Source organism: Malania oleifera, chromosome 7, assembly GCF_029873635.1.
Source record: "Malania oleifera isolate guangnan ecotype guangnan chromosome 7, ASM2987363v1, whole genome shotgun sequence".
In the NCBI taxonomy this organism is placed as follows: Eukaryota; Viridiplantae; Streptophyta; class Magnoliopsida; order Santalales; family Ximeniaceae; genus Malania; species Malania oleifera.
Genome location: NC_080423.1, coordinates 91,790,226 through 91,854,343, shown reverse-complemented (window position 1 = coordinate 91,854,343; position 64,118 = coordinate 91,790,226). Strand labels below are relative to the sequence as shown.

The 64,118-nt window shown below is 36.2% G+C and overlaps 2 protein-coding genes across 2 annotated transcripts; one reads left to right on the top strand and one right to left on the bottom strand.

The window, feature by feature from the left end:
• Positions 1-9,374: 9,374 nt before the first annotated feature.
• Positions 9,375-14,262, top strand: LOC131160479 (probable LRR receptor-like serine/threonine-protein kinase IRK). The gene is made up of 2 exons (XM_058116199.1): positions 9,375-11,606; positions 12,525-14,262. The coding sequence occupies exons 1-2, from the start codon at positions 10,150-10,152 to the stop codon at positions 13,969-13,971; spliced, it is 2,904 nt and encodes a 967-aa protein (XP_057972182.1). The 5' UTR covers positions 9,375-10,149; the 3' UTR covers positions 13,972-14,262.
• Positions 14,263-26,630: 12,368 nt separating this feature from the next.
• Positions 26,631-50,533, bottom strand: LOC131159678 (uncharacterized). Its single transcript, XM_058114761.1, has 4 exons — positions 49,948-50,533; positions 49,522-49,855; positions 27,629-27,753; positions 26,631-27,348 (listed from the first exon to the last, which is right to left on the bottom strand). Exons 1-4 carry the CDS (start codon positions 50,074-50,076, stop codon positions 26,893-26,895), a joined length of 1,044 nt encoding a protein of 347 aa, XP_057970744.1. The 5' UTR covers positions 50,077-50,533; the 3' UTR covers positions 26,631-26,892.
• Positions 50,534-64,118: the final 13,585 nt, after the last annotated feature.

Here is a 64,118-nt window from a genome sequence, read left to right as displayed (position 1 = left end):
GTGTAGGGGGTGCTAATACCTTCCCCTTGAGTAACTGTACTCTCAATCCCTGCTCTAGTTATGTAGACTGATTATATCCTTAATTAAGTAGTAACCAAGTGTTCTAACCACACTCCAAAAGGTTAGTGGCGATTCCATCACACCATGCTTTCCACGAAAATATTTTTAAAACCACCTTGTCCAGTTCGCCTCGGGAATGTCGCAACAATTATTATCATCAATTATAAATATATAATAATAAAATTTAATAATAATAATATAGTATAGAAAAAATATTATACTATTGTGTATTAAATATGCGCAGACACATATATATTACAATGCAATATTATAAATAATATAATAAAATATATAATTATATGAAAAATTATTTATTATATAGCTTAAGAAAGTAATCTTATGTAATAATTATATTTATAATATTAATCTTAAAAAAAATATTTATTATATAGTTTAAGTAAAAAGCGAAAAATATTTTTCACAACTAAACGAACCCTAAATGTCTCTTTACCATTTTTGTCCTTTTATGAAAAATAAAAATAAAAATCACAACACAAAACATAAATTCATAAAGTTAAAATTAAAAATTAGAATATGGTTAAATATTATACACGAAACAACTAAAACAATTTAGCATTCATGTTCATTTACCAAACCAACTTAAATTTTAGATGCAGAATCAGATATAGATTTATTTTTCAGTACTTTATCATGCACTGCATAAAAGATGAATACAATTGTATAATATAAAATAGAATAGGCATGTCATCAAAATGAAAAACATTTTGAAGCTCCTTCAAGAAAATTCAAGAAGTCAATAAATTTTAAAATTTAGTTCCAAACCAAAACAAAAGATTTAAAAAAAAATTAATAAATAAAATTACTGTTATATTTCACCACCACAACAAACAACTAAAAAATGCCCTTAAATGTTATTTTCAAATTGAAATAGAAATTCAATAATAAAAAAGTTAAAAATTTACCAAGAAGAAAGCCTAATAAAAATTCATAAAAATGCAAACCGCTCATGTTTCATTATCTAGGTCAAGAAAAAAAAATAATATTAGAAAAGAAAATGACTTGAAATAAAAGATGTTGGAGAACATGGTTTAATTTTTGTTGTCGTTGGGATTGAGAACGTCAATGAAGGAGAAAGGTTGCTATTATCTATATCTATCACTAGGGGTGTGTAATCGGTCGGTTCGGCCAATTAACTGAATTAATCAAATTTTTTCGGTTAACCCCACCCCATAACTGAAGCGACCAAATTGAGCTCTTTAACCAAATCATACCTGACTGAACTAATTTTTTGGGTATTTTGGTTAACCAAATTTAACTGAATAAAATTAAAATTAATTATAGAAAAAAGATATGAATGTATAATTTGTATGTCGAAATGGGAATAGCCGAATGGGAAGGGAAATTGGGAATGGCTGAATGGAACATTGGAGGTTTAGAACCCTAGCCTAAAATCATATAATTTGATAATTTATCTTTAATTATTAATTAATTAAAATTTGAGTAATTTGGATAACCGAATTACATTTTCCCCATAACCTAATCGAAAACTGAATACCCAAATTTACCCCATTTTGAAACCGAACTGAACCGAACTATAAATTAACCGAACTAAATCGACTGAATTCGATCGATTAATTTCGTTAAAACTGAATTATGCTTACCCCAATCTATCACCCTGCACTTTTTTGTTTAATACAAAAATAAGAGTGCGATAAATTTTTAGAACAATGATAACAATTTTCAGAATCAATCATTCGCACATGAAAATAAAACTGTTAATAAGAATATGGAGGATGCGTACCTTGCATAATGAATTTTATGATTTTGTCCAAAACAAACTTGAGCATGTCCGCAGAGAGCTTACCACCTTCTTTCGTTTGTCATATGTGACTTGACAAGAATACACACTAAAATTTAGGTGAAGGCAGCACCTATCTTGTTGCTACGTAAAAAAACCCTACCTATCACATGTGGCTCCTTGCACAAACAAGATCATATTCATTGATTTTCATATTGGTGCACTGAGTCTGATATCAAATATGATGATCATGTACCGTATAACACTTTATCTTAGCTCATAAAATATCCGATATTCTTTTTGTCCATACTTCATAAATTGGACTATATAAGTCGAGAAAATTCTAACAAGTTATTTTGTATTTTATATATATGCATACAGATAAGGCTTAATTTCTCCTAGCCATTGATGACTAGGGATGCAACTCTCCAACTCTATACCATACTCGATTATAAAATCCTCTCCTCGTTTTGTCAACCAAAGTAAACATTAGTTATGTGAAGATCATCCAAACATACAGGGCCTTACTCTCTAAAGCACTCTGGAATGTACATGATAAAAAGGACTCTCTGTGGTCCAAATGGGTGAATCATTTTTACCTGAGGGGTGGGGGTATTTGGGAGGCTTGTCCTAAACATGAAGACTCCCCTCTCTATAAAAAGATTCTAGAAATTAAGTATTTGTTGCTACATCAGTGCGGCGATCAAAGGGAAGCTGAGAATCTGCTCAGACATTGGGCTTCAGGTGATCAGTTGAACTGCTCGATGGCCTATCAGTTTTGGAGAGTTAAATGCAGGGAGGTTCCCTGGTATTCTGTGGTCTGGAAGGCTGGGTGTACTCCTAAGTACTCCTTTATGCTGTTGTTTAGTGCTAAAGGTAAACTAACTACTAATGATACGCTGCATGTGGAAGGTATGAATAAGCTTTGTTGCTTTTGTTGTGCTGAAAATGAAACTCTAGACCATCTTATGTTCAAATGCAAAGTGTCTAATGCTGTTTGGAGTTCCTTGAAGGCCTGGTTGGGAATCACTAGAGCGATGACAACAATCAAAGCAGACCTTAAATGGTTGCACAAGGAGGCTAAGGGTATTGGAATACAGGCGGCAGCTAAGGGGATATGCCTTGCTACTACGGTATACTTCATTTGGCATTTTCGAAACAAGAGGAAATTTAAGGACTGTATTGTCTCTCCGGAAGCTATTGTTAAACTTATCCAAACTCATATGTTCAGGATTCTCTACGACAGATTCCCCCATCTCTTGCAGTTTTAGTGAATGTAGAGTTGGGTGGATGTGGTGTGGATGTACTTAGTTACTTGGTATGGCCTTTTGAACCCTGGGTATGCCTAGGTTTGATGTAGCTTGTTTGACTTTATTGCTTTGCAATTGTGTTGGGGCTTGGCTCCCCTTGGCCTGGTATGCCCAGTGTATAATTATATATACCCATTTGATCAATATATTTACACTTTACTGATAAAAAAAATTTATTCATAGAAAAACATTCTACACAAAAACAATATGATGATTTCACTTAGAAACTTATATCTTGAACCACCAATTTAATTTTATTTTTATGGAGACAATTATATTATAAGGGACGTGCTACCTGTCATCTTGTACATCAAATTCCTTTTTGTTTTAAAAATTGACAAACCAAATCCCCTACTATAAATGTATGTTAATCTGTAAAAAAATCATCGTATTTCATGCATGTAGGTGAAACTTTCATTTAAAGGGGCGTTTGTTTCGTGATACCTTTTAATATTATCGAGAATGTGATTTTCATGACAACTCATTACCTTGTTTGTTTGAGTATGACAATCTGACATGAAAAACATTATCACATTCCTTGCAATGTTAGGATTTTCATAAAACATGGATATTTTTTTCTCAGCTATCCCATGAGCAAGTTTCACGAAAATTTTATGTTAGACCACCACTTTACCTAAAAGCTTAAGCTTTTAGATAAAGTGGTAGTCTACTATGGTATCAGAGATTGTTATCGGGAGATCCTTGATTTTAGTCTTGTTGCCTGCATTTACTGTGGTATTTTAAAAAAATTATTCTATTCTCTACCATGGTATCAGAGCTGGTTACCAGGAGGTCATGGGTTCTAGTCTTGTTGTTCGCATTTACTTTACTATTTATCTCTCCACGTGCTGTCGTAATCTCACATTTTATTGTTATGGGAGACCTACTTTTTGGATCAAATTACTTTCACTATTTTGACTTCTATACAGTAATGTCCTTGTAATATAATATAATTACACTCTATTATTAGGTTTAAAATAATAAATTACTAATAAATTGAAAACAAAAAATTTAAATTAGCACAAATATTAATTATTTTAATTAGAAATTATATATAATGTTAATTATAGATATTAATTATAAAGTTTTAATAAAAAAATTAATTATTTATTTATTAGAAAATAATTAAAATTTTAATTAAAATATGTGTTAAGATTGTTAATATTTATGTTAATTAGCATTTTATTTGACATTTTTAATTTTTTAGATAAAATTAATATTATTATTTTATAAAAAATTGATACAATAGTTAATATTTAGACACTATATTGCCTTCAATCATTTCAGTTAATCGGCTATTAAGTGTTAAATATTTTAAATGTATAGTTGTTAAAAATAAATCTTAGCATGTTTTTGTGTTGAAAAATACAATTGCTTTTCATATATTCATTATACGCATGTCAAAGGTACACGGGTCATCTTCTTAAAATATCTATTAGGATTCTCATGTTGAACCAATTATTGACATGGAATCTTTTGTACATTTCTGAGAATCTTACAATCTGAACAAAATAAAAATATTTTCATGAGACCGGCATTCTATTCTTAAGAATGAGACTCTCAAAAATGTCATTTCATAAGAATATTTTTTATGCCACAAACCAAATGATCCCCAATAGTCTAATGCATTTCGTCAAATACTACAAAGAGAAGGGACAAAGCTAATTGGTGAGTTCATCTAGGGATTCTGAATCTAAATTTGTCAATGAATTTGAACAAAAAATAATTTTATTTATTCTATTTATATTTACACAAAATTAAATTTAAAATCTAAAATCTAAACAACCCAAATTTAATTGCATAACATTATTCTAGGTTGGAAGAATATGTGCACTGCAAAGTCAATTTCTTTTTTCATGAATAAAAATATTTGATGGGCACCATTCAACCCCTCCTCCCTTCTTTTTCAATTAAGTATGCTAGATGGTTTGATAGTATTAAAAATCAAGTGCTAATTAATGATTGTGTTTAACCAAAAGCAAATTTTTTTAACATGAATTTGTAAATTTAATGTTTTCTTTTTTTAGTTTTACATTTCTCTTGTAGCTAATTAATCTTCACTAGGAGTGGAAATCGAGAGATAATATTTATGAGTTTGAATAGCTGGTAGAAAGCTTCAAGTCAAAAATAGAAGGGATTACAATTGAAGGAAAAACAATAGCTTTAGATTGGTTGTAATATCGGTGCCTTTTACTGAGGAGTTCCATTAAATTAACGCTATATTTGGAAGCGTAGATTTTGAATTTTGGATTTCGATTTGAATAAATTTGGACAGATTTTAATACAATTATATATCATATCTTATCCAAATTTAATACAAATTTAAATCCAAGTTCTCTCCAAACAAAGGGTAAATGTAGATTTAATAATATATGATAATTAATGTAGACACCCCATTTTTTCAGAGCTTTATATAGCTGAATTTGAGTTTTTTAGGTTAAATTTTAGTGCCCTCTTGGGTGTTTTCCTAGTTCAATTTCTAATTTGTATATGGTTTTGTGAATATTCATTAATACAATGAAAGTGGGAAAATATATGGAAAGCAAAAAAATTTTAAAAAATATTGAATACATGGAAATAAAAAAATCTAGAAAAACAAAATTTGGCTGGCTAACATATTTATGTTTGCACTTGCACACATAGGAGAAAATTTCAATTAGATATGGAGTAATTGCAAATCAAAGTTAAAGTAACCAATTTGATTAATCAATCATAATTAATTGGGGTTACTCTCATTTGGAATAGGGATTTTCAAAAGTTTGAGGTGGAGACAAATTGGAGAAAAAATTTGAGAAAGAATTGGAAATTGAGAGTGAAAGAAAAGTTGAGAGTTTAAGAGGTTGAGGTTTGGAGAGGAGAAGCTGGAAGGTGGCATATTGGAAGCTTGCTATGCTCTGATTTGCAATGGTAGAGCAGAAGATGGATATTTGGGAAAGGCAAAAAAGGAAGAAAAAGGCAAAAAAGGAAGAAAACAAGCTTGCGGATTGGAGGATTTAGAAAATAGAGGTTAGTTCTTTAAATTTTGTATTAATTAGTTGAATACTGTTTAAATTTTTTGCATGATTGAAAATTGCTAAATTTTAAATTTAAGATTATATAATTTAAGTTCAAATTTGGACAGAACCTTTGAACAAGAATTCAAGTTCAACCCAATAAGCCTAAGAATTCCTTCATGCATAATACTCCAAACGAGTGTATAAGAGGTGCTAATGCCTTCCCCTTACATAGTTGAATTCTCAATCTCAACTTTGGTAAAAACAAATTGAAACTACTGGTTCCTTGGCCTTATGACTAGTCTAGAGACTAATCAACAAGTAGTAATTAGGTGAACTAAGCACACTTAGGAAAATAATAGCTTAGTGACGACTCCATCGAACCTTCGATATTAGTATCCCTCGCCAATCTGAACCTTTTTTCGGAACCTTACGACAATTAAAAATATTGAAAATTGCTATTGTGAGTTAATCTCACTTTGGAATGAGTGGATGTTGGGTGTTTATATATGTGGTTGGATCCAAGAACGTCTAAAGGTTAAGCATTTGTGTCAAGTTAATGGTCACCCATATACATCAAGTATGCCCATGATGAATCTTCTTATCCTCACAAGTGGTATTAGAGTGGATGGTTTGAATTGAATTCGAGCGTTCTTGCATGTACTTTTGCAGATGTAGTCTTGTAGAACAGGAATGGTGGATCCTACAAATGCTAATCCTGCATAAGTGGACTCCTATGGTTTTCGAGACTTTCTCATGGTCAAGTAACGACTCCTAATTGGTTGCATGACATTGATCAATAATTGCTTCTATTCAGTCTTATAAATATATATTTTTTTATTTTTAATGCGAATATTAAGTCTTATAAATAACTTTTCTTATTTATATTTTTAACTTATAAACTTAGTTAGACCAATGTCTTACCAACTTGTTTCAAAAACATCCAAGAAATCAAACTGCACTTCTCCAAAAACATCCAAGAAATCAAACTGCACTTCTCCACAAGTGTAAACACTCATAAGATATCCTTGATGAGGTTGAAATAATTTGAGGAGCATAATGTTAATAAGAAAATTATTGAGTAGTACTGATGAAAGGGCTAACTTTACAAATGGGGCATGATGATTGATTGTGCAAAATGTTTTGGGAATACCAACAAGACCCAACATAACTTATAACACTATGCTCCATCCAATGGCCCTATATGTTGGGTTGCATTGCCTTTGTACACAAGCATATATGATTATTTGAAACTCTAAGCAAGTATGATTATTTCAAGCTCATCAAGGATACTTTTATTATTTTAAAAATGGAACATACTTTGATTTCACACTTTCCAAATCATGAACTTTGTGTCTTTTTAAATACCCTTTTTCTTTTCCTTTTTTAAAAAAAAAAAAAAATTTTTGAATTTAAATCTATATAGATTTGAACAAAAAGTGATATAAAATCGTGTTAAATTTTACCTAAACCACTCAAATTTAGATCCAAAATTCAGAGAATCATACTCCCCAGCACAACATTTCTCTACATTTGAAAGCATAAAAAAATTGGACCTTACTTTCAGATTTGCTATGTGAATAAAGCACAGTGCAAAATAGTATTGAAATTCTTTCAAATTCAACCCTAAAATTTATGCTCCCAAACACCACAGTGCACATGTGACAAGTGAAATCATGGGCATACGTGGAACTTGTGCATTAAACACTTAAATCCTATAAATTTTTTTGGAACAGTAAATTGAAAATGAATCATATTAGGGTTTGATGTATTTGGATGGAGTATCATGGGAGACATTGTAATGATTAAAGTTTGAAACATACACGGTGAAGATTTCAAATTCGAACTATGAGAGTAGCAAGAAGAAATATGAGATGTAAGATAGATTAGTTCCGACTACGTAGCTCAAACTTAATAGAACATTATAATATATATTATATACGGATGGAGCATCATAATATAAGTTTTTTAATTATTTAATATAGTTTCATGCCTTAAAATTATGTCCACTAGGTGTGGTCGATTATATGAATTTTTTTTCCCAATTTATGCCATCACAGTCAATTTCTTTGGACAAATTTGAAGTACAATTCAATAGTAAAAACAAAAAATTAAAGACAAAAATATGGACCATGTCGTTTTATAGTCACATGCCTTTAATTTATTTTAGCTGCATGTGGGGCTTTTGGTTTTCACCTCGGGGCTTGGGGCTGAGAATCCCACTTCAGTTTGACTCCCTGTCTTTCCTTTTCTTTAGAGGCCTTTTTCTTTTCCTTTTTTTATTTTTTTCTCTATTAATAATTATATACTTTAAAAAAATAATAGTGGAGGGGCGGGGCTTGTGGAGTGAGTGAGTGATGGGAGGAATATTTGCGTCCCCCATCCCCTTCAAGCTTTCGCGGCCTTTCCTCCCCTCCTTTTTGCGGTGGTGGACCGCGGCCGACGGTGGTGATGGTGGTGGTGTTGCATCCATCACGTTAGCATGACTCTTAAGCATGATTATATCTTTCTTATATCTCTTTCTTTTTAAAAAAGAAAAAAAAATTATGTATGTAAGCATGTATTTATTAAACATAGGGGTGACAAAACGGATTATGAACTGGGTTTGGACGGGTCATAAACGGATCGGGGTTAAATAGGTTCAGGTTCGTGTTGACCCGTTTATTGAAAGGTGACTATTATGTAAACCCAAATTTGCTCATTTAATAAATAGCTTATCCGTTTAAAATTTTAAATATTTTTTTATATTAAATCATACACTTTTGATTGAAATAAAAGTAAAATAATAATGTATGTTTAAATAAAATTAAAATAAAATATTTATAAATTTTAAAAAATTTTAAAATAATAAAAATAAATTATAAAATATTTTTACTGTTTCAATTATTAGAAGTGAATTCTGAAAATATAATAAGTAATTAAAATAATTCGAGTACTTTTCATTAATTATAATATTTTCGATTTACATGATTTAATTTTATTATTTTAATTTTTAAAATTCATTTCATTTTAAATTCAATTTTGCAAACAAAAGTCAGGTCCACCATTAAAGGAGAGAGCCTAGTGGGCCGAGCCCAGCCCACCTCAAGCGGTTGGTAAGTGGCCCCCGTAGCAGGCGGCCCAACCACGTCAGACAGACAAGCACTGAGAGCGTGACACGTTTGCGACGGCCATCTCCACCTAGGATTCTCCATTGACCAAACGGATCCTCCGGCTCTCATAAAGACGGCACGCCCAGCACAAAGCGCCACTCCTCACTCTGTCTCTCTCTCGCTCTCGCTCTCGCTCTCGCTTTCGCTTATTATTACTCGCCAATATTATTATTTGTTTATTACATTTATTATTTTCCCCTGTCTGAGAACTGCCTCTCCCTGCTCTATTAATCCCGTTCTAGGGTTCCGACTCTCCAGGCGTTCCGGCGACCCCGCGCTTTCCGGCTACTTCTCCGGCTCCGGTGTTCTTATTCCGGTCCCGTGTCAGAATCCGGTTGCATTTTCGGAGCTCGATACCTCTGCTTTCTTTGATTTTTAGTTGCAGAGATTGCCGGCCTGGGGCCTCTGCATTTATCTGAGCGAATCCTCCTCCTCCTCCTGTTTTTAAACGCCGAAAAATTGGAGGAAGTAGATACTGGTTTACGATTCCCGAGCAGCGAATCCGAGAGTTTTTCGTTCGCTCATTGTGTAAAATTGCTCGGACATTGTCTGTGCTCTCTCTCTGTGTCCAGAATCTTTTTTTTTTTTTCATCTTTAAGTTCGTTTTGCTGATAGATTAACGGATAATTTGAGAGCTCTGCTGCGCGTCACTTAGCTGCAGCTGTAGTTTGGTTTTCTCCAGCTTGTACAATTTCAGTCTAATATTGGTATTGATTTGTTGTAGGGGCAAGAAATTTCGCCTTTTCAGCTTCTGTTGTGTTCCCATTTACATATATACTTCTCTCGTTATCCGTTTTGATTTTTCAGCTGTGCTTCAGTTGAGCCCCTTCGAATGGCTTCTTGGAATTTTTGAATCGCTGGGGACTGAATTGAAAATGCTGCTTAACCTCCTGGTTTTTCTTCTCATTGCTCGGGCGGTGGGTGGAGACTGGAACCCGTCACTGAACGACGACGTTCTAGGGCTGATCGCCTTCAAGGCGGACCTTCAAGACCCTGAAGGTAAGCTCGTATCGTGGAACGAGGACGATGAGAACTCCTGCAATTGGGTTGGGGTAAAATGCGGTGATCCCCAAACCAACCGGGTCACTGAGCTCGTCCTTCAGGGTTTCTCTCTTTCGGGTCGGATCGGCCGAAGCCTCCTGAAATTGCAGTTCCTCCGAACACTATCCCTAGCCGACAACAACTTCACGGGTTCCATACACCCTAGTCTGGGTCGCCTTAGCAGCCTTCAAGTTCTTGACTTCAGTGCTAATGATCTCTCGGGATCAATACCGAATGAGTTCTTTCAGCAATGTGGGTCTTTGCGGGCTGTTTCATTTGCAAGAAACAATCTTTCAGGGCCGATTCCGGATTCTCTAAGCTCCTGCTCGGCGATAGAGGAGGTTGATTTCTCTTCTAACTGGCTTTCTGGCCCGTTGCCTTCTGGGATTTGGTGGATGAAGGGGCTTCGATCTCTCGATTTGTCGTATAATTTGCTTCATGGTGAGATTCCGGGAGGAATCGAAAATTTATATAATTTGAGTGCAATTAATTTAGGGAAGAACAGGTTCTCTGGGCAGCTGCTCGAGGGCATGGGAAGCTGTTTGTATCTGAAATCAATTGATTTTAGTGAGAATTCTTTTTCCGGTAACCTGCCAGAGTCAATGCGCAAACTTAGTATGTGCACTTCTCTAAATTTAAATGGAAATTCATTGTCAGGTGAAGTCCCTGATTGGATTGGAGAATTGAGTAGCCTTGAGACTCTGGATATTTCCGCAAATAGATTTTCAGGTCAGATTCCGAATTCAATAGGAAGTCTTCAAAAATTGAAGGAATTGAACTTATCCATGAATCAGTTTGTTCAGATTTTGCCGGAGGCGATGGCCAATTGCATTAGCCTGTTGGATTTGGATATTAGCCAGAATATGTTGACGGGTAATATTCCGGCATGGATTTTTAAGTTGGGCTTAAGGAGCATGCTGCTTTCGGGAAACAGGCTCACTGGAAGCATCGAATATCCTGCTCTCCCATCAATGGAGACCTCATATCAAAGCCTTCAGGTTTTGGATTTGTCTGCAAATGCATTATCGGGCAGAATACCACTCTATATGGGTAATTTTAGCAGCTTGCTGTCCTTGAATGTGTCCTGGAACTTTCTTAGTGGTCCTATTCCAGTGAGCTTAGGTGACTTAAAAACGACTCATGTTCTCGATTTGAGTAACAATTGGCTGAATGGAAGCATTCCATCTGAAATTGGAGGAGTCATTTCATTGAAGGAACTAAGGCTGGAGAGGAACTTCCTAAGTGGAACAATTCCAACGCAGATTGAGAAGTGCTCATCTCTTTCCTCTTTGTAAGCGTCCTTCCCACCTTTATTTTTATTTCTAAATTTGCCTTTTTCTTTTGGGAAGATTTAAATTATTATTCCTCACTACTTGAAATTGTGCCATGTTTCTGAGTCACTAGCGATATTGAGGTTGCTTGTCAATCTAGTGTCCTTCAGTATCCTCAGTAGAAAGGTATCGAACTTAGATTTGTAGCCGTAACAGTTTCTGTCCACAGTACTGTATTTAGCAAATGTTATCTAGTGTGACTACTACTTAGAAATTATATTCACTGCCCTAAAGTGTTTGAGGTTGCAACTCAAGCCGGATTTTCATGTGGAGATGACACATCAGGGTGGCCTCATCGGCGTCTAACTCCAGCATTTGTAGTTGGATAAAAGAGTGGGGTGAGAAGCATTTCTTTCTCTCTCTTTCTTTTGCATCCTTGACTGTTAAATCTGACTTGAAGCAGTTTTGGATGAAAATATTTTCTGGGAACTGTTTGTTTGGCTAGATATGTAAGTGTTAGATAGATGTAAGATCCTTCTGTTATCATTTTTGTCATATTTTAGGAAGCAATTTAGAATTGAGTATAGAGTTTTCACCAGATTGTATTGAGAAATAAGCATGATATATATGCTCTAGGGCATGATTAACAAGGGTATCCTTGGTCTATCATGGATCATCAGTTGTTTTAATATTGTAGCTAGTTTTCTTCTTCCATTAATGCAAGTTGTCTATGTACTACATTATATTAGAATCTGAAAAATTAGGGTATAAAATTGCTTTATTTTCTCATCCAGAAAAAAAGTTCACCTGTCTTTTGATCTGGCACTATAAAATGATTTTGTAGTGTATGTCATTAGTTATTGATTTCTTAATCTAAGTAGTTTGGAGATTTATCATTTTGACAAGTTTCCCTTTTGGTGCTTTTCTCAATTTTGCAGGAATCTATCTCGAAACAATATCACAGGACCGATTCCTGTGGCCATTGCAAACCTCACCAATCTCCAGATTGTAGACTTGTCTTCAAACAACCTCTCTGGAAGCCTACCCAAAGAGCTGACAAATCTTTCTCGCCTTCTCATCTTTAACATATCTCACAACAACTTCCAAGGTGAACTACCTCTTGGTGGCTTCTTCAACACCATCCCCTCCTCATCAGTATCTGACAATCCATCTTTATGTGGTTCTATTGTCAAACGCTCCTGCCCGTCTGTCCATCCCAAGCCCATCGTCCTTAATCCAAACTCTTCTTCAGACTCCAGTGGGCACCCATTCTCACCAAATCCTCAACACAAGAGGATCATACTCAGCATTTCAGCTCTCATTGCGATCGGTGCAGCTGTTTTCATTGCCATTGGTGTGGCAGCCATTACTGTCCTCAATATCCATGTCCGTTCTTCTATGTCGCGCTCTGCTGCTGCTGTCACTTTATCTGGTGGGGACGATTTCAGCTGTTCTCCCACCACTGATGGCAACTATGGAAAACTTGTTATGTTCTCTGGTGATGCGGACTTTGTTGCTGGGGCACATGCACTGCTAAACAAGGACTGTGAACTTGGTCGTGGTGGGTTTGGGGCTGTTTACCGAGCAATCCTTCGAGATGGGCGCTCAGTTGCCATCAAGAAGCTCACTGTCTCCGGCTTGATCAAATCCCAAGAAGAGTTTGAGAGGGAAGTGAAGAAACTTGGAAAGATCAGGCACCAAAATCTTGTCGCACTTGAAGGGTATTACTGGACCCCATCCCTGCAACTCCTCATTTATGAATACATCTCCTGTGGGAGTCTGTACAAGCATCTTCACGAGGAATCAGGCCAAAACTGCCTTTCTTGGCGGCAGAGGTTCAGCATAGTTCTTGGTATGGCAAAAGGCTTGGCCCATTTGCACCAATTGAATGTAATTCACTATAATCTCAAATCAACTAATATTTTGATAGACAGCTCTGGTGAACCAAAGGTGGGAGATTTTGGTCTGGCTAGGCTATTGCCCATGTTGGACCATTATGTTTTGAGCAGCAAGATTCAGAGTGCACTTGGCTACATGGCTCCTGAGTTTGCTTGCCGAACAGTGAAGATAACTGAGAAGTGTGATGTATATGGGTTTGGGATCCTGGTTCTCGAGGTGGTGACAGGGAAGAGGCCTGTAGAATATATGGAGGACGATGTGGTGGTGCTTTGTGAGATGGTGAGGGGATCACTGGAGGTCGGAAGGGTGGAGGAGTGTGTCGATGTGAGGCTGCAGAGGAATTTTCCGGCAGATGAGGCAATCCCATTGATAAAGCTTGGTTTGATATGTGCATCTCAGGTGCCATCGAACCGGCCAGATATGGGAGAGGTGGTCAATATTTTAGAGATGATCCAATGTCCTTCAGAAGGCCAGGATTTGGAATGAGTTTTAACTTGTAGAGATTGGAAAAAGCAAAATATATATAATGGGTTTTCCGGCGAAGTGGAATCCGGTATGTCCTGCTAGTAGAAGAAGAAGAAGATTGTTGAAGGTTCTTTTTTCGACCTTCTTTCTGTTTGTTGTTTTGTGTTTTTCGGTTTCTGTTTGTAGTTCTGTTGCAGTTAATCTTACCGGATTCCTTTTCACCGGTTCCAATTTGGGGACCCTTTTGGATATTGTTCTGATGATGATATTTCTTTCTATAAACCACAGCTGCTGAATCTGTTTTGTGTGTTTTATTTTATGTTGACTTTGTCTACTCTCTAGCACATGTTGCTTGTGGGTCTCCACATGTGTTGCTTCAAATTCAAATCATCCTCAATCTTTGTATCCACTTCACCTCCAGGTGGGCCATGGGGTGCCCACGTGGCAGCATGATTGACACCTGTCACAAGATCCTTGGGTGTTGCCACTATAAATTAATCATTTAAAATTCAAAACCCCACCACTCAAAAATGCAATATCTTCTCATGATACCTCATTATCTCAGTATATTTTTATTGATACATGATAATGACAGAGCACAAGCTGTTGGGAATATGACTCCTATCCTCCTTTATTTAAAGCCTACAACCAATAGTTTAATTTTGAGCAAAAGGGTTCTTTGTCACCTTCTTTTCATTGGGAATTCTTCTCTTCTTTTTTTTTTTTCTTCTCATTTACATGGTTCCTTTAAAAAAAAAAAAAAAAAAAAAATTTAGATCCTGGACATCATCGTTAGCACTCCCAACTTCCAGACACTATTAATTAAATATATATAGATATTAGGGGGCTGTAGCAGGCAGTGGCGGTGGTAGGTTGGTAGCTCTTACAACAAAGATGGTGTTGGTGATGGTGTTAGTCAACTCTTCTTGTTATTATAATAATAGTTAGAATAATAATAATCAGTGCTTGGAAGTGAAGTTAGGGTTCCTCAAATGGGGAAGGACCCAAGGGAACCCAATCAATGGGCTTTGAAATTTTAACAAAGGCACATTACGCATTCACATGGGGGCTGGTCCTCAAATGCATTCTTCAGCTTTTTCAAAATGGAAGATGATTTGTGAGTGGTGATAATTATGAGTGCGTGCAAATATCCCTCTCCATTAACTTTTTTTTTTTTTTGTTAAGACGCGGGAACTCCTGCCACCGATGAGTCCTTTGAACCTCCTCCACATTAGATTACCAACCATAGGACACAATCCTCCTCCACATCAATTACTGGCTCCTTGAATGCATCTACCAGGATTCGAACTCCCAATGCTCCTATTGGAGAGGTGGTTTGTGAATTGTGAGATGGTTCGTTTCCATTTCAAATTCATTTTAAAATTAAAATTCAAGACTTTTATATTAGAAGTTTCGAATTTTAATATAGTTGTACTTTCTCCATCTCCATTCTCTTTTACCCCTTCTCAAATCTCTTTTTTAAATCACATTATTTATATCTCATCTAAGTGTGCAAGTTTCGCATTTTAACAATACACAATAAGAATTGTACATTTTTTAACCATAAATAAAAGTTGTAATCTATCTCTTATCTCAAATTTTGATTAAGACTCGAAACTTTTAATTTCAGACTCATAGTTAATCCATTAGGATGGCTACTCAATGCTCGACTTGATAATGACTTACTCAAACTCATTTATTAAGTTAAACAAGTTGAGTTCGAGTTGGTTCATACTCAACTTGTTAAACTTGCGAGTTGATCCATTTAATAGCTCGAGAGCTGGCTTGTTTATCAACTCGTTTATTAGTTCGCTAGCAATTCGTGAACTAAGTCGATATTAGGCTTGTGAACAAATTCAATATTAATCAAATCAAATTTTTGATTATAATTTTTATTTTACTTTAAACTATATTTTTAAAAGTTATATTTTTTAATCATCAATTAATTTAATTAGTTAATGGTTTGGTCCATTTTCTAGTTTGAAACGAGCTTTAGTGGAGCCAAGTTTGAGCTCGAACTCAACTCATTTATATGTGAAATAAATTTGAGTCAAGTCGAGTTCGAGCTGAACTTGAGTTATACATATGTTAAATGAGCCAATGAGCCGACCTCGAACAAAAAATTTTAAACTCGAGTTGAGTTTGAGCTCGTTTATGAATGAAGGAGCCGAGCTCAAGCTCATCACAACTGAACTCGACTCGGCTCGTTTGCAACCCTAAAGATGACTCAAAATCTCTTTTATGTTGTTTCCATTTGCACCTACCATTATTACTTATTCAATCCATGCCTCCCTATGCACAATAAAAGAGGGAAAAAAGTTTAGATTGCATTCACTTGTGAAAAGCTATTTTTATTTTTTACTTTAAATTTCTGAGGACATAAGTGTAGATTATCACTCTAAATCAAATGAGAATATCTCGGTCATCATCTCAAATCTATCATTCAGAAAATAATTTTTATGTTTTCTTTTTTCTTTTTTGATTTTTTGGAGGATATTTCATTTTTTTAGTTATAAAATTAAGTATCAACAAGAAATCTAAATGTACCATATTTTCATATTATTCTTTAACTTTTTATCATGTACTTATTTATATATAAGGGACATAATAGAAATCATATTAAGAAGTCTAAGGGTGTCACACTTAAGTGGCTTCTAGATTAATTATCTAATAATAGCATACAAATTTTAACAAATTGTTCTAATAAAATTAAAATAAAATATTAAAAACTAATCCTTAAAATTGTCTGAGAGTAAAAATTATAATGACTATTTTATATGATTTTTTAGTACTTCGAAATCTAAAAAAAATGATAAAAATATTTGAACTAATAATGGTCCTCGATCTTAATGGTTTCTCAAAATCTTAAATTTAAAAGTATGTATTAAGGTGACAGAGTTTGACTGTATGAACTTCTATACCCAAAATAGATGTGTTGACCAAACTGTGCTAGACCTCGGCTCACCCATCCGAAGAGATTTCTCACATAATAGAAAAAAATACAAAACACAATCTAGAAAAAGTCTAACTAGGTAATTGATTTTTGCAATGCTTTGAAAATTATTAGTCTAACTATGAGGGCAAAATGTGAACAATGAGTGAGGATTTGAATGGGATTGGTGGGATTTAAATAGTAACAAAAGGAGCATTTTAATAGTAAAAGTAATGCAAGCATGCATAAGTGGGGATTGAGAAGCAAGGGATTGCTTTTTGGGAAATGTGGGGAAGTGTTGAATTGTGATGGCAGGACAGGGAGAATTTCCCTTTCCCTTTTTCCTTTTCCTTTTTCTTTTCCTTTTCCTTTATCTTTTCTTTGTATCCTACTTTATTGAAAGACACAATTATGATGGACACCATATGAACTTTCACTCATACTAAGCACCATGCCCCTTCTTGGGTTCAGCTTCTAATGCCCAAAGGCCTTCATGGCAGACAGATGCATCAAATCCCCATTTCAGATTATAAAGCAACCAAGCATGCCTATCATATTATATGTGTGTGTGTGTGTGTGTGACAGAGAGAGAGAGAGAGAGAGAGAGGTATAATTTATCCAAGAGCAAGCATGAGCTGTTCATCCAGGATGAAAGGAATCACTTGGAATCAGCTACTGCCCATGGAATATGTAACATGCTATGATAATACACACACACACAACATTATGAAAATTTGGGTCATGAGTAGAAGTTAGGTTTGTGGCTTTTATTGTACTTTTGATTCCCATAAGTCAAGGATAGAGGGGTGTTGTGTTCATCAATTTTATACTTTTATTTCACTTTTGTATTATGTTTTATATATTAACCCTATAGAAGTTGCATCAATTTCTACACTTTTATGAGTGAAATATTTTTTTTATTTGGATGTCTTTCATAAGTAATAATCTCTTAACGAGTAATATTTTTGTTGAATCCTATGAATGTCTCACGAGTGACTTTTTATAAATTATTTTTTACGAGTCAACAAATATTGGTTGTGAAAAATCAAAAGCTAGAATATATTTTTTGTAGCTAAATTGCTTTTTTGGTAAATCACAGTGGTTTGCCTTAAAATCTCTCATAATTATTTCTAACATCTTTTCTTATTAATTTAAAAAAACCTACGCTGACTCTCCTTAAAATTAATTTAACTGGGTGATGTTAATAAACAAATAAAACACTTATCCTTCATTTCTTATATGATGTTGTAAGGAAAAGCAAAATCATGGAGTAGCATAATCTTTTTATTGGGTTAAAAGGGCATTCTCCCATTAGATAATATGTGGGAGTGTTAAGAGTAAGCAAAATGGGAGGATCGTTGATACGAGTTTAAAAGCTAAAATTAGCACAATGTCAAACCAAAGGTCACTGGAAGAGACTCAAAGGCTACTAAAGTGAAATTAGATGATACTATAACTGATTTCATAACTAGATGTAGAATCAAAATGGCCACTACGCTAATGGACCGTCAAATAAATATTGGCTAGACATTGTGATCAAGTATCTCGAAACTTTGTTCCAAGATAAAGTGCTTATCCAATGATTCTCGAACTTCCATGTATTAGTTTTTAACCCAATAAATTTGCTTGAACATCTTCTCCATAATAAAATTGTAAATCACAAAAAAAGAAGAAACATAGAATAGCTTAAAAATTAGCACTTGCTTTAACTATCACTATATAAATTTTATAAAAAAATAAGAAATTTCTATTATTTGACTAATATTATCATAGAAAGTTCAATTAATTTTTGTGGTTATGCAAAAACATAATGTATGTTAGATACATGTGCTTTAACTCTCCCCCAAATATCATTGCACAAATTTTAAAAATTAACAAATTACTATTATTCAGCCTAGAGTTTTTCAAAAAAAAAAAAAAAAATAATAATAATAACTTGTTGTGCACACAATATGTGTATATGAAAATCTTCATATGTATAATTCAAAAATAATGCATGAACCAAATGAAATTACCTAATCACTTATAATTAATTTGTGGAGTAAGAAAATTATAGTATTTTTTTTCATAAATTAGTGCTTGTCTTATATTTTTTTGAAATAATATGAAATTTCTATTTTAAGTATTCTTTCTTTCCCTTTAATGATAAAGTCAATGGTAGTAATTAATATTCTAAATTCACTTTGAGATCTCCTTGTATCACTATTTAATATTCAACCTAAGACCAACGGAAATGGGAATTAGGACACAAAAAATAAAAAAGGAGCGAAGAAGGAGGGAAAAAAATTAGGGGGTTTGTGACTAAAATGACCAATGCCACCATGTAAACATTGCCAAGATAGGAGGCTATCATTTGGTAGCCACCATATTCATCATAGCCCTTGATTGAAACATATACCCTTAGTTAGACCATTGAACATTAACATAGTAGTAGTCTCTTTGTTATTTAAGATCACTCATCTATAAAAGTGTGCATCCAAAAGGAAGTTGGAATATGATGCCTAGGGTATGGTTCAGGTGGTAGTGCGGGCTGCGGGAATGCCTCTCACGAGGTCAGGTGTTCAAACCCTCTCGGGCTCATTTCCGTCCCTAAACTCCTGAATTTACCCTTCCTTTGGAGTTGTGGGGTCAATTTCAAGGGGCGCACGATTAGTCACGTGAAACGTAAAACGGACGCGTGGATACCCGATACGTAATCCAAAAAAAAAAAAGGAAGTTGGAATATGGAATGAAGGAAACTCCAATGAAGATTGTTGCATTACCCTAAGGTCAATTAAGTAAATATTGCATTCATCTAGTAAGAGACTCCAAGTATCACATTTAAAGTTTGACCACCCATTCCATCTCCTTTCCTATAATAATAAAGAAATATCTTTCATCAATCCATTATGCTTGACTTAAGATTTTTTTTTTCTTTTCCATAACTATTGTCTATTTCTAACTCTTGCTATTGTTTGATGCCTTTGTTTTTTCACATATTTGAGGTGGAGTTTTGATAATTATTTATTGCTTTACTTGTGCAATAGGGAGCCAAAACAAGATAGGTGATAAAAAGGTGTGAGGTTCTTTTATGATCATTAACTACTTCTTGACCTAATCTTGTCATACATGAGTGTAGGAAGCCTACTAGTAGGTTTAGTCCCATTATGTATTAATGTTCCATCATCATAAATGTTGCCTAGCTAATCACTGTTAGAGACATCAATTCTTTCTTTCTATTCTTGACCTTAATTCCTTAATCTCACCCCTTAATTCCTGGCGCATTATAGCCTTTTTATCATATTCTTTTTAACCTTTACCTCAGCCTACTTTTCGTCCTATGGATAAAGCCCTCCTTAAAGCCTTGCTAGCATGAGTTCCTTGGCTCTTTGTTATATTGAGATTGTAAGACAAAAAATGAATGAAATAAGAAAATAAAGTAAAAAAATAATGTAAAGTGTCCCCATTTTTAGTTCTGATCTTTGCTTAACCCTTTTTAGCTGCTTGATTCATTCTTTCAGCCTTCCTAAATAAAAGTAACCCCAAACTTTTTCATCACCATCATCTTAAGCTTTACTTGTGTTTTTTACCCAATATTCCGAACCATTCATGAATATGCTTAAGTGGTAACATTGACATGTGGAAATGGAGTCTTGGACCTTGAACTCTCATGAAAAGAGAAAATTTGAAGCCTTGAGTTCTTGTGGGAAAAAAAAATTTGAAGCCTTGAGCTCTTGTGGGAAAAAAAAATTTGTGGATCCTTCATTGCAATCATAAGTTTCCATGAAAAAGAAATTTTGGAGCCTTAAACCTTCAAGCTCCCACATAAAAGAGCCTTGAGCTCTTGTGAAAAACAAAATTTGGAGCTTTGGACTCTAGTGAAAGGGAAAAGAAATTTCTAAACTATGACCGCGTGAGAAATTTTGAATCCTAAGTTTTCTAAATGTGAAAATCATTGACCTCAACTTGATCACGCAGTTGCTGACCTCCTACTCACACAATGCTAGTATAAAAATTGTCAATCTTATACCAACAATGAAATCAATTATCTCTCTGTGACATTGTGGAAAAGTGCAACAATTACTGACCTTATCCTAGTCATACAAAAATTAACTTCTAAGTGTGAAACTTGTCAACTCTATCCTAGTCATGCAATCACCAACCTTCCGTTCACAAGATAGTAAAGTGTGAAAATCCAAAAATTTATCTTAGTCATACAATCCAAACCTAACCACAGTTGTCTAATCATGACGTTATCTTGATTATTCATTTCATTGAATTTGTCTAAGTCATACAATCATTACCTTGTCCCAATCACTATATTCAATCACAAAAGCTTTAAATGGGAGTAGAACTAACACAAAATGCAGCCAACCTTTGCCTATTCTTGAAATCCAAAATTTATCCTCGTTGTGCAATCCCAACCTTATTTGGTTACTCAATTATGAACTTATCTTGGTTATACTTTTCATTGGTGCTATCTCAATCATTTATTCTTGACTTCATCTCAGTCGTTCTCTTCAATCACTGAAGCTCGAGATGATCAAATTCGCCCAAAACAAAATGCAATAAAAAGACTCCCTATCTTGGATGAGATCACCCTTGAGGAAACGATATAAGCTAGTTCTTAGTCAAGCAGAAGGGTCTCAGATATGAAAAAATTAATCGAATGTTAGGGGGAGACATGCAACCATTCATGAATAAAGTCAAAGAGTATCTAGTGTAAAAGTTTGCAAGGATATTGATCTCATAAATGAGGGAGAATATTATGAGCCAAGCTTGTTAAGAGTCTTATACTTGTCTATTACAGTTTGACTTGTGCGTTGGATAACCTGTTGAGAATTCCACTTGTGAGTTTGTCCCACATTGGAAAATTAGAGTGGATGATGGGTGCTTATATATATGATTGGGCCGAAGACCCAATAGGCTTAATCTTTTGGGTCAACTTGGTGTTCACTCATGTATATCAAACCCACCCATGGACTCCTCTGGTCATAACAAGTGGTATCAGAGCCGATGGTTTGTAACTCTGGGTGAGCAATATCGTAAAAGTCGAGATGAGAAGCTAATTCTCCTGACGTGCTAATAATTGGAGGACCAAGTGTGTGGTCGAGGCCAATAAGGATCATCTAGGCTGGGGATGGATCCGAATAGGGTCAATACGTGAGAGGTAGGATTGGTTCGCAAGGCACATGGAATGCAATCTGACGCATGTAAGGCGTCAGTGGTAAGGCCCTATTAGGGAATTGGGCTTGCTCCCATAAGGGAAATAGTTTCCGTTCAAGAGGGGGTAGTTTGAACTCACAAGTGAGGAGGAGATTGTTGAAAATTTCACTTCTGAGTTTGTCTCACATTGGAAAATTAGAGTGGATGATGGGTGCTTATATACATGGTTGGGCCCAAAACCCAATAGACTTAAGCTTTTGGGTCAAGTTGGTATTCACCCATGTGTATCAAGCCCACCCATGGGCTCCTCCGGTCCTAACAAGTCGTATCAGAGCCGACGGTTCGTAACTCTGGGTGAGTGACATCGTAAAAAGAGTCGAGACGTGAAGTTAATTCTTCTGACGTGCTAATAGTTGGAGGACCAAGTGAGTGGCTGAGGCCAATAAGGATCATTTAGGCTGCGGATGGATTCGAATAGGGTCAAAACGTGAGAGTTAGGATTGGTTCGGAGTCACATGGAATGCAATATGAGGCACGTAAGGCGTTAGTGGAAAGGCCCACTCGAGCAACTGTTAGGGAATTGAGCTTACTCCCATAAAGTAGATGGTTTTCGTTCAAGGGGGAGCAGCTGGAACTCACAAGTGAGAGGAAGATTGTTGATAATTCCACTTGTGAGCTTGTCCCACATTGGAAAATTAGAGTGGATGATTGGTGCTTATATACATGGTTGGGCCTAAGACCCAATTGGCTTAAACTTTTGGGTCAAGTTGGTGTTCACCCATGTGTATCAAGCCCACCCATGGACTCCTCCGGTCATAACATAACCACAATGTAAGTTTTATTCTTTAAGTAGTATAATGCCTCAGTAAAAAAAAGGGGGGAGTATGACTCCTCATTCAAGATGATGATTTATAGTGTTAGAGTGGAAATTGAATAGACATATCTTTACAACAAGGTGAGTGCCCATCAATCTTGTAAAACTCACTAGATTTTGCAATTGTGTTAGCTTACTAGCCTCCTTCACTAGATGCACTTTACCTATGAATGTAGGATTATAAGAATTGTGTCACTTTACAAGTTTACTATTAGACTCGAGGTTATGTTCATGTTTGCTGACTGCTTTTGCATATTTTGTATTCAATATTTATGAATTTGTTCCTATGTTGAACTCATGATTTACTCTTAGCTAACTACTTAAACTTATATATATTTGTGTGTGTGTGTGCGCGCGCGCGCGCACGCTACACCCCATGTGGCACAACCCTTCATATGGTATGGAGAGCTCAATCTGTAATTCAAGTCTTGTGTGAGCTTAGTTGACTAAAAATATATTATTTGGATTGCTCAAGCACCGGCTAAGTCAACCAACAATAAAAAATACAATCATAAGCATCTTAGTTGGCATATATAAGAAATCCAATAACTCAAGCATACTCCAATAGGTTTACAACTTTACCGATATTTTTATATAATTTTATATTAACATCAATTGGTTTATTAACACTACCACAGTCAAAAATATTAAATTTTTTTGCACCTTGTCTATTTTAATAAACTCGAGAAAGGATGACATCATTGCTATTTTTTTATGGTTCAGAAACCCAAATAACAACTTCAACACTCTATCTTAATCTTTCATATCAAAACTTGATGACAAGAAATTCGTAGTATTTTCAAAGGATTTTAAGTATCATCATATCATCAACATACAAACAAATTATCATATCAACATACAAACAAATTATCACACCTTTGTTGTGGAAACATTTAAGTAATTCATATATTCTAAAATCATTAGATAACAACTTCATCTTATTTTTCATGTTTGGAGTTTGTTTTAAATCATATAAGAGATCAAACCTAATTAATTTAAACACACTATGTAATTGTTTGAGCCTAACAAAACCTTTAGAATGTGGGTGTCTGTATGTACACATCTTGTCATTCATTTCTGTATTTAAAAATGTAACTTTTTATATCTATTTGATGAATGATGAAATTACAAACTGATGCTAATGCAATCAATACTTAATTTTAGCTATTAACCTAACTTTGAATTTATCATTTATATAATCTATCTTTATTTTCTTCTTTAAATATCAATTTCTAACTTATTCAATTAGATCTCGGATATAAACGCACAAGTTATCAAGTACTATAAATAGTAATATAAGTAGGGCTCACGACATGGGTAGTGGTGATGTGTCTAGCACACAAGTAACTAACATATTGAATAATTTCTCATATCAACCATAGTTACTTAAACAAGACTTATCAAATGGATGGTAGCGATGTACCTAGCGCACCTATTATAGTCACATTTAATAATTTCTAATGTTAATAATTTACATGGTTAAAAATTTTTATAGTAGAATTTAAACAAAGGTTCATATTTTTGTTGCATAAAATAGAATAAGATTGTAACTGGTAGGATGGAAAAAAAAAAGGGGAATTGAAAAGAGAAGTTAATCGAGGGAGAAAGGGAAGGGAAAGAAGTGTACTTTCTTTTCCTTTCATTGATTAGTTAAACAAAGTAGTTATCACTCAATTTGAGTGGCGAGTCTCTTTCTACCCTTTTTTTTTTCAAATGATTGATTTTGAGAGAATAAGTCATTTTCCTTTTAACTTTTATTTCTTTTCTTAGAAAACATCATAACAATATATGGAAAAAGAACTTTCTGCTTATTTTTCCTTTCTCTAACCTTTTCCTTGCTTCATTTTCCCCTCATACAATTACAATGTGTTTGGATAAAGGATTTTGCATGAGAAAAGAAAAGAAAAAAGAAAAAGAAAAAGATAAATAATTATTTCTGATTGTATTGCCTCTCTATGTCAAATATGATTAAGAATAAAAGTTTATTTAAATATCATTAAAATTTTAAGAAAATCAGCAGTTAATAATTTCATGAACTTTAGAAGAAGGTGAGAAGGATATGTTAGCTCAAGAGGAAGAATACCAAAAAAAGAAAGCAAAGAAAACAAAGGGAATCATGCCCAAGAAGCAAAAGCAAAAATAACTGAAAACAACAGAGCATCAGCAAGGCTTACTGAAGGCTATAGCACTTGCCTTGAGCATCAAATAGGATTTTATTTTCTGAATAACGGACTTGGAATTTTAAGGCTATGTTGTCGATGATCAAGAGGGAATTTCCTAGCCTTCCAAGATGATAAACCATGGCAACCCATGTAATCTTGATTCTAGCAGCAGAAAGTCTATTCCCAAAGGAGGAGAGCCACTGAAAATTCTCCTCTGGGCTTGAGAAGAAGATCTGGTAAAATTTTATTTCCTTAAAAACCCTGTAATAGAGGATTTTCTTCTTTCATTAATCTGTTTGTAGAAAAGACAGGCCTGGCTTTCTCCCTTCTTCCCATTTAAGAACTCTATCAAGAGTTGCTAGCCTATGCAGAATGGCAACCTTGCTAATGAAGCACACCTTGGGATGCTAAGCTTGAACCATATAAAAGATTATCCATTTACTTTAGAAAGAGTTCTTAGGTGCTTCTAGGCAGAAGAGAAGGAATACGAACCTGAAGGAGCAATGGTCCAAGATATACCATCTTCTGTTTTAGAAAATTAGGAACTCCAAGAGTCTTATTCTTAATTTCAGCAGCCTTGGAAGTGTGTCATTTCTTTGTCATTTCCAACCCTGAATATCCATAATCTCTGAAAACTTTGTAAAAGTGGAAGGCCAAAATCTAAAAGCAAGAGGGCCAAAAGAGTGAGTTCTCATAGAATAAGAAAGTATTCTTCTTATTCGAAATTGTATGCTTAATACAAGCAGCAAATTTTCTTAACATAACTCGTTTGTTTCGCAGAATAGACATTCCTTGGAATCTACATGCATTTGTCTTTCAGCTTATGAACATGAATCCATCCAGCCAAAAGAGAATTCATTCGTATTTCTCTCTTTTCTTGCTTCATATTTTTGAGTTTCAAATAGAGCCTACATCATAATCTCAAATCCAATGTATCAACGGGTTACAGGAGGGAACAATAGCATGTCGCCTTCACTTCTTCACTTGATGAAGTGACTTATTGTATAATTAGTTTTTTCACCTAGTGACCCTGTATAATTGCCCACTTCCACGTCTGGCAAATGCATATTCTCTGAATAGATACAATTAAAAGCAGACATAAAAGCAGTAGAATTCATGCTAAAAAGCTCTGAAAGATTAAAAAGACACTTACGGATTTCAATTCAATGAAACAATAGAACATCCGGGCTGCCAATCACAACTTCCAAATCATATATGAAATTGTTAAAAGCATTGGCAGGTTACTGAAACTTCATCATCTTTAGAAGCCAGAACAGAGTGAATTTAATTGAAAGTAACCCACCAGTGTAAATTTATTACCAAATTAACTTCCAAGAACAATTTGCTGAAACATTCTCCCAAACCCATTTCACATTTGTAAACTCACTTCCGATTAGGCCATAAGATCATTCAAATGCCTTATTCAACTTTGTCTTGCTACACAGCATATAAAAATGGAATGAAATTGGACATATAAAAATGAGTTTTTCACTCGATTTGTCCATGTTTTCTTTCCAAATTTTCATTCCATTCCATTCCCATGATATCAAGATTCCCAGACATAAGGTTCTCCAAACAGCATCACTCTTTTTATTGGTGTGGTCTTATCAATAACAATGATAACAATTATATATTTAAGCTTTAAAAAAACATTTTACAGACCCTTTTTTGGGGAATCACCAAAACTGTTATCAAATATTACATGGCAACTATGTTGTACAAGAAGCACGTACCAAAGGTTTACTCTCAATTTTTCAATCCTCTTTCTCATCTCTTCCTCCAACGCACCTACCTCCTTTGTCTCTTCTACCCTTTTTAGTTCCAAAGATCTAATCATCCCAGTCATTTTCCCATCCGTCTTTGTTAGGAGACCTAGAAGCAAGCCCATTTGCTGAGATACTTCCTACATGGCGTTCCCTTGGTGACGTCGCTGCCTTGTCATTATCCCAGTCATCATCCCAGCCCTGATCCCAACCTTCTGCAGTTTCCACATTAGCATCTGAAAAAGATTCTGGCAAACCCATTTCAAGCTCCTGATATGGGACTTCACCATGCTGTCTCCTCTTCCTAAACTTGCAGCAAGCCCACGTTCCTCCGAAAACAAGAGCTGTTAAAAGCATCAAGTAGGCACCATTGATGGGGGTAACGAACTCAGAATAAGAAGGGTGGCGCAGGAAAAAGTTTCCTACAGGCGGTCGACGAGAGCCAAAATGCAGCACACAATTCCCATGTCCAGCATTTAAAACTACTTCAGTGATATCAGAAACACTCGTTGATGTATTAATCTGAAAAACAAACAAAAGCAGGGTAATGCTCTACCAGTTAATGCAAACATTTCACTTCCATACTCAAAAACCTGTGGATTATCCATCCCTACTATGAATCCATATTAAAGAGAAGTAAGAACAGATAGTTGCTAGGACATGAATCAACAAACCAACCTCCTCAAGTATGATTTGTAACCCCATTTTCATTTTAGTTATTACTCCACCAAATCCTATGTCCCATAACTTTTTCCATGATAACCAGAGTAAAATTATGAAACAGCAGAATCAAGACTCATACCCTTTTAGTTTTGTGTCCAAGTATTTCGACATCCTTCAGAGCATTTTCTACCGATATCCCAGTAAGATTCACTTTCAAAGTGCTATCTCCATCATTTTGAACTAGAAGGATCAATTCTTTGGACCCTGCAACAAGGAAAGCATAATATAAATGAGTTTGTTCTTAGTTTCTTTGCATTATTAACTACAAATATTTCAAAATAATCTATATTTCTATATTTTGAACATAACACAGCAAATGGAATTTTCATACTAGAAAATTCTCAATCCAAAAAGCAGTTCTGCACATAACATAATAACTGTTTGAAAGAAACTATTCAAATTGGCAGGAAATTGCTTCTTTGCCTAGGTGAACAATTTTTCCCACTATTAAATCATCGTGGACAGTTCCCTTTTAACACTCAACCTTCTCCTGTTTTCAACCCCTCGACACCCTCCATCGACTTCCTTTGCGTCCAGCAAATTAATCTCCCATACGCATATCCTTTTTTGCAGAAACACATTCCCACCTGCTCAAGCCACTTTGGGTCATTTGTAACCACATAGTTGGAAAACCATAATCTGAAAGCTGTCTCACCACTCCTTCACTCTATTCTGTAAACCCTCCGCCTTTAGCCACATATTCTCAAATCAAAAAGCAGTACAACAGACAACACAATAACTGTTTGAAAGAAACTATTCAAGTTGCTAGAAAATTGCTTGTTTGCCTAGGTAACACAGATAATTATCCCAACCATTCTTTTTTATAGCAAAAGAAGAAATTTCATTAATAGATTAAGAATTTACATAAAGGAGAAAAACATCTCCCTTTAAAAATCTGGGACAAACATAAAAAAACAGCAAATGAAAGTAAAAGTAGAACAACAACAAAACCAAGCCTTAGTCCCACTAAGTGGGGTCGGCTATATGAATCCTTTTCCGCCAATTTATGCGATCATGGACCATTTCTTTTGATAGATTCAAGGATATTAAATCATTTCCCAAGTTATTTTAGGTCTACCCCTACCCCTTTTACTGCCCCCCACGGTAACAAAGTCACTCTTCCTCACAGGTGCACTATAAGGCCTACGTTGCAAGTGTTCATACCATCAGAGTCGTCCCTCCCTTATCTTATCTTCTATAGGAGCTACACCTAACTTACCACAAATATGTTCATTCCTTAATTTATCTTTCAATGTTATACCACTCATCCATCTAAGCATTCTCATCTCGGCAACTTTTACTTTTTGGATATTATGTTTCTTCGTCATCCATCTAAGCACTTCTCCATTTTACCCAACCTGCTTTAACTCTATGCATTACATCATCTTCAATTTCTCCTTCAGCTTGCATAATAGATCCAAGTTATCGAAATCTACAAGTGCTATTTATTTCTTCATCATCAAGTTTAACTGTGTCTCCAATATTCCTCCTATCATTACTAAAATTACATTTCATATATTCTGTTTTATTTCTACTTCTCATAAAGCCTCTAAATTCCAAAGCTTCTCTCTATAATTTTAACTCATCCTCTACTCCATCCCTAGTTTCGTCAATTAATACAATATCATCTGCAAACAACATACACCATGGAACCTCCTTTGGAATACTTTTAGTCAATTGGTCCATCACTAAAGCAAAAAGATAAGGACTCAAAGCAAATCTTTGATGTACACATATGGTAATTGGAAATTCTCTAGTTTCTCCATCTATAGTCCTTACACTAGTCATTACTCCATCGTACATATCCTTAATGACATCGGTATACCTACAACATAGACCATTTTTTTCTAAAACCCATCATAGAACTTCCCTAGGTATCCTATCATATGCTTTCTCAAGGTCAATAAATATCATATGCAAGTCCCTCTTCTTTTTCCTAAACTTTTCCATTAATCTTCTTAAAAGATAAATAGCTTCTGTGGTAGATCTCCCAGGCATAAAACCAAATTGATTTTCTGAGATCTTCGTTTCTAACCTTAATCTTTGTTTGACTACCCTTTCCTATAGTTTCATCGTATGACTCATAAGTTTAATTCCACGATAGTTATTACAATTTTGAATATCTCCTTTATTTTTGTATATAGGTATTAAAGTACTTTTCCTCCATTCATCTAGCATTTTCTTAGTTTTTACAATTGTATTAAATAAATTAGTTAACCATATAATTCCGCTATCACCCAAGCATTTCCAAACTTCAATTGGGATGTTATTTGGTCTCATAGTTTACCCATTTTTCATCTTTTTAGTGCAAACTTAACTTCGTTAACTCTAATTTTGCGAATAAATCTTATATTTTTAGTCTTTTTCCTCATTTGACAATTCTAAGTTTAAGCCTTCTATTTAGTTTTCGTTAAACAACTTACTAAAGTAACTTCGCCATTTTCTTTAATATCTTCCTCCTTAACCAAGACAATATCATCTTCACTTTTTATACATTTTACATTTCCTAAGTCCTTGCTCTTCCTTTCTCTAGCTTTAGCAAGTTTAAATATATCTCTTTCCCCTTCTTTTGTACCTAATTTATCATACAAACTATTAAATGATCTATATTTAGCTTCACTAACAGCCTTTTTTGCATCTTTTTTTGTCTCCTTATATTTTTCAAAGTTATCTCTGTCACTACATTTTTGCCACGTTTTATACCAAATTCTTTGTCTTTATGATTTTTTGTACATCTTTATCCCACCACCAACTCTCTTTGCTATTCGAGAATCTTCCCCTTGATTCACCAAAAATCTCTTTTGTTATCTTTTTAATAAAGCTAGCTAATATATTCCAAAGAGTATTTGTGTCTATCCCATCCTCTAAGGTCCAATCCCCATCTTTGATCATTTTATCTTTAAATTTTATTATATTTTCTCCTTTTAGGTTCTACCATCTAGTTCTCCTACATTGGTTTATTTTATCATTTTTCTTCCATTTTTTAATACATATATCTAACACTAACACTCTATGTTGTGTGGTTAGGCTTTCACCTGGAATAACTTTACAATCTTTGCATGATAAACAATCTACCCTCCTAGTTAAAAAAAAAATCTATTTAACTTCTATTTTATCCACTTTTAAAGGTTATTAAGTGTTCTTCTCTCTTCTTAATGAAGTATTCATTATCCTAAAATCATATGACATAGCAAAGTCTAAGATCATCTCCCCAGACTCATTTTTGTTTCCATATCCATATCCTCTATGTATACTCTCATAATTTTTATTATCTCTTCCAACGTGTCCATTCAGATCTCCTCCTATAAATATTTTCTCAGTCCCTGGTATGTCTTGCATAATACTATCCATATCTTCCCAAAATTATTTCTTAAGATTCTCTCCCAAAATCAAACTACAAGATTGAGCCAATCTCACTGAACATCCAAAAAGCTCACCACTAAATACACAACCAACACATCACAACAATGCCATGTATGAATCTTTTCCCAAACCAGCAACCAAACCATTGCGCCAGAGTTTCTTTATAAGATTCAAACTTTCTTCCGTTTTCTTCCCACGATAACCATCCATCAACTTCCTTTGTGTCCAGCAAAATAATCTCTCCCACAAGCATATCCTTTTGTGCATAAACACATTCCCAAAAATCTTATTCCATCTTTTATTTTCCTGCTTAAGCCATTTTGGATCATTTGCAAGCATATGATTGGCAAAACCATAAATCTGAAAGCTGTCCCTTCACTGCTTTATTCCCTAAACAGCTCCCTTTAGCCACATATTCTCAAAAGAAAAAGCAGTTGGATCCCAATTTATGCCTTCCCCAACCCCAACACACACCCCCTTCCTTGACGGCAGGAAGTGTCATCTAGGAAAATACGGCGGCGATCTGAATTTAGCCTAGGCAAGAGCTTTTAGGTTGTCACTGGGTAAAGTTCTTCCCCGTCAGCTGGTACTATCAACCTGTTGGCGAGACACAAATTTTCTGCCATAAATTAAACCATGTAAAAGATGTCCCCCACCAATGACAGCCAACCAGACAATTCTCACTCAAAATCTCCTTGAGTTCTCTCAGGTAGGCAAGTCTCTGTATTTATCTGACTTCTTTCATCTGTATACACAACCATGGTAAAATCTTCCCCCCCCCCCCCCCCACCGATAGCTTATCCATAAGTCTGACAACAACGAGTTCCTCCAAATAACTCCCTAATCCATGCTTAACTGTGAATTCCCCCACCAAAATACCTACTCCAATCTATCCAACCTCCACATCACTACTATGCCACCATCACTGAGAGGTAGACCCATATTCCAATTGCCATTCCCCAAACACTTCTTGCACATAAAACATCAATCTCATCCCGCTTCATCTCCAACCAGAACATATCCCCTCCTTATTTTCTCAAAGAATCCTGGACCACGACCTTCTTTCTAGAATCATTCAACCTCAAATTTTTCATGGAATGAAAAATTTTATTGGCTTCATTGACACACCAAAGTTTCCCTATTCCCATTCCCTATATCTGCACTTTCCACCTTCCCTTTTCTGTCATAGTTGACAGAGAATTTCAGTTTTTTCATTTCCTTCTTCACATTGCCACCACAGTAGTGCAGTTATTCCAAAACACAGTTACCAGAATAATGCTAACACCCTAACAGAGCAAGAGCTGGTACAGATGTTCCAAAACAAGGAACATTTTCATTCCAGAATGTTAACATAATGATTCAAGGTTTTATTTCAATATTTTTCACATAAAATTTTTAGTAGTTAAAGTGGGGAAACAGCGAATTGTATTCTATTTACTGTCTATCTCACAAAAGAAAATCTCTCCTAGATTTAGAAACACCTCAATATCCTCTCCAAAATATACGAATGCCACTGCACATTTTTGCCAACGTATCTATATAAATATAACCCCAAATGTTCCACACTATGGAGATTAGAGAATGTGCGGTAATGCAATCCCATTGCCGTTCCACAAACTGAAACATCCCATGTTCTAGGTAACATTGTTCCAAACTGTTCCATTCTTCAGATCAAGTTCTTCTCCACTCAACTATTCCTCTCCATTCCTTCAATTTGATGGAACGCTTGCTGCTAGAAACCTTCAAAGGAAACCCAATCAACTTGCTAACCAATTTAACAATTTGCAACACACAAGCTGCAACCTGCTCCTGGTTCAATCTCAGTATCGAGATTTGATTGCTGGCACCAAGACATCGGGATGGCTGCTTGTTCAGGCCCCCACCCCATGCTGAGACTTTCCCTCAAGTCTCCCACGAGGTATTATTGTCATAGAGCTCCATTCCCTGTATTTCCCTGGATCTCTCTCCCTTACTAGAGTCTGGTTGAGAATCCTCCATCATCTTCATCCTGCTGTAATTGTCATTAGCCATCATCTCATCTCCCTCTTGTCAATCTCAAAGCCTCCTCTTGCTCGACTTAATGTCCTAAGGATCCCTCCATTATCTCACCCATTCATACAGTTAGACCAGGCCCATTAGTTCTAAAAACACAAGGTTCTTGGCCAACGACCTGCTTTGGCTAACATTCCTTAGTAAAGTTACCAAATTGGCTGCCTTTAAAAACTGCACTAAAGGCCCAATTCAATAGATGAGAGCCTTCCTTGAGCCCTCCTGCAGTTGTTTAAATGAGTCCATTATAAAAGACAGCACAAACATACTCGCCCAATAATCCTAAATTTGAATCAAGCATCATGTCATCCAACTGTTTCTCACACCCCCTTTCTGTTTTAGTGACATGCACATATTACTCACCCTTTGTCCTGCTCTCCCTCAGACCTCTGTAACCCATGTTCCCTCTCATTCTCCTCTGCAAAATCTTTCTTCAATTCTTCCCATAGAAATTGATGAAACCTCCTAAATTGCACACAAAAAAAAGAGAGTAAGTTTCTACTCAGCGTAAAATTGTTCTTCAGACTTTTCTATGGGGATCTTTTGTGAAACCTTTATGTCATGTTTGGTTCATGGAATATCTAATAGGACTAGGATGGAAAAGTAGCCCATGCAAAGTTTATGCTATTCCATCCAACATATTATGGCCATTCCATTTCCTAGGAATAGATATATTGCGAACTTATTGCAAACTGAACATAACCTTAGGTCCACCTACCTTGGCCATAAACCCATTTGGAGAGAGGGAGAGGGGGTGTTTTAATCTCCAAGAACACTATCCTCTCAAAACTTTTTGCAGCTCAGTTTCACAGCAAGCTCCAATCTTGGTTGTTCACTCCTCAAAACCCAAGATCTAGCCAATCTCTGCCTAGAGCTTGACCCATGCCTTCAACAACCAGCTGCTCTTCATCCTCTATCTACCATTCTCACCTACTATCATTCTCTACCCCTTAACCCTCCAAACCTAGGTCAAACAATTTACTTTTGTGGTAAAGTTAATGATGTAGGAGAGAAAAAGAGAAGAGGAGGAAACAATAAATCGAAATTTCCTGGAGTATATATACAGCTCCAGGTCTGCCCTCTTATATATTAATAAAAAAACGACACAAAAGGCAAAAATGCCACCATTAAAACCACATAATTACTAAAATAGCATATTCTTCAAACACTCCCTCTCAAGCTAGAATTATATATATATATATATATATATATATATATATATATATATATATATATATAACCTAACCCTTGCTTGTTTCCCCCCATTCAAACCACATAATTACTAATAGTCTAAAATAGCATATTCTCTTCAAATGCTCCCCCTCAAACTGGAAGTTCATAAATATTACCTACTACCGGCTTGTTACAACCATTAGACAAAAGCAAGCTTAAATAACACCAAGGCTTGAGCAGCACTCGGTAAAAAACTGAATTAACTAACCAAACTGATTGTATTTGGTTAAATCGTTAATTTTTTTTATCACTTTGTACAGTATGAATTTTTTGGAAAATTTTGGGGGTTGAGTGAGGGTTGTATTCGGTTAACTGAATTTAACCAAACAAAAATGTATATTCTAAAATTTTCTAATTTTATATTTTAAAATTTTCTAATTTTAATTGAGGACTAAGTCATTAGCCTTCACATCTCACATTTCCTATTTTCCCCCTCACCATTGACGCCCTCAATGCTCAGTATCTGAAGGCAAAACTGTCCAATATAGAAATACTCAGAGGCTGAAAAGTGTGCATACCACCTCCTTCAATTAGAAGGCAACAAATGGAAGCTGAATTCAAGTTTCCAGCTGATCATTAACAACATTCAAAAGTTTCTTCTTGCATATCAAGCCGACCTTCATTGGCAGGAGCCAGGAAGACTAGTAAGGATCAAACCCACCCAAATACACTGGCAGGTTGTTCCTTCAAGTCAGTCAGCGGCTCACTTCATTAAGTGGTATGTAAATAAATAGGGCTGAATGACTGAGTGGCAGCAGTGGGCAGTGGCTGACTGCTCACTACTCACTGCTTACTGCTCATTGCTCATTGTAATTGGTTTAAATATAATTTTTGTGTTGCAATTGGCCGGTCTCTTAATTCAATTTAAGCAGGAACTTGATTTCTTAAAATTGTACCAAGACTTTATTTTCAGAACCGATTTAAATTCGGTAATTTCAGTTAATATCGATTAACTATTTTATCTGAATTACAATTCTGTTGGTTAACCATTTAGTGTTTCGACCAATTTGGTTCAGTTCAATTCAGTAGATAAAATCTTTAACCAAAATACTTTGGTTAGTTCTGTTAATTCACCAAATTAACTATACCGTCCAATTGCTTAGTCCTAAATAATGCCTTCGTGAAAACATTGCCCAACTGATCCACATATTTCACAAATAGATTCCTCGCAACCTTCTTCAACCAAGCATCCTTCACAAAATGAATGTCAACTTCAATGGGCAATGTCTTCTCGTGATTCATGAAACACTGGGTTGCAGATGACCTCCCTCGTTCTAAGAGTTTTTCCTCTCTATTTGTCACCCTACCTTTGAGTTATTGACATATTTTCAGTTCAAAGAGTCTTGGCCCTTAGGCGATCAAGACCTAGACTTATTCACTTGGAACTAGCCAAAATGGATGCCTACCATGGTACTGATTGATACGAGAGGTCCGTCTAGTTATACTCGCATGTCTAGCACATGAGTTTGGGTACAACTAGAGCACAAATTCAATGAGTGTTATAAGAGGTTCTTAATCCAATGTTGGAAAAGTATTCCTCCTAGAGATCACTACATCTTCTAAGAAAAAAACAAGTAGGGGGGTCATAGTGGGGTGGTCCACCTACTAGCATGTGCATCTATGTGAATTCTAAAAAATTCGTTGCTACCCCCTCCCTTGATAAGCCTCCCCCTTTCTAATATGTATAGGGATGATTGGTCAACAAGACTCCTTCATCTTCCCAAGACCAGTAAAAGGAAGAACGAAAAAGAGGCAAGCAACCATGGGTCTCAAAGATCTTCTCATTTTAACCCAAAGAGATCCTTAGACTCCCCATTCGATGGTGTAAGGCAAGAAAGTGGATATCACTGAAGTAATAATTTTATAATTATGCAAGTGCCTTTCTTTCATACTTCAATGCATATATATAACATTTAATCTTTTATTCTTGTGGTATGTGTAGGAGGTACCATAAGGTAATCCCTAGGATTAGTTGTCCCTTCAGATGATTTGGCCAATATTATTGGTGATGAAGAGGACACGGAGATGGAAGATAGAGTGTTGGGCCTCCAAACCACATTTGGTACTATTTGTTTCTCTCATCTGAGAGTGGTTAAAAGGAAAGAAATTTTCAAGGAGAGACATTGTAGAGAAAATGAAAGCATATCATATTTGGATATTAAAGATTATAGAGATGATCACATCTAATGGATACTTTAAGAGAGAAGCTGATAGAGCCTCCTTGGATGATGAGAATAGTTGTCGCGACGATAAACGTAGAGACAGAGAATGGGGAGGGAGATGCATGGAGATGCCTTCTTACATGATTCCTCTCACAGAGGTCAATTTCATTCACAACTCCTCTGACCACATTGTCTTTTGGCCACATAACTTCCACATTCTCAGCCACTTGGACAATTTACTCAAACTTCTCAACAGAAGAATGGTCTACTTCAAGATTCTCATTCTTCCCCAAACACAACACTCCTTCAGCAAGTATGTTGTTCCCTATAGATTCTCCCAATTGCACTACTCCTCCAGCAATCCTAAGAGCGATGGACTTGCATGGCCATGGGAATTTCATGCATATGGAGGATCCTAACATACGTAGATTTTTATAGTTTTAGAGTATATGCACAACATGTGAGTTATTTTTAGTAGGTTTATTGCTGCAAGTGAGTTTTTGGCAAGTGCAATTTCACACATAAAAAACATTATCTGTCATGCAATCCTAGAGAATCTATCTTTGCTTCAGATGATAAAGCTTTGTAGATGTGTTAGGTTTAGAATGGACAGCTACAATTCATGTTTTAAGGAAACTAAAGATGTCATCTCATCCCTTGAGTCTCGTGCAAAACTAGATTAACTGATGGTTGACAGAAAAAGGATGAAGACCAAGACTTATGATACTTGGTGACACAGCCCATAGCAATCCAAGGGTTCAACAATTCCCATATCCAAGGGCATCTAACTTGGCCTTCATCATTTTTTCCTCCATGATAAGTTTGTCTAGCTTTACTTGAGAGTCCAAGACTTGAGGAATGAGTTACCTCTCTAGCTTCCTTCCAACAAGAACCATAGCAATTCACTCTAAACCTGGCACACATCTACAAAGCTCTCACATTAGAACCACAAATTCTAGCTCAAGCATAGAAATAGAGTCCCAAAGATTATGTGACATGCAGAATGCTTCCTCAATAGCATGGAGATAATGTTTTTCTCATGTGAAATGGCACAATGCCTAGAACTTGTCTCTAGAATTATGAATCTGCTCCAAATAACTAATGTGTTACATATGTATTCTAAGACCGATAATTTACATATCCAGAACCTCTCAATGTGATTACCAAGACCTCATAAGTCCATCACTCCAACTACTAGGAGGAAAGGTGAATACATGGGAGACAACCTAATAGCTAAAGGAGTATTGTATTATGAAGAATAACGATCTTAAAGTAAATCATCATGATGTTAAAATTTTTATGAAGTCTTGGGAAATTGCCTTAGTGGCTGAGAATGTGGAAGTTGAGTAGCATGGCCAAAAGGCGATGAGGTCCGATGGGTCAGGAAATAAAACTCAGTTATAGGAGAAGAATCACATAGAAAGGCATCCCCATGGTTATCATTAGTACCGCTATTCTCCCTTTATCAAAATGATTATCATTAGTACCACTATTCACCGGTCATCCACGGGGAGCCCACCATTGGGCTTTGCAAGTCTGAAGCAGAGTAGATGAATCTTTGAAAGCTTTTTATTTCTTTCTTTCCAAGCCCACCAAAAGATGGAAAGAGGGATGAGGTTCAAAGCCTTTCACTTCTCCTTTATGGCTCTGATGCCTTTCGAAGCCCAAAATCTGCCCGCCAACTGAATTTGTCGTAACCCACTGCTGCCCTGTCAAGGAAAGAGCCAAATTCCACATGTTCCTTGTCCAGGGGCAGTGGAGAAGAATGTGGTTGACTAATTTTGCTTCAGCCATACAGAGAAAACACTGATTTGTGACTGTAAGCCCTCTTTTCTGCAGATTGTCAAGGGTTAAAATATTTCCATGTGCGGACTCCCAAGCAAAAAAGTCAACCGTTAAAGGGGCCGCTGTCCTACAAATGTGGATCCCAGGGGAGTTATTGCAATTTGTTCCCAACTGTGAGAGCTTCTTATAAAATCATTTAACAGAGTAAACGCCATTTTTATCCAAAGCCCATTTTGGCTTGTTAGGGATGTTTTGGTAACGAAATTGCATAGAAATCTGTAGAATTCAGAGTGTGAAATTCTCAATCTACCACGTTCCTTGTAAAAGGAATGTTCCAGAAAATTCCCTAATCAATGATTTGGAGATGATGACTAATAAGGGCATTCCCACCAGCCCTATGTCGTCACCATCAAATATGCATCTTTGTTATGTCAAAAACCTAACTTTGATAGACTTCCATTTTCTATAGAATTCTTTCCTAAAAAATTTCTTTCCTTTTCCTCACTCTCAAGTGAAAGAATGGTGCCAAAACTAGGTCAAGCACACTATCTTCCATCCTTGTGTCACCTACATCACCAATACTATCAATCAATTCATCCAAAGGAAGAGCTAGTCCATAGGGATTAGCCTCAATAAAAATGAGTTTTGTGTATATACTTTGAAGTACAAAAGAAAAAAAAAGGTGCTTGCTTAAGTTATAACTTTTTTTCTTGAGTGTACATATTTTTGGCTCACATATCATGCAATAGGGAGTCAAAAGCTTTCCTCCTTGGTAAATAAGAAGATCTTGAGGATCCATGGTTGCTTGCCTCCTCATCATTATTATTATTTTTTTTTATCGGGCTTAGGAAGATGAAAGAATCTCAACAACTTATCATCCTACACATCAAAAAGTGCAAGGCCCATTCGGAGGTTAGCAACAAATTTTTCGAACTCATGCAAACAATCATCTTATCATCCTATTAACTTGTCCACCCCACTATACCTTCCCCAACTTGTTTTGTTACTAAAAGATATAGTAGACTAATTTTAGGAGGAATTTTTTTCCTACAATGGATCAAAAACCTCTAACAGCACTAAATGAAATTGTGCCCCAAAACAATCTTCCGAGGTACACCCTAGTTGTACCCAAATTGGCAAGTTATACAATGTAGTGTGTATAACTAAACAAACCTCTTGTCGCGATTAGCACCCGCACAACATGATTGTATGATGGCTGGCACCCATCTTGGGCAGCTCCAAACAAAGAAATCTAGGTCTTGATCCCCCAAGACTCCTCAACCTTGAGCTAATGATGTCAAGGAACCCCATTGTAGGGAAAAAAATAGTGGAGGAAAAACTCCAATAACCAAGGAGGTCATCTACAAATTTCTCATGATCGATGTAATCTAGAAGCTACCTCTTAGGAAGAACCTCGTGTCACAACCAAGATTTGAAGGGGACCCTCCCCAAACTAAAAGCACAAGGAGAATATAGCATAGGAGCCAACCTTTTTTGAAACATCTACAAAAATGAAGAATCAAGATATGTTTACTTGATGAGCAATTGATTGTACAACTACTTCATGGTACAGATCCAACCTAAGGCACATGAAACCCAAGTAAAAGGCTCCCAATGTGAAATAATGGCCCCTTGATATCTTTGTAGCTATAAAAACCTTGGATTTTAGCAAAAAGATGTAGCATGAAAGCCAACAAGCTAAGAAAGCTATGAATTCAAACTTGCCCCATCATCTTGGACCAAGTATCGGCTTGCTCATCTTGCTATCATAGTGACTATGGAAAAGGGTGATCCAATGGATGAAGGTCACCTTCTTAGCAGTAGAACATAGTTTATCTTGCATTACACACTCAAAAAAAAAGACATCCAGCAACCCTGCTTGTTTCAATTTCTCTAGGCCATTTTGAGTAATATGCTGCACCCAATCTTCGCAGCACACCAAACTCGGTGGGAGAGTGTTCCATTTTGAGTAATATGCTGCACCCAATCTTCGCAGCACACCAAACTCGGTGGGAGAGTGTGGAACCTTCCCTTCTTCATCATGAAACGCACAATGAATCCTATCGGCTGTAGGAGTAGATGTTAGACCTCGGTTCACACATGCATAGCATCAGTCCTTGACATGCTGGCTTATGCCCCTTATTCTTTTTCACCTCTACCCAAAAGAAATCACTCAAGATTGTATGGTCCCACCAACTTCATTTCTCTAGAGTAGCTGGAAATTGCCAGACTTGTGAATCAACAATGCAGTCCCTGAATGAAGAACCTTGCCCATGTGGCAAACCTCATGTTAAGGAGGTGATCTCTCTTAGCTAGAATCTCCTTGATGGTCTCTCCCTCATATGCAGAACCACCCTCATCAATACTCCTAAGTCCTCAAGCAATAACTTTGACAACTGTCATATCCATGAATGTTGTGGATCCTAGAGCCCACTGAATGGGATGAAAAGTGTTAATAGTAATACAAACAATTGAAACAAAAGGAAGGCACTCAAGGAAGTTCGCATTCTATCATGAATCATTCTTCAAGATTCGCACAAACTTTTCTCAAGGGTTTGGGTCTTCAACCAAAAAAATGCAAAAACAAAGGTGAAAATGGACAATTTGCAGTGAAAGCCGAGGGACACAACTATTAGGTACCCACAAGGACAAGCTCCGTGAGAGTCATCCCTCGTAGGAGCAAATACCGATAGGTACTAGCCCCATGAAAGTCAACTCCCGCAGAAGCAAGCAAGTCCCCAGGAGGACAAGTTCTGCCAAAGTCAAACCCCATAGTCAGAGGAGCAAAACCCACAAGGACCAGCCTTGCAAGAGTCGACCCAACACGAACCAACGCTCACTCTTGAAATTCTTTCCTTGAATTGAAATAAAATATTTTGTTGTTAAATGTTACATTGCTACAAGTAGAAAATGCTTTGATCTCTGCCCTTAGCTTCTCTCTCTCTCTCTATTCTCTCCTAGCCTCTTAATCGGAAATGTAGTTTTGAGGTGTAGTGCTTATAAATAATAACAAAGAGACCTCTCTTTTTCCTTAGTGTCTTTTATATCTTTACTATCATATCCAGCATTCTGCAAACCACTTTTTTTTTTAATCTTGGAGTTATCCCCTACCTCTTTAAAATTTTCTTTACCTTGCATCATCTACTCTTTCACATTTAACAGATTTTAATAAAGGAAATTTCTTGAGAAAATCTAAATGCTTTGATATAAAAGCAAAATTATCACAAGCAACTACAACACCTAGCCTTTGTTTTATCTCTTATTATTCATTTTTTCTCAATGGCTGAGGACGAGATGATGATAATAAACATAACAATGAGACCCAATTCTATGTTTTTTGCAATTCCTGTAAGCATACTAAAGGAGGACTATCTTTATCATTTAAGCAGCCTATTCTTCAATTCTAAGTTCCAGAGTAATTTAGGACCATATACTTGTGTTGTATAATTTTTTGTTATGCTGGATCACTTTTTAGTTATGTGTTTCATTTAATGTAGAGTGTAATAATTATGTGAATAGGTCCATAGGTAAGAGTCCATTTGAGTGTGTATTTAGTTACAAACCACATGCACCTATTAATCTTGTTACTTTGCCACCAGCAGCCTGTATTTAAGAGCCTCATTAGTCTTTTGTTCATCACATCTATGAGTTGCGTGCTGAGATTAGGTGTACACTTGACATGAGTAATATGGATTATAAACTTGCTACAAATATAATAGGGCTAGAGCAGAACAGTACCAAGAAGTTCCTTTAAAAGGTTCCGTGTGTAAGCTCTTGACGCTTTCTCTGTCCTTAAGAAACTTGGACCTGATACATGTTTAATTGATTTGGCTGATCATACAACCATGTCCAGCTTTTTATGCAAGGGGATTTGACACCTTACCAAGGCACTTTTGAGCCTCATACTTTCATCTAGTGCTCATGGAGGTTTGCAGTTTGTTAAGCTCCTCCCATCTCATCCATAGGAAAGATGACGAGTCCATGACTTCAGTTCAGGGTAGTTTTCGACAATATCTGATTTAGTGAATGCTATATGGATTACTAAGATTGTTATTCATTGAACTGCTCCTAAATCATAAAATAGTCGTATTACACCCTTTGGAGTTGAGTTCCTTTCAGCTTAAGGAGTATGACACAGGACAACCTTTATCATTTAGGCTGCCCATTTGGCATTCATATTTTCAGCATAAATTTAGTAAAGTACACATGAATTAGACCTTGCGTTGTATAATGTTTTTTTTTTTTACTAGTTAAAAAACTTCACTAAAAGGGCATCAAGGGGATGCTAAACCAGATTACACAGAATCATCCCTCCTTCAGGATGTCACAAAAATCTAAAATTACATTACGGTCATTTGCTACAATACTACAATGCCAGCTGGAAACTGCAGTAATTCACTGCTCTTTACTAGTCTGAAGCAGCATAAGAGAGTTTTTGAACACACTCCTGTTTCTTTCTTTCCAACCACACAGAAAATTGCAAGAGGGATGACAGACAAAGCCTTTCTCTTCACCTTCTTTGCCCAAATCAATTTCCATGCCTAGAGCTCCCCCCCCCCCAAAAAAAAAAAACCGAACTGACAGTAACCCACCTTTGTCCAACCTTGGTTCGAGCCATATTCCAAAGGTTCCTTGTCCAAAGGCAATGAAGGAGGATATTTCTCAATTAATTCTGCATTAACCATGCAAAGGGAACACCTATTGACGACAGTCAGCCCCTTTTCTGCAGATTGTCCAGGGTTAAGATCTTTCCATGTGTTTCCCATTAAAGCAAGAAAAGCTACCTTTGTAGGGGCAGCTGTATTCCAAATGCGAGTCCAAGGGGGATTGGTGTCATTTGTGTCCATTGGTTAGAGTTTCCCATAGAAGTATCTGTCTGAGAAGATCTCATTTTTGTCTATGGTCCACCATGTTTTGGTGTTGGAAGTAGTAGAGACGACTATAAAAATTAATGAGACAGTGGAGTTCCCAATCTTCCACATTTCTGAAAAAAGGGAATGTTCCAGAAGATCCCCAACTCTGAAATTCAAAGGGGATGAGTGATGAGAGCTTCCTTATTGTGGGCCAAGTTATAGATGGCAGGAAATAAAACACTTAAGGCCTCCCAGTCTGGTCATACATCATGTCAAAATTAAATGTTGTGATTGTTGTCCCAGTTCCCCATTTGAAATATGATAGAAGGGGAAAAGTCATCCCAGCCTTTCCTAATGAATTCCCACAACCCTACACCATGTCAACCTCTGTCAGCCTGAGTGGTCCATTCAGTATGCTCTAACCCATATTTAGAAGCATTGATACCCTGCCAAAGGTCGTCTTTTTCTTCCATAAATCTCCACCAGCCATTTCCCAAAAGGTGCTTTACTGAAAGTGTGAAGGGACTTCAGCCCCAAGCCTCCCAAGCAAATAGGTTGTTTGACCATGCCCCATTTTTCAAGGTTGAATTTGAACTCCCCACCCACACTCTCCTAGAAGAAACTTCTCTGAATTCCTTCAAGTCTCTTGGCAACTGGGGCCAAAAGAGGAAAAAGAGACATGAAATAAATGGGAAGGTTTGTCAAGGTACTTAAAATAATGAGTCTGCCACCTTTAGACAAGAAATTCCTTTTTCATCCTTACCAATCTTTTTTCAAACTTCCCAATAATGGGGTCACACACTCCCCAGGTCTATGAATTTGGCCCTGAGAGGAAGCCTAAGATAATTGATGGGTTAAGATCCCATCTTGCATCCCAGAAGGCCAGCAAGGAACGACCCTCTTGTGCCATCACCTCATGTTGTATAATGTTATGCCACGTTATGGTTACAGTGTAATTATGTGTTTTAGATAATTGTACGGTATAAATACTTAGTACTTGACATTTGAGACAGTTTTTTATTAAACTTGATGTTAGCAAGTGTGTTCTCTTCCCTCCCTCTATGTACAATTTTCTTCTTCCTTCTTTTTCTTTCTTCCTTCTTCTCTTCTCTTCCCTTCAATTCTTTCTCCTTGTCTCCCTAATTTCTCTCTCTTCCCCAAAATTCATTTACTATTCCACACTGCATACATTATTTGATGATTTGATCAAAGAGGGTGATTGGACAAAGGGGATAAGATAGACGCAAGCACTTTATGGAATAGTATAGCTAGATCTATTAAAACTATAGCAAAACAAATCCTGGGTGAATCTAAAGGAAGATTCTTAGGCAATAAAGAAAGTTGGTGGTGGGGTCAAGATGTCCAAAAAGCCATAAAGACAAAAAGAATTTGGTATAAATCATGGCAAAATCGTGAAAACATAGAAAACCATGTAAGGTATAAAGAGGCAAGAAAATATGCAAAAAAACCCTAGTGAAACAAAACATAGAACTTATGATAATTTCTATGCTAGACTAGATACAAAAGAAGGGGAAAGAGACATGTAGAAACTTGCAATACCTAGAGAAAGAAAGTGCAAGAACGTGCAACCTAAGTGAGGTAAAATGTATAAAGAATGAAGATGATAATGTCTTGGTTAAAGAAGAAGACATAAAAGAGAGGTGGCAAAGCTACTTTAATAAGTTGTTAATGAAAACCAAATTAAAAGCTTAAACTTAGAAGTCACAAATGAGGAAAAATTAAATTTGAGATTTATTGACAAAATTAGTCACTAAAGTTAAGATGGCTTCAAAAAAGATGAGAAGTTGGAATTCAAAAGGACCACATAACATCCGAATTGAAGTTTGGAAATGTCTAGAAATAATGGACGTATATGATTAACTAATCTATTCAACTCCATTATCAAAATCAAAAAAATGTCAGATGAATGGAAGAAAATCACATTAATAACTATATACAAAATAAAGGTTATAATCAAAATTGTAATAAATATTGTGGAGTTAAACTTATGAATCATATGACAAAACTATGCGAAAGGGTAATTGAACAAGGAATGAGGTTAGAAACGAGTGTCTCAATGAATCAATTTGATTTTATGTCTATTAGATCAACAACAGAATCTACTTATCTTTTAAGAAGATTAATGGTAAAGTTTAAGGAAAAGAAGAGAGACTTGCATATGGTTTTTATTGACCTAGAGAAAGCTTGTGATAGAGTACCTAAGGAAGTTTTGTGGTAGGTTTTAGAAAAAAGTAGGTGCATTGATGTTGTTAAGGATATGCATAATAGACGAATGACTACGTTAGGACTGCAGGGGGAAAGTCTAGAGAATTTCTAATCGCAATAGGTGTACATTAAGGTTTTAATTTGAGCCTTTACTTTTTCACTTCAGTGATTGATGAACTAGCTAGGAACATCAAAACGAGATCCCACAGCTTATACCGTTCCGTTTGCAGATTATACTGTTTTGATTGATGAAAATAAGAATGGAGTAGAATCTAAGTTAGAACTATGAAGAGCAGCTTTAGAGTCTAGAGGTTTTAAGAAAAGTAGAAACAAGACAGAATATATGAAATGAAATTCCAACCATATGAGGTGGAATATTGGAAGTAAGGTTAAACTTGATGGTCAAGAAATTGATAGCACTTGTAGATTTCAATATCTTGGACCTATTATGTAAGTGGGGGGAGAAATAAAAAAGGATGTAATACATAGAGTTAAAGCTAGTTGGGTAAAACAAAAAGTACTTCAAGCATGCTGTGTGATTATATAATACCGTTAAAATTAAAAGGAAAATTATGTAGAATGACTATAAGAACAGTCATGCTTTATGGATCAAAATGTTGGGCAACTGAAAAGCAACATATCCAAAAAGTAAAAGTTGTCAAAATATACATACAAAGGTGGATGAGTGGCATAACATTAAAGGATAAATTAAGGAATGAAAATATTGAAGTTAGGCATATAGCACCAGTAGAAGATAAGATAAGGAAGGGCTGGCATGGATGGTTGAAACGCATGCCAACTAGTGCACCAATGAGAAGGAGTGAGCTAGTTACTGTTACTAGTATTAGAAGGAGTACGGGTAGACCTAAAATAACATTGAATAAGATAGTGAAGAATGATTTAATAGCTCTTAGCTTGTCTGAGGAAATGCCCTCAATCATGTGAATTAGTGGAAGAGGAATCATGTAGCCAACCTCGCCTAATGGGACTTAAGGCCTATTGTTGTTTTTCTGGTTGGAAATTTTTTGTGTTGATTTTTTTTTTTAATATTAGTAACACGGTATTTCTAGTCTACTTTGTTCAACTTCAACCTTCTTTTCTTTTATATTTCTTTTTTGGCACAAGCAATTAGAATTTTATGTTTAATTCAACCACTATTTTTTCCTTTGTGTACCATTACCACCATAAAGTAGTGAAAAGTAAAATACATATATTCTTTCCTCTAGACATCACTTTAAAACTAGTATAAAATTTATGGCCTTCTTAACAATGTTTTTAGGTTGACTTAAGTGATTCAAATTTATTAAGTTCGTGTTTGGGAGCACGGATTTCAGATCTTGGATTTGGATTTATGCAAATCAATACAAAATTACATTGAATTTTGGCCAAATCCATGGCACAAAATTCATGCTCCCAAGCATAGGGTGAGAATTTCTTATTTGGATGGGATTAGGGATTAAAACATGCAAACTTTTCAATGTGCAAAATGTTATGTATGCTTGAAAAAGTTCATAGCCTTTATACCGAAGTCCCACTGCATAACATCCACTAGATTTGCTTGTCGCTACACCTGCTACTGTTTCATTCTACTACCTGCTATTACTATTTAAAACCATTCTCCACCCACCAACCTGTCATAATGTCATATAGCTCTTTTAAGTTGTGCATGCATCAATGCTCTCTTGATTAATGGACTGCATATACCATGATAAAATCTTCATTCCCAACAATAAAGGCATTTACATATAGCCTTATATCATAGAAATTGATACATGTCAAGCAACCTCATTTAGTAATTACATACCTTGATGATTTTATTGACATCCAATTTGGATATTACATGGCTGTAGCACTAATGTATCATAAATAATAGTCTCAAAAAATGAATAATAATTTGAAAGAAAAAATATTTACCTTCTTCTGTATATCATGATTCAAAAATATATATAAACCATGGTTTAAAAACCCAGACCACCAGCCAATCTTAGAATTGGCCACCTGTACAGTCCGGGTGATACCTGTGACTCGAAAATGGAGCAACCTAGTCAAAAATCAGGTAACTTGGATTGAACCGGCACAAACTGGTCTTTGGCATGGGTCAAGCCAGTGAGATTTACATTAAAAATAAAATAAAATAAAAAACCAAAACAAAACAAGTAAAGAAAAATAGGCAATTGGCGAACATCTCACTGCCAAGCTGCATTTCCTCCTCCGGCAGCAGCAGCAAGCTGCTTCTGCTAAGCTGCATCTCCTCCCCTGGCAGTGCAGCAGCCATCTCTGCCAGCAGCAGCAGCCTCCGGTGAATTGTCCTCCTCTTGTGCAGCTGAGCTACCTCCTCCTGCAGTGCCAGCCTCCTCCAATAGCACACAGGAAACTGTAAGGGATTGTTTGTTTGCATGTAATAGCCTCTAAATAGGGGCTGTACTCTAACTGGTTCAAAATTAGGTGAACTAGTTGTGTTTGTTTAAACCTCTAAGGAGCCTCCTAATGCCTCTACTTTGGTCAGCAATTCCCCCTTCTCTGGTTCAGTTAGAGCATGCACAGAATTGTTTCTTGACAAATTTGTCCTGAAAGAAATATGCCTCCCATCTCTCCCTCTAGCTCAAACAGATTCAGAAACAAACTTCCCAGCAAACAGATTCGTCCCTCCCACGAACAGAGAACAGATTCATCTATCCCATGTACAGATTTATATCCCATGAACATATTAATCTCTCTCATAAACAAGCATGCACACACACATAGGCAGTCAATGATGAACAAGAAGCGGTTTCGGAAATTGGCAAAGAAGAAAAAAGGTGTGTTTGATTGCCAATTGGAGTAGCTTAGACAAAATCTCATACTAGATCGAATGCTTTTAGGACTGCTTTTCTTTAGAATTTAGATCATCAACTGATCGACTCTCTCTAACAATTTGCCAATTTCAATCCAAATCCTTCAAAAAACGTTTCAGAAGTATAACTATAGGAGGGTTTCTATGTGGCTTTGAGCTCTAGGTGTGTCTTTGGAAAACCGAGGGCTTTAACATAAGGAGGAAAATGGGAAGAAGGAAAGGGAAGAGGACGGGAGACTTGTCGGAAGGTATGGAGGTCAAGGAAAGGATTGTTGTTCAATGGGGTGAACAAATTCCAATTGATTTTGGATTTTTTTTTGTGGATATTTTTTGTTGCGTGAGATTCCAATATTTGATGCTATTTTTTGTATCATCTTTAAATTTGCATTTTGAATGTTTTAGATGGTTAAAATGAAAAAAATACACATATTCATAAATTAGACAAAATTACTAAAATAATTCAATACCTAGATTGAGAGAGTGGTTCTAGTCAAATTCAAAACCCAGTTCACAGATTCAAAATTGTATTCTTTATTCAACACTTAATGCTTAATTTTGTCAAACACCCCCTAAGCCTAAATCCCTTAAACCTCCCCAAAGCCTCATCTGATTATTAAACTATGATTTATTCAACTAAAAATTTTCAAATCTCAATTTAATTTCATTTAATAGCTTCCTATATGGGTTGATCTTTTCAAAGTAAAAAAGGTTTGGCTTGCTTTTCAATTAAAAAATCTAATTTGCTTCTGAAAAATGAAAGACCTTGATGATGTGTTCATTTCAGCAATATAATTTAGGAGTGGAAGCTATTTTGTCATTAATTGTACTTGTACATATATAATAATATTGCATCGATATATATAGTTATAAAAAATAAATATATAATTATATATATGACATCATGTTGATGTCACCGGGTTGACCCGCCAGTTCAACTTGTTCGCCAACCCAATGGCTCATCAACACCGAGTGGGTCGCTGGTCCGATTTTTAAAACCATGGTATAAATACAACATTAATATAGAGTCTGGGTGAAACTGTGAGATATGCAAATATCCAACAATGTTGAAAACAGAAGATATTCTTTCCTTGGCAATCACAACACAGGTGACTGTCACAGCTCATGGGGCACTGTGTGAGGGACGCAGCTGTAGTTAACACAACACAGGCAAACCATCCGATCAGGAAACTCACGATTATCATGACTGTCCTTGGCATTTAATTTGGAAACTCAAAGATTGACATTCTCTCTTTGGTATTTCTCTTAAAACAACTTGTTGGGAGAACTCTCATCTCCTTCTATAAGATCTCATGATTAGGTGTTTCTTATTTTGTACCACAGTAAAATATGCACAAGTCCATTCTAATACTCACTGCATATTTCAGACCACATACGCCAAGCGATAAATAGCATGCAAAGAATTTAAAATGCATATCATGGCAAGAGGTCCAAAAGCAATTTCAGTTACCACTTTTGAAGCTTAGAACACAAACAATCATCTTATTCAGGTCCATGCACCGATTAGATGACCTGTCACAGTTTTCAACAATCTCTGCCGGCGCATCAGTTTTGTTGTCATCTTTATCTGTTCCTTTGTCCTTCTGGCTATCAATTGGCGGACTCAATTTTCTGGTTGGCGGACTCACAGAAGCTGTATCGTTCGAGCTCTTTGGCTCCAATTTGGATGAACTCTCGCTGGGCACCGGAGAATAATTAGAGTTGTTCTGAGCAGATTTGTCAGCACCGTTTGAATTAGGATCCGATTCCTTGCCGGCGCCAACTGGACTCGGCAACGGAGATCTCTAGAAAATCAAATTCAATTCTCAACAATTATAATTAAAACATGAAAACAAGGAACTCGATATCAATGTAAATAGAAAAAAAAAATTATTACTTCTTCCTGGGAGCTGTAGTTCGGAGCCTCACCGACCAATTTTCGGAGCTTCGTGATTAACGAAGCATTCGAGACATCCGATACAATCAAAACCATCAGAATCAACGCAAGAAATGCATTTCTATCCATTCCACAATACCTCAAAGTCCCTAAATCCGAAAACCCTCAGCATGTGAAAATCAAAGCCCACACCAAGTAACCGCCCAACAAAGGGTCCAATAAGCTCGTTATCTCGCCGAAGCTACAACCCCTCGTCCACTTAATCAGAAAAAATTTTAAAACCGCAGAGCAGAGAAACGATCCTAACTTAGATTTGACGCAGAACAAGAATGAAGCAGCGCAGCAAGGATAAACGATCAGAGAAATCAAGTTATAGGACTTAGTTCGCGGTGGGAATGGAATGGGAAAATTTATTAAATTAGGGTTTCGGTATTCAATCTGCAAATGGGCACTGGTAAGCATCAACGAAGAACAACGAAGAACGTGGAAGCGAGGCGTGGTCTGGACGCCAGGGCAAGTCAAATATACAGGCCTACTGTGCTCAAGCAGTGAAGCCTTCATGTGAAGAAGTAAAATGAGTTGGATTAAGCTTCTTTGACTCATTCTATTTTTCGAAAAAAAAAAAAAATTTGAAACAATCTTTTCCAGTTTTGAATTGAAAATGGTAATTTTACTTTCAAAAAAATAACATTTAGGGCACAAATTTAATCACAATTTAAATATGCATGACCCGAATCCATAAAATAAAGGAAATAAATAAGAAAAGAAGAAGAGAAAAATAAAAACGAGCAAACGGCAGGATTCATCGAAGAAGCCTTTGATTTCATCGACAAAAGTCCTTATGTGGTTCGTCGACGAAATCCAAAGCGACGTTGATGAAGAGATCCCGAACGGCTGAAATTTCAGGCCTAGAGTTTGTCGACGAAGTCCTTCTTTCCCCGACAAATGTTCTTTTGCAATTCGTCGACGAAGGCGCCAATTCGTCGACGAAGTGGGTTGGGTCAACGGCCTATAAATACAAATTTTAGTTGCTTAAGGAGTAAGAAATCTCATCTCTCTCTCTCTCTCTCTCTCTTCGGTTTCTTCGTCGTTCGTCGCTCGTCGCTCAAATCAACGATCGGAAGTTACCACGAGGATCATGGGGAAATAATCTGTAAGTCTAGTAGAGTAGATTATTGAACAGAGTCTTTCCAGGCACCATTTCAAAACCAGGGTAAGTAGATATTTTGGAGTTTTATTGTTGTTTTGAAGTATAAGGGGCCTATGGAGCGTTTAATGAAAAGTATTCTATGGGTTGAGATGATTAATTTGGGAAAAATGTATTTCAGGGTTTTGAACTTTGAATGTGGTAAGGCGTGGATTAAAGGTGTCAGAAGGTTTTCCAGTAAGCCAAATAAGGGGATTAAGTTAAGTTAGAGTTTTTATTAAAGTTGAACTGAATAAAATGCTATATATGTATATTTATGATTTCAATTGTTATTTCGAAAACCAACCGTTCAAGTGGTCTTTTCAAACCTAGGATATATGTTATGATATTTTTAGTAAAAATGAACGGGGGAAAGTATAGTTTGACGTTATAAATAGGATATACTGTATACGAAAAATTGTGTGGCAGATGGATAATATTTTGGGGTTGTTGTATAACCGAGGTTATGAAATTGGATTGTAAAATACTAGAAATGTTTATGAAATACTGAAATGATCGTGAAATACTGGAACTGTATGTGAAAATGCAGGAAATTATATATGATGGCCACGAGGGCCGAGATTATGTTTAGTGGCTGTGAGCCGAGTTTTACATGATGGCCGCGAGGACCTAGTTTTATATGATGGCCGCGAGGGCTAATTTTTTATAATATGATAGGTTTTGTATGAAATGAGTTTGAAATATAATTTTATTACTTAAATTGCATAATATGTTTTAGGAACCCTAATGATCAATTATGTTATGTGCACGGTACCGTTGCTAGGGATTCAGTATCTGACCATGTGCGCCCACACTTTTCACGAGGAAGTGTTGGGTGATCTCAGCCGATTAGCCTCAATAAAGGGTGTACCTTCCTTGGAAGACCGGACTTTCAGGATGTGGTAGGGCAATCGGATTCCCACAAGCAAGTTGCAGATGCCTGAGTAGTTGTAGTAGATGTAGACGTATGTTTTGACTTAGTCTGGGTTGATATCCTCCAGGGCTAAGTCTAACCTTTGAGCCGCACAACCCGTGTCATGGGAGAAGTAAATGGCGTTAATCCTAAGGAGTGTCTTTTACGCATATCTATAGATTTATATAAATGATATTATTTATTTACTAAACTTTTTATACCAAGGAGACGAGATGAATATTTTCAACAGTATAACGTGAGTACAATGTAAAAATGTTATTTTCAGTTAAATGAAGGATGGTTGTTTTCTGTAAATACTTAATGCATGCTGACCACACACTGATATTAACTTAATCTTCCTTACTCATAGGTGTCTCACCCCAATATACAAATTATCTTTTCTGAACCATCTCGAGGTCGAGTCTAGCAATCTCCGGGACGGGTTGATAACTAGTTAGATTTTTGTGAGTGTCAGTGAGAACTTTATTGTAATTAAGTTGGGTTTGAAGCCCTGAGTATGTGATATGGATGTATAAACTAAGTTAGTGTAGAGACCCGAACTAGGAAAATAAGCAAATTAAATAAGAAAGGAAAATTTCAAAATTAGAACAGCAGGCTTCGTCGACAAGGTCCAAGTTATCGTCGATGAAGGCCCTTGTGTGGTTCGTCATCAAAATTTAGAATCTCATCAATGAAGAGATCTACAATGGCCGAAAATATCAGGTTTAGGGTTTGTCGACGAAGCCTTTCTTTCATCAACGAACGACCTTCTATAGCTTATCGACGAATGCGCCACTTCATCGACGAATTTGACCGGGTCAAGAGTTTATAAATAGGATTTTTGTTTGCTTCTTCATTAAGAAAGCTAAATCTCTCTCTCTCTCTCTCTCTCTCTCTCTCTCTCTAACCACGAACCATACTCTCTCTCTCTTCGATTTCTTCATTGTTCATCGGCCGAATCGATGATTAGAAGTTACCACAAGGATCAGGAAGCAAATATCTACAATCCTAGTCGAGTAGATTCTTGATTTCGGGAAAAAGGTAGGGTTTGATTTTCGAGTGTTTCAAATTCTTTTTCAAAAATAGGTAAGGGAGTTAAAAGTCAATTTTTTAATGAAATTGAACCATTTGAAAAGTTTATGAAGTAAATATATTTATGTTTTCAGTTGAGATTTCTAAAACCGGCCGTTCAGAGGATCCGTTTTCAAACCTAAGATATACGTTATGGTATTTTCAGTATAAATGAATAGTGGGAAGCTCGGTTTTATGTTTTAAACTATATATGCTATGTTTTCTTGTTTGCCTACGGGCTATATTCAAAGTACGGGAAATTGTGTGGCAGGTAAATGATATGTATGTACTCTTTTGTAACCGAAATGATGAATGTTTGTGAAATACCGGAATGGCTTATGAAAATACAAGATTATGTTTTCGGCCGCGAGGGCCAAGATGATGTTTACGGCCGCGAGGGCTAGGATTATGTTTAACGGCTGTGAGCAGAGTTTTATATGACGGCCGAGGGCCAGAGGTTTTAAATGACAAGTTTTATATAAAATGAATATGAAATATGTTTTTATTACCTAAATTTCATGATATGCTTAAGGAATCCTGTGAACCATTATGTTATGAGCACGATACCGTTTTTAGGAATTATATATGTGGCCATGTGCGCCCACACTGTACTGCAAGAATGATGTGGGTGGTTTCAGCTGATTAGCCTCGGTAGAAGGTGTACCTTACCTGGAAGCCCAGACTTTCAGGATATGGTAGGGCAATCGGAGCACGCAAGAAATTGTGGATGCCTGCGTGGATGGTGTTAGACGCGGATGTATGTTTGAATTTGTCTAGGTTGATCACCTCAGGCTTAGTCCAGCCTTCGGGCAACACAACCCTGACCACGTGGGTTTATACATGGCGATTACTCCCAGGAGGTGTCTTTTATGCATGTTTGTATAATTATGTAAATGATGTTATGTGATTAATGAATTGTTTGTGTCAAGAAAATGAAATGAGCATTTTCATAGTGTATAAGTACGTATGATGTAAAGACAGTTATTTTCAGTTATATGAAGAATGGATGGGAACTCTTCAAAAGTGGATACACAGATAGTTGCAAGGGTACCTGTTCTAAATGAAGATAGTAGGGGGGCAATGGTGCTGCCAGGGATAGATAAGGAAATTCGAGTGGCACTCTTTAGCATTGGGGACAGCAAATCACCTGGTCCTGATGGTTTTTCTGCTGGCTTCTTCAAAAAAGCCTGGAACACTGTAAGGCATGAATTTTCAATGGCTATTAAAGAATTATTTTCAAGCGGAAAACTGCCGAAGTAGATCAATCACACTGTTATTGCATTAATTCTCAAATCCATCCATGCATGCTTTGTAAACGATTACAGACCAATCTCTTGCTGCAGTGTTTTATAAAGTAATTGCAAAAATAATTGCTGCCAGAAACAAACCAGTACTAGAGGACTTGTTTAACCCTGCTCAAGCTACATTTGTTAAAGGAAGAAGCATGGTGGAGAATATTTATCTACTGCAGGAACTAGTAAGAGGATCTGCTAGGAAAAGAGTGTCACCCAGATGCCTACTAAAAATTGACTTGAAAAAGGCCTACGACTCTATGTCATGGTCCTTCCTTAAAGACATGTTGATTAATCTGAATTTTCCTGATAAAAAGATAGCTTGGATCATGGAATATGTGACCTCGACATCATACTATATGTCTCAAAATGGTAGGTACCATGGCTTCTTCAAAAGGAAACGTGGACTAAGACAAGGGGATCCATTGTCACCCCTACTATTTGTTATATGTGCAGAGTACTTATCGAGGCTGCTGAAAACAATGGAAGGGAAGTTTGATTTCAAGTTCCACCCTAAATGTGAAGATCTGAGGATTACTCACCTGATTTTTGCGGATGATTTGATGATGTTCTCGAGAGGAGACTCTACATCTGTTAATTATCTAATGGGGTGTTTGAATAATTTCTCCTAGTGCTATGGACTTACTGCAAACATCCTGAACTCAAACTTATATCAGTTGTGTAATGACCCGAAGAATTAAAATTATTAAAATAATTAGGAAGTATAATAAAGGGAATGGATTAATGGATAATAAGGAAGGATTTTAGAAGGAAGAGCAGGCCTCGTCGACGAATGTCCTGTCTTCGTCAACAAGAGTCCTTCTAAAGCTCGTCGATGAACTTAGTCCCTTGTCAACGAAGGAATCCCGAGAGAGAATTTTGGAACTCTGAATTTCATCGACGAAGGTATCTTCTCATCGACAAAGTCTCTATAGTGCCTCGTCGATGAACCCATGTGTCTCATTGACGAAACCCTATCTATAAATAGACTTTTTCTTCATTTTCAACGTAAAACTCAGGAATTATCTTCTTCTCTCTCTAAGAAACGATCTCCCAACCTTCTCTCTTTGATTTCGGGCTGGATTTGACCCGATTTGATGATCTAGAACCACCATGAGGTTCGTAGGATCATTCTTTGCAAGGTTGTAGGAGTTGATCGTTGGTTTGAGGGGTTTGCAAAACATCCCAAAATCAGGGTAAGTGAATTATTTTGGGATTTTCTTAATGAATATTGTTATTTGGAGCATAAGAAGTAGTAAATAAGTGTTTTTTTTTTTAAGATTTGAGTTAGTTGGAATTTATTTTAATTAAAATAAGATTTTGATCCATGGTCCAGGTAACGCCATGTGGGTATCGGTTCGAGGATCCTACATGCATAGTTCAAAAATCAGGTAAGGTGGAAATTTATGTATTAAATTAGGTTTTTCGTGAATTAAAATGGATTATATGCTATTTATGTATATATGTTTTTATATGGATATAAAATGTCAACCATGTAAACCGTGTTTTCTGAGCCTAGGAATGCTTATATAGTTATGTATATGTGAAAGTAAACGGAAGAAAGTGAAAAGTAATTTTCTAAGGAATTTATGTGAGAAATGAAATGTAATTTTCAGCATATAAATGTTAAATGTGGTTTGACTTATTTTATTGGAATATGTATGAATTTTACTATCAAATTGTGTGGCATGAGATTTTGTGCAAATATATGTTAAATGTATAAGATGCAGGCTAAGTAAGTAAAGCATTGAGAATAAAATATGAAATGGACTATGTTGCTTGTGTATGTTAAATGCAAGCATGTAAATGTAAGAGAGCTAAAAGACCGTCATGTTAGTAGATCTAGCACACTTCTATATAGACTAACTGATGACAGCTAAAAGGAGTTGTAGACTCACTGATGATGGCTAAAGATCAGCTATAGTACGAAGAAAGAAAGGAAAATGCTATGAAATGACAATAAAATGACATGGTATGAAATGACAATGTGAATGATGTAACGATGAAGAATTACGTAAAGTGAAATGCAATGCAATGTTTAAGCTATGATCATGAACAGATATGTATGATTGAATAGTGGCAGAAAGTATAATGTATTATAATATTATAAGTATCTATGTATGTAGAACATGATGTGATTAAGCGGGGCATACTCTTCGCCTAAAGGCTTGCCGAGTAAGGCGAGTGCACTAGTAACTTCAGATGTGGTAGTAGCTACATAACATATTAGGACAGAGGGAACCTAATTGTATTGGCGGGTATATTTCTCTATCCTTAGGGCCTTACTAGTAAACCATTGTTGAACTGTGTGAGTACAAGATCAATTTAATACTTGAGGGCTTACTGAGTAAGGCGAGTGCCCTGGTCAGTAGCGACCCTAGGGTTGCCTAAGTATCAAAACAGAGGGGTGCTACTTGTATGGGCGGGTAATCACCCCTATCCTTGGGTAATCTTTTGGGGTAAATCTTTGCATGTGATTGATTAGGTTTAGAGAATGATTTTAGTGTTATGTTAATGAGTTGCAAATGTAATTAAAATGATATCTATATACCTTATGTTAGCCACACACTGTTTTAATATGTATATTTCTTCCCCTACTGAGATGTGTCTCACCTGAATATGATTATTTCTTTTTCAGGACATCCTCGAGGTCGAGCTTAAAGAGCTCGAGGGTTTTTAGACTTTTTGAGAAGTATTAAGAGAAAGGGTATATACTGATAATACTTTGGGGAATGTAATAATTATGTTTTATGTCTTTATGTTTTAAGTCTGTTGAGGAAGGAATGATTGTGAAAATACTAAAATGTTTTGGAGATGTATGTATCCATGGAAATACAGGTGATGGTTGAATTATATGGAATTTAGATCGAAAAATATTAAACTCTGGTATTATGGAATGTTGGTATTGTAGAACTATGTTTATGGAGATTATGGTTATTTTTTCCGCTGCAAATGTCATGAATTATGGATTATTTGGAATTTATCAAGTTTAATGCATTGGACCCAGGATTAAGGGTTCGGGGCATTACAAGTTGGGTGTGAAGGAACAAAAGTTGGGGAGTATTTTGAATATAATTGGAATGAAGTTGGGGAAATTTCCCTTCAGGTATTTGGGTATCCCTCTACAGTCCTCAAGAGTGAATGTTGCCCATTATGCTCCACTCATTAACAGAATCTCCAACTTGTTTAAAGAATGGCCCAGACACACACTATCATATGCAGGTAAGCTGGAAATTACAAATTCAATCATTCAAGGGGTGGAATGTTTCTGGTTGGCCATTTTCCCCATTCCCTTGAATGTATTGAATCAGATAACTAAACTATGTAGAGTGTTTTTGTGGGGGGGGGGGTGGTGTAGAAAGATACCCCTAGTTGCCTGGAATGAAATCTGTCTACCTAAAGAAAAGGGAGGACTGGGAGTATTTGATTTAAATGTATGGAGCATGGCCTTATTAACTAGAACACTGTGGAACATCCATGCTAAAAAAGACTCATTATGGTCGAAATGGATCCACTAAATCTACTTGAGTGAATCAAATTTATGGGGAGTTGCAATGAAGAAAAATGACTCTCCACTCTTTAAAAATCTGATTGCTATCAAGGATCATCTTGTGGAAAAATGTGGAAGTGCAGCAGCTGCTACTGAAATGATGAAGAAGTGGGAAAATATTTCCCACCTGAGCTAGGGAGGTATGGTATTGTGGCTCTACCCCTAAGCATGTCTTTTGTCTTTAGCTAGGTGTGAAAGGGAAATTACTTACATGTGATAGAATGATGGGTGAAGATATTGACCAGGTGTTTGTATACTGCAAAGCAGAAAATGAGACCTTGGATCACTTGTTTTTTAGATGCAAGGTTTCAGCTGAAGTGTGGAATGCGATTAGAAGATGGCTGGGGATTAAAAGGCTAATGTCTACCATCAAAGCAGTTGTCAAGTGGCTCCATAAAGAAGCAAAGGGAAAAGGAATGGTGGCTGCAGGTAAAAAAATTGTACTCGCAGCAATAGTATATTTCATTTAGCATTCAGGAATAGATGCAAATTTGAGAATCATGGCATCTCCTCCTCGGAACTCATAAGTGTGAACCAAAGGCATACATATAGAGCAGTATAAGATAAATTTGAAATGTATGCTGTTGAGTAATCTCTTTTGATGTAGTCTCCTTTTGAAATGTAATGAGTATGGTAATTGTAGTGTATATAATTCTTGGAAGATTGTGACTGGCTTAATGGCCCCTGCGTATGCCTAGGTTCTGATGTAATTTGTAGGAAGACTTGTAAGTATAGGATCTTGATCCTTATGACCTGGGGATGCCTAGTGTAGTTGTATATGCGTTTTGATCAATACATTTACCCCTTTTGATAAAAAAGAAAAAAGAAAAAAGAATGGATGCTTTTTGTGAACACTATTGCATGCTGTCCACACACTGATATTAACTTGATCTCCCTTACTAAGAAGTGTCTTATTGTAATAAACAAATCATATTTTCAAGAAATAAAAGGTATCGTGCTTAGCAGTGTCAGGGAGGTGAAAGTTAGAATAATATTTTCAGGAAGATTTGTATGGTCTCAGGTGTATGTAAGCTATGTTATAAGTTAACGTTATGTATTATGGTCGTTTGGACCGAACTAGTTGTCCAGTTTTGGGTCGGATTGTAATATGGATGCTTGGGAAACCTTTAAGTATAAAAGAACCTAGAACTCTGGTAATGTATATATGGAGAATGCTTCATTACTTCCACTACATGTTTATTGTTATGAGATGGTATCAAGTGCACAGACATCACTAAAGTAGCACCCCGGGCCCACGAGAGGTTCGAGGCATTATAGTTAATTTTGGTATTGTATTATGGTTTGTATTATGAGTTCAAAGAGATGTCGATATAAATTAGTTGCATAGAACTCTGGTAATGAAGTATGGAGAGTATATTATTTATTTTTGCTGCAATTCTATAATGATTATTGTATCAGGTACACAGACATCACTAAAGTGACATTCCGTGCCCACATGACGGGTTGGGGCACTACAAGTGCTATCAGAGCCTAGGTTTGCTAGGTTCTGCAGACTTTGACAATTGATAATTACCAGAGTATAGGTTAAGATAAGTTAAGAATAAGAACGGGTAGGTTAGGTTGGGTTTTAGTATGGAAGCTTAGAGACGGTGATCTTTCGATGGTATTTTGTGTTTTTCCTAGAGTGACGATTTCAGGAAAACCATGGTAAATCCATCGATGGTTTCGTTTCTGGGTTGAGAGACTGGAGCTCGAAAATTTAGGTTAGAGGAGTATATACGTAGTGTCAGCATTATGATTAGGGGTCGGTACCTTGGCAGTTCTGTAGTAGAAGTGTATAAATGATTCCTTTAACTGCAAACTCATATGTTTTAATTAGTAGTCATTCCATACTTGCATCAAACTTGATAAATGAAGAATTTTTAAGTCAATTTCTATCCTATATTTAGTATGGATCCCAGAGGAAAGGAGGTCACGGCTGGAGGGGATAATCATGTAAATACCTCTAGTGAGGATGACGTTGATGCCTTGGCAATGCTACACAGTATAGCACGACGGGCTAGGAAGGAAGCCTAGAGGGATTCCCGAGAGCAGGATCAGCGATCGGTTGATAAAGGCTTCATATTCCAACAATTTACATGAATGAATCTGTTGACATTTTCAAGAGGAGCGGACTTGATTGCAGCTGAAAATTGGGTTCAGGAGATGGAGGAGTTGTTAGGTGTGCTAGAGTGCACAGAGGAACAGAAGGTTCAGTTTGCCACCTTTAAATTGGTGGGGGAAGCAAGGAAGTGGTGGAGGTCTACAAAGCTAGTAAAGGAGTAGTGCCCAGGGTATGCATCTATTACTTGGAGCTATTCAAAGAGGTTTTCTTCACCAGATACTTCCCTGTTACGTCCCGAAAGGCAAGGTAGAGGAGTTTCTTCATCTGATCTAGGGGCCCATGATTGTGCAATAGTATGTGGCCAGGTTTGTAGAGTTATCCCATTTTGCTTCGCATATGGTCCCAAATGAGCCAAAGAAGGCTTGGATGTTCAAGAAAGGTCTAAGGCAGGGTATACGCACTCAGGTAGTGGCGTTATTAACGTAGAGTTTTACTAAGCTGGTGGACAAGGTCATGGCAGTCGAGACTAGTATTTCAGGAGGGGGAGAAAGTAAAAAACATAAAGAAGAGACCCTTACCTTAGGGTTTTTAGTCTAGCACCAGCTAGAGTTCATGGAGGTGGCTTGGTAATTTTACGGGCCAGCAACAGGAGATGGGATCTCGGGGCTCTCAGGGGAATTTTCAGTATGCTACCTATCCCAAGTGCCATAAGAAGCATTGGGGCAAGTGTAGGGTTGGATCGGCGGGCTGTTATCGATGCGGTGGGGTAAGACATCAGATGCGAGGCTGCCCAGTGACAATGAATTATGCACCTCCACAACATCATTATGGGAGAGGTACTCAAGCACCATGACGTGGTCACCAGAGGGGCACCACCCAGGCACGGGTGTATTTCATGACTCCGGGTGATGCCGAGCACGTAGGAGATGTAGTTACAGGTAATATTTATGTACTTTCAAATAAAACTGTTGTACTCTTTGATTCAAGTACAACGCACTCTTTCATGTCTTAGGGATTTATTAAATTATGCGAAGTAGAAACGCAGTCGATAGATGTTGTGATGGGTGTGGCCACGCTGACAGGGTTAGTAGTAGTGTGTAATAAGATGATTAGAGACTACCCAGTAGAGATTCAGTGGAGAAGGCTACCTGCTAGTCTAATGGTATTTGATATGCATGGGTTCGATATTATTTTGGGGATGGATTGGCTAGCATACAGCTACACAAGCATAGACTGTCACAGAAGGGAGGTAGTGTTCAGATCTCCAGGGGAGCAAGAATTTAAATTTGTCGGGTCGTGTGTGTGCTTTACACCACAGATCCTTTCAGCGATTCAGGAGAAGTGGTTGCTTCAAGAAGGTTGCCAGGGATATCTTGCTTTTGTGAAAGAAGCACCGAAGGAGGAGCTGAAGCTAGAAGATATCCCAGTGATAAGGGAATTCTCAAACGTCTTTCCAAAGGACTTATCGGGATTAATTGCCATTGAATTGACTCTAGGGATGGTGCCAATTTCCAAGGCTCTATACCAAATGGCTTCAGCAGAACTAAAGGAGCTAAAGGAGTAGCTACAAGAACTTCTTGATAAGGGGTTCATCAGACCAAGCGTATCACCCTGGGGAGTACCAGTGTTATTCGTAAAGAAGAATGATGGGTCGATGAGGATGTGAATCGACTATAGGGAAATTAATAAGGTGACAGTGAAAAATAAGTACACATTACCTCATATTGACGATCTATTTGACCAGCTGAAGGGCACTCAGGTTTTCTTTAAGATCGATATGCGATCCGGGTGTCATTAGTTGGAGGTAAAATCAGAGGATGTATCGAAGACAACTTTCCAAACCCGGTATGATCATTACGAATTTCTGGTTATGTCGTTTGGTTTAACGAATGGGCCTACAACATTTATGGATCTGATGAACCGGGTGTTTCACGAATTTAGATCAGTTCATCATGGTTTTCATTGATGACATCCTAATGTGCTCGAGGAGTCCTGCAATGCATGAAGTTCATAAAAATGTTACATTTTAGTCCAATTATGTTATTTCCTTTTTTTTTTCTTAATGAGACTGATTTTTGATTATATCCTTATATATTTTTTTAAAAAAACTATACTGTGGTTTTGTTTCAGTGTTATTGATTAAATTGCTATTCACTTATTGCCCATTAAATTGAATTTTAATGTTGCATCAATTATATTAAATATTTCATAAATATATTCTTGAATCTTGATTGGTTCTTAGGTATGGTATCAAAAGACACTAGTGGTCCCACTAAAAACAAAAGGTTGTAGACCAAAGAAAAAGATGAAAATTGGATTAGACCACGTTAACTGTGAATAACATTTAAGAAATCTATATGCTACTATTAGCTAAACACAGGATCTTCATCATCATGATCTTCACATACGTGTATAATCTATAATGCGAAAAACATAAAATATACATATCGGGATCATTCATGACATATACAAACCGATAAGAACCATTTCTCTTGCTTAACCCCGATCTCTTTCTGTATATCATGATATGTATGGGAGTAGCCTAATAAATAGTGAACAAAGATAAAGAGAGGACAATTCCTATATTTCTTTTATTTAGATCATTCCATAAACATACAAGAATGAATCTCTCCTTTAGATCATTCCATAAACATACAAAAATGAATCTCTCCTTTTCAACTACTCCCCATAACAATAGTTATATAGGAAAACCTTTTTATCTTCCAACCATTAATCTCGCATTATAAGACTTTTCATTATCCATAGATAAGTCATTTCATTTTCCTTATCATAAGTCATTTCACTTATCATATGGAGCACTTATCTTTCATATGTTATTCATGTGGGACATATCCTTTGAGAGATAATCCAACATTCTCCCACTTGGCCCATATGAATGACTTTAATTTGGATTAACAATATAACCATAATGTGTGCACAATTATTAGCTTATACATACCTTTAGTGAGATTACCATAATATCATAATTAGACAACTTACTAACACGAGTCATGGCGGTAAATATCATTAAAACAACATTTTCCCTTCCATGTACTACAAATACTAGCAAATCATTTAACTATAATCCATAATAGGAAGTAACCATACTGTCCCTGTAATGTCTCTATCAAAGACCATTCCTGTTAACAAAAATTCATCTCCTTTGTTATGTAATTGATGGTAAACAGGAAACAATGTTCAGAAACACCGTTATTGATATCATTATACATGTTATAGAACAAAACATAAAGATCCATAATTATACATCAGGGATTACAACAAAGACTCATGTGATCAACATGTTCCTTATATGTCTTCAGTGTCAACTCCTTAGTTAAAAGATCTGCTATCATGAGCTCAGTCCTTATATATTCTATAAGCACTGTTTGTTTCCGACTTCCTCCTTAACGTTCAAATATTTAAGCTCCATATGCTTAGCACCATTAGAATATTTTTCGTTCTTGGAGAAAAAAAATGCTGCGAAATCATCACAATAAATTCTCAGCGGCCTGACTATACTGTTAATAATTCCAAGTCCCGAAATAAAGTTCCGCAACCACAAAGCATAAATTGTAGCCTCAAAGCATGCCACAAATTCAGCTTCCATAGTAGATGCGACTATGAGAGTCTGTTTGGCGCTTTTTCATGATATAGCTCCTCCAGCTAATAGGAACAAATAACCATAAGTTGACTTTCGACTATCAACACATCCAGCAAAATTTGAGTCGGAGTAACCAATCACTTTCAACTGATCTGATCTTCGATATGTGAGCATACAATGTTTCGTTCCTTTCAAATATCTCAAAACCTTCATTTTCCAACAACAGATGCAAAATGAATATTTTCCATACTTTTATTTTCTAATTCATTATGTGGACAATTTTTTGCACTGAACTTGTCCCCTTTACTAATAAGAGTAGGAGTAGGCTTACATTCAGCCATATAAAATCTTTCTAGAACTTTATTGATATATCCCTTATGAGAAAACCCTAACATTCCATGTGATCTATCATGGAATATTTCAATCCCTATCACATAAGTTGCTTCACCCATATCTTTCATTTCAAAGTTCATAAAAAGAAATCTCTTGGTGT

Excerpts from the sequence above, each read along its gene's own strand:
- LOC131159678 (XM_058114761.1), bottom strand. The coding sequence starts at position 50,076 with ATGGATAGAAATGCATTTCTTGCGTTGATTCTGATGGTTTTGATTGTA. Across the intron at positions 49,856-49,947 it reads ACTACAGCTCCCAGGAAGAA|AGATCTCCGTTGCCGAGTCC; the intron begins GTAATAATTTTT and ends TTGATTTTCTAG. Across the intron at positions 27,754-49,521 it reads TGTTCTAAGCTTCAAAAGTG|GGTCCAAAGAATTGATCCTT; the intron begins GTAACTGAAATT and ends TCCTTGTTGCAG.
- LOC131160479 (XM_058116199.1), top strand. The coding sequence starts at position 10,150 with ATGCTGCTTAACCTCCTGGTTTTTCTTCTCATTGCTCGGGCGGTGGGT. Across the intron at positions 11,607-12,524 it reads TGCTCATCTCTTTCCTCTTT|GAATCTATCTCGAAACAATA; the intron begins GTAAGCGTCCTT and ends TCAATTTTGCAG.